Source organism: Sipha flava, unplaced genomic scaffold (assembly GCF_003268045.1).
Source record: "Sipha flava isolate LNK unplaced genomic scaffold, YSA_version1 64_pilon_pilon, whole genome shotgun sequence".
Lineage (NCBI taxonomy): Eukaryota > Metazoa > Arthropoda > Insecta > Hemiptera > Aphididae > Sipha > Sipha flava.
Genome location: NW_020273604.1, coordinates 1,057,017 through 1,129,105, shown reverse-complemented (window position 1 = coordinate 1,129,105; position 72,089 = coordinate 1,057,017). Strand labels below are relative to the sequence as shown.

At 35.9% G+C, this 72,089-nt stretch overlaps 2 protein-coding genes across 2 annotated transcripts; both read right to left on the bottom strand.

Annotated features, from left to right (window-relative positions):
* Nucleotides 1–43,514: 43,514 nt before the first annotated feature.
* LOC112691571 lies at nt 43,515–49,487 on the bottom strand. Its single transcript, XM_025565866.1, has 2 exons — nt 49,287–49,487; nt 43,515–44,625 (listed from the first exon to the last, which is right to left on the bottom strand). Exons 1-2 carry the CDS (start codon nt 49,350–49,352, stop codon nt 43,672–43,674), a joined length of 1,020 nt encoding a protein of 339 aa, XP_025421651.1. The 5' UTR covers nt 49,353–49,487; the 3' UTR covers nt 43,515–43,671.
* Nucleotides 49,488–51,118: 1,631 nt separating this feature from the next.
* Nucleotides 51,119–68,078, bottom strand: LOC112691550 (glycine-rich protein DOT1-like). The gene is made up of 2 exons (XM_025565835.1): nt 67,714–68,078; nt 51,119–53,290 (listed from the first exon to the last, which is right to left on the bottom strand). Exons 1-2 carry the CDS (start codon nt 67,738–67,740, stop codon nt 52,532–52,534), a joined length of 786 nt encoding a protein of 261 aa, XP_025421620.1. The 5' UTR covers nt 67,741–68,078; the 3' UTR covers nt 51,119–52,531.
* Nucleotides 68,079–72,089: the final 4,011 nt, after the last annotated feature.

Sequence of the window (72,089 nt, the reverse complement as noted above, 5' to 3'; positions counted from 1 at the left end):
AAATAACGTCATAAGTCCGATGCACTGCAATTTATTAAATATCATAAGCCTACACATGCGCACACGTAATGCGTTTCATACCCAGTTAAAATGTCGTTAAAAGATCAAAGACTGTAATAATTTCTTTATCATTTTCATTATCTACAGTTTCCGGAAGCCATTTCACTTGTATTCAGTGTTGTTGGCAATAGATAACACAAATTCTTATTCGAAACGTATTTTGTTCCATTTAAATGATAAAAATTATTCACGCGTAAATATTGATAATATCATGTGTTGTTTTCAATGCAGTAAAAAGATTTTTTTATTTTTTTATTCTAGATTAATAAAATACTCATGAATGGTATGGATAAACTGAACATTTGAGTAATACTTCCTGCAAAGGCTTCCTATAAAGTTAAAAGAAGAAAAATAGTTATTGTTCTCGTTTGTTGCAAGTATGCAATTCTTATTAATAATATGGTTCTAATTCAAACAAGTGATTTTGAATTATATGTTTACACATTCTTTGAGGGGTAACGCTATGTTAGGGATAAGTACAGAGTAAGAATAATTTTATTTTAATGAATATTTTTACCCAGCCTTGCTGTTTAATATTGGTGAAATTCTAAATCAAATAACGGTTTCTTCTGATTAATATCTGATAAATGACAATAATTATTTACCGTTAGACTAAGAGTCGTGGACTTTCGTGTATTTATGAAAAAAATGTTATTCCGTTATTCGTTCGATTGAATAGGATATAATGATATCTCAGTCCAAGTGAAGTTGAGTCCTATTCTTAGTCGTACAAATAATATTATACTCTCTCGTACTACCACAATTGATGAGTATTTAATTCTTTTTTTTATTAAATAATTTATCATAAAATTAACTTATAGTATAATGGTTTTATGTTACGAAAACAATATTTCGATTAAATTAACTGAAATTCATTTTAACTGAACGTTTCCTGTTCATATAATTTTTAACATTAGATTTTCGATTTATCTGTTGGATTTTAAACTTTAAGATTAATTGTTATTTATGATTATTATGTTATTGAGTTGCATTTTAATTTAAGCGCATAATTTAAATACACAAGTGTCAAGATAGTACCAGAGAATAATGTTCCTTATAGAATGAAATACGATGTATTAGTTTATGAATAACAAATTAAATCAAACGTAATACCATTAATGCTGATTAATTATAGTAGCCCAATCATTTTCTTGCGCGTTCAATTTCAAGAACATTTAAAATACGAATTTAAATTAAAGGGATTATATACGCATTAAATAAGCTAACTTCCAAAGAACAAAACGGTTTTTTCCTCGTGATTTTTTACTTTTATTTCAAATGGAAAAATTATGTTACCAAATTAAAACTTATTATTTTTAATCGTTTGTAATAATCCAATGATAATAATAATAATGTAATAATTAGTGACGAAACTTTAAAAAAAAAGTTAAAAGTAGAATAACATTTATTTTATGCTTAGTTTTCATTTGCTATAATACGATATATTTTATAAAATATAGTATAAAATGAACTCCTAAATTAATTTTGTATTTTACATGTAAGAATACAGTAGTTTGAATAACATCATATTATGTAATAGATAAAAAAGGGTATTTATGCAAAACCTAAAAATGCATTTAATCGTCTTTAATTATTATGATTAACGATTAAATAAAATAATTGTTATCCAGAATTATTTTAGGTCGATGAACAGCACATATACCTACATCAAATAACATAACAGAAAATTATATTTACATTTTTTTTATTTAGAATTATTTTAGATTTGGTGAAAATCGTTAATGTTATTTAGTTGTAAAGTTAAACACTATACTTTCTCGAGAAGCAGTATATACCGTATTACGGATAAGGCTCGTAGACGTTATATGAATATACATTTGATTTTCGTAAGAAATAAAAATCCGGTTTAAGTACTTCGATATTTAAATCGGATTACCGAGTTCTGAAATCTACTTCGAAATAACTTTTTGTATAATATGCGATGATATATCATATACAAACTATAATTTTACATGATTTTCCTTTCAGATTATTTCCTATCTACAGAAAAATGTTTTTTGAAATTTAAGGTGGAAAAAGATTAAATAACTATTATTGCGTTGTTGCGTGAATACAGTGATGATTTTATGTGAGGGCAATTAGATACGACTAACGATGAAATCGCTTCGGTTATATTTCTCGAACCAACAAACGCATTATTTATAAGTATTTTATAGTACGAAAACGTAATGCTCGTTCGTCGGCCGACAGAATTGGTAAAATCATCTTTCGATTCGAATGTTTGGCGTTCGACGAAAACATTTTCGATTTTCTGCGGTCAAAACACGATATGATTGATGCGCACTAACGGAAACGTGCCGAAGCCAAATAAAACGTATACGTTCGTAACGGTAGTTATTTATTCGAATGTTTTTATCGCGGCAAAGGTTACCCTGTATGCTAAACAATACGATTACTTTACAATAACATAATATCATTACATTGTTCTAGTCGTCAGGGAAACGCGGTTTTACCCTAACCTTGAGGAACTGCAACATTTTTCGTCCCGTTCTTCTTATATATTATATTTACTTCTTTCTAATGATGTTTCGACAACAGGGACGTAAGTCCTTTTGTTTTTGATGTATCGTATGACAGAGATTGTACGTTAGGTTGAACTCGTGTTGAAACGGTTGTATTGTAATTCGTGTCTAGGAGCAGTTGGTCAGGTGACGGTTTCTTTCGGGTCTCTGTTCCAATCCGGAAAGCGAAACGGCTAGTGACTGGTTTCAAATTGGTTTGGACAGCGGTCCGATTTGCTCGGCTACGACACTATCCGTCACATTAGTATCGGTTAGGAAACGATCTGAAATGACGATCACGTCAGAATCTTGAAAACGACGGAGAACATGCATCGATCAGATCGAATGAGGATGGTGATGTTGTAAATTAAGGTCGATAAATCGATTAAATACATCAGTGGTTTCCAAACTTTTTTTGGGTCACGCATCCTCAAAATAAAAAAAAAAATAAAATAAAATGAATCATGCCTCTTCACAAAACGTTTTTTATTATTTAAATATAGCAGATCATTATCGACCTTTAAAATAAATAAATGGTGGTACAATGTAAAACATAAATATTAACCTTCCAACTCCCGAGGGAGACGCGCTTTACAGTTTGGGAACAGCTGAAATATATCATAATTTCTTTCGAGTAGAGAACCTAATAGTGCACATTATACGTGTAAAGTGAGCGTTTGAGATTATGATAACCACTGATAAACTTGATTTGTCACTCGATTTCATGTTTTTTTTTTTATACCCATTTATTTAAAAGCGAATATTCTCGTGGAACACTTTCTCACCGATCGCGGTACATATCCGTGATGTACGCGACTTGTTTGAAAACATCACACCCACACCGATAAGCACTACCACCCAGGCCCAACGAGAGGGGGAGAACAGTTGGGGCTGTAGCCCAGGGGCCTGACCAAGTTTACTACGTCTCGGTCATTGTGTCGAGCTATTTATGGATCACTAACATGAATTATGATAACCTACTCAAATAATTATGGCATATGCTGTTTGACTAGTCTACAATAAAATGAAAACTACAATATTAATCTAAAACGAAGACAAACAACATTCTCAAGAAGGACCCATAGGCTATAAATAATTATTTTCATTTAGCCTGTGGAATAACCATTACTGCGATTATCGGTGTAGACATTTTACAAGAAGACATTGGATGTCGGTGGCAAGTTTAACACTTCGAGTGAGAAGGGCCTGGATTAATTCGTCCCTAGGGCCCTTGATTTTTCTCTACGTCCCTTCCGCCACCTTGCCAATCTGTCGGACGTAAACTGCGGACTGAACAATACGCGTACGTATACCCGATGTCACCTTTTACAAGGTGCGAGCGGTGAGGGGAAGACACCGTAACAGCAGTGGGGCGAGCAGTGCGATCTGTACGCCCTACGGGGTCGGTGAGGAGGGAGGGAATAAAGTTAATTTGCATGAAATTTGAATTTTCATTCGCCGCTCTATCAATTCGAGGGATATTTTTTTTATTTTCGGTTTTTTTCCTTTTTTATCATTTTTTTCGCCACATTTCCCTTCCCGGTAATCGAGAACTATTCGCCTCCTCGCACCGCTTCCCGCTCCTGCGATCGTCGCATCATCGCACGACCGTGTCCGAAATGTCGAAAATACCGCTGCCGGCACCGTGGCCGATCGGCAAAGCGGTTCCCATTAAACGCGCATCCGTCCGTTCGCGGATATAATATAATAATACGGCGGGGGCGCATGGACGCAGCGGCGGCGACGACGACAACGACGACGGTAAAAGGAATTTATATCGACGAACATATTTTTATTTGGCGAGCCATATTACTTTTTTTTTTTTTTTTCTGTCCCCGATCTATTTTTTTTTTTTATTTTTATTTTATCACGCCATTGGGAAATGACAATACGTTCGATTTTTGGTGATTATCTCACCGCGCATTCCTCTTCGCGCCACTGACGTACAATAATTTACGTACAAACATAAAATATTGATATCCCCGACATTGCTTTTTTATGTCCGTTCGGGAACGAGCGTGTACGTATACATATAATATTGTACGGATAGTATTTTTTTTTTTTTTTTGTTATTCATTTTTTTCCGTCATTGTACGCGTCAATAAAACGAAATCGTCCGCGGGTGAACCATTGTCCACCGTAGCGTTTCCGGAACACTACATAGTTGCGTAGATGCACACGTATGACACGTGAACAGGCGCCGGGAGGGGGATGCAAGTGGTGCACACAAGACTTGTATCCCCTTGGCTTTTCGAAAAAAAAAAAAAAAAAGAATAACATTTAAAAATGCAGATCAGATTCTACTATTATAATTAACGGATTTTTCTGGAAACCTTTTGGTGCAGTTCAAAAGAAAAAAAAAATACTACCACGTATTAAACAATCTGAGCGTTATTTAGAAATCAGCGTATACACTATGCTCGATGCACCGCCCGACGAAATCCCTGGCGGCGCCTATGGACACGCGTCAGATGGTCTTCAAACAGATTTTTTTCGGCGACAAGCCCCGTGGCAGCCTTCGGTAGTCGTACAAGTATCGTCACACGTGTCATTATGTGTCTTACCAGTCGATATAAGTTACACCCACGCTGAGAACACACTCATGACACGAAAAAAAAAAATATATATATATCTATCTACGACCGATAGTGGACTAGGGATCATATCGAGTCGCGTACGAATCGATGCTGGACAAATTAACAACGATGTTAATTCGGTTTTCGATTACCTGTACGTGATATTATCATAATTCCGTTTATTTATTCGTTTACTCAATTGACTCTCCGCAGTGCACTCATCCCATTGCACACCAACGAGTTGATGACTGTTACGTGAGTGGTAACGATTATTTATATGCATTTTAATTCAACACCCATTTGGAAATGGTTCGGTATTAGTCAAAATAAAACATTAATCCAATCCATCACAGTGTTTTATGTTCAATCTGCAGTAGATTATTGATAACCTCGATCGTTTTAAAACCTCCATAATTCAAACTAAACGCTTGTCCTCCCCAACCTTCTCCCTCAAAAAATACCTATAGAACTCGAATAAAACCCATATATTTCGGTTCTCTCTATAAATCGAAAATAATTAAGTGTGGAACAGCGGTAAACACTTTACAGTACAAATATTTTTGGGTTGAAAACTTTATAATTCGAATATTAACATAAAATAAGCTGAAATAAACTTAATTAGAAGTTCAATTCAACTTACGTACTCGGTAAGAAAATAATAAATGTGTAATTTCAGCATTGAAAAATAACGAAAACGATGGTAAATTATCGTTCGTCTTATCTTATCGTAGTTTTCTGTTCTTAAATTAATTTAAAATTTCCCAAATTGATGTAATCAACTCTAGTCGTATAATTTATGCTTCATAAGCAAAAAAATATGGTATTCAAATAAAACGTAGCTGGTTAGTTGGATAATGAGTCCCGTAAAGTATTAGTGTTTATCGCTATCCGGTAAAAAAAAAATATATATATCGTCCCTGTTGAAGCAGGTGAAAGAAAACATTTTTCATCTATGTTTCTATGTATCATTTTTAATTATACACCTAAATATTATATAAATAATGAATATGTACCTAGTGTATCTATTTTTAAAAATAAAGTGAATTAATTTATTTATTTTTTTCCATTTGATAGTTTGAGTTCAAATAATTCAGATAAATCAATAACCTTTTTAAGTAAAATCTTAATTTTGGTCCCTTAAATTTCGAATCATCAAAATTCTATTTCATAATTTTAGTAATTGATATTTTAATACCGATTAAAACCGATTCCGAAAATATTGTTTGCTATAATATCGATAGTGAAATGGCAGATATGTACGTTTTTCATAAAAAAAACTAAAGCCTTATTTTACTTCAGTTTTCAATTTTATTGTATTGTTTCTGTCATTTTTATCGGCTTGGTTGATCTTGTTCGTTTTACCTCGGAATCGCTTGATTATTGATCGGTATCCTTTATATAAAATGATGATTCTGTTTATCGAGTACCTATAAACGGATCAGCACTACTCAAATGTACACGATGTACACATTTAATAGTTAGATACATCAAAGTAGTAATCGATCATACGGATTAGGTTTGAAATAAAGCCTTTTATTCGATATTACCATAATTCGATTACGAAAATATAAAGGATTATATATATATATATATAAAAACAGTTCTAAATTCAAGCCAGAGCATTAGCGAATTAATGAGTTAAAAGTTAAGTTAATTTAACTTATTAACTTATTTTATTACCGATAAATTCAATTAACTTAACTCATTCACTCACAGATCAACTTGAAATGAACGTATTATTTTTTCATCTATCCTAATCAAGTTGATTTTGATTTTCAAGAGCAGAAAAATATTTTTGTAAAATACTACTTTCGACAACAAGTTCATGGAATTCAGAAAAATACAAACATTTAAAGCTCGACGAATTATCATATGGAGACCATAGTATTTACCGCGGTTGTTGGGTACAAATGTCGAATGAGGAGCGCAGCGTTTCGGTTCGTCCGACAACTGGATCGAACGCTTGGGTAGGGGCTGAGGGGGGTGGGGGGGTCGTTATCGGTGCTGTTGATGATCGCAAGCCCGTAGTCTGAGACCGGTCTGTCTGCGTTTTCGTCATTACCGTCGTGCAATTTCGTTCCTTTTTTTTACGTAGCCGTCAAGGCGAAAATGTCAAATCTGCCGTTGCGCGTACCTGTGCGTCGCCACTGACAATCGTGGACGTCTCGTACACTGCACGCCATCCCGTCGTTAGTTTTTCGTTACATATATTTCGCCGTACTTACGCGTATTTTCGCGTCACGCGGTTTTCGCGCCGCCGTCTTATCCGCTTCGCTCTCGCCATCCAGTGACGTCCGTAAAAATCTTTTACGCGTCGCGACCGTAAAGTTCTCTCCGTTTCGTTCGTCGCCGTCGTCCTGCGGTCGTTCGTTTGTTCGCCGACGTTTTTGTCGACCTCCGTCACCTGAACGGTCGGGAATTCCCGTAGTTCCAGTATACGTCGTCGCCAGGTGCCGAGTCGACGGCGTGCCGAACTTCGTTCGCTTGTGCGCAAGCGGCGCCATCCGCGCGCACTTGAACCGTCCGTCGCGACAGGTCGGCGACCCGAAGTCGATTTCCATCGGTATCAGGTCGTACGTCAGTTATCGATTTGGTTGGTTACTGGTTATTATTAATATTATTACGGGCGACCGCGTGCGGTCGACCCGTCTCACTAACCTTAGTCGTAAGACAATCTCATGCAGAAGCTACCAATATATATATGTGTATTGTTACACTTGTTGGTCTAGTCGGTTACCTAACCTTCGTCCACCCCGTATCCAAATCAAATCAACACAGTCCACTCCAGCGGCGTGCCGAATACAGGTCTAAATGAAGCCCAGGCATCAAGTTAACAAAGGGGCGGGTGGTTGTTGGATGGTAATTTGTAAATCACATAGATATCGTATATATATTTAGGTGTAGAGAAATATTGATATACGAATTCTGAATGAGATGAATTTAAGTATGGGTGGATGGGTGGTAATCTAGACTTTGTAATTGGTATCAAAACATTTTTTATCTCGGCACGCCACTGGTCCACTCGCCCAAACCACGAATTAACCACCTTTACGGTCGGCTTCTATGTCGGGCGCCGTCCGTGCGCGCACGTATTACCCCACTCGATCGTCGGTTCCGGTGTACAACTGTCAACCGTCGTACAACGGTATTAACTATTGATAGGGGTCCCGCCGGTCTCGGGAATAATACCCAACCGTCTTAAAACTATTGAGTAAAAATAGGCATGCCACCCATGAATTAGAATTTATATCGTTTATATCAGCGGTTAACGTAAATATATATATATATATATATATATTTTAATGTACTTAACTTATTAATTGAAGTTAACAATATTTTTTAACTTGATTTTTAACTTAATCGAACATAAATTCAATTAACTTAACTGAGTTAAAAAATATCGTTCACGACCCAGCCTTGTCAAAATCTAATGGATTTCTGTTTTACTGAATATTATACAATGTAGTCATTACGGTACCAAGTGCTAGTCATTATGTATATATTTTTCTATTTTTATTGAATTTTCGTCCGACAGATGATATTTACCAGTTATCAAACCATAAAACTCGCATTGATTATTCGTATGAAATAAAACGTTTTCGAACATTAACGTTCCATTAAATTTAATACACGTTCTCTTCCAGTATTATACGTACCACGGAAGCAACAATGAAGTGCATTGATCCGATTATAATAAAATTAAGAACGCATTGTTGTTCTTATCCGGACTGGTATCCGGCACAAACAAGACGTTATAACTTTTGTCTAATCAACGATGAACAACATCGCAGTATGTTTCCTTCTGGTCGGTTAACGTAGACGGATTCGGCATGGAATTTGATCGCTTATCTAGATTACTTTCCAAGTTTACGGAGCATGAAAATAAAAAGGGCATCTATAACCCTGCAATTAAATGCGTGCAATATTATGGGAGCGTATCAGCTGCACCGAACAATATACCCATAATAATAATAACAAGCAGCGCCAGACTTATGGCGGTCAAGCGGTTTCCGGGGGGCCGTTCGCAGTCGAAAACTAAATAGTTCGGACCCCGGATGAAACAATAACGTTTCGTAAAAATCGGTGAAATGGTTCGAAAACGTATTCGCGTTCGTTCGACGGTGTCCGGATAGACGTACGTTGCTCGAGGAAAACGTCATACGAACAATCGCGTGAACTCGTACGTTCCGATGGTGCACACGGTCCCTCGGACGAACGAAGAACGGACCCGGCCGGAAGTCGGCAGTTTTCGTCCGTTGATGCGATGCTTAAGGGCACAAGGGATACTGCGGGATGTTGTGCGAACGCGAGCGGGCGAAGTCGTCGCGCGCAGAGCACCAAGAAGAAATCCGCCCCCGCACGGTCCGAGCCGGAGTGAAACGAAAAGAAAAATTACAAGTGACGCAGGGGGTGACACGGACCCGTAACAACGTTTCCGTCTGGGTCGAGCTTATTCAATTACGAACTTTGAACGAAAATAATATACCGCGCGTAATAAATCAAAGATTTTCAAAATTTGTAATTAAATCGCTCGGAGAAGCATCACGTAGCGTGCGTCTCGCAACCCCCCTCCCGACGTAAAGTCTGTTATTGGGAGTTGGTTATTTGGTGTGTCCGCGTCGTTTTTAAGACGTACCGTATTTGAAACGATCGTGTCGCACGTACACGACACTTCGGAGCCGACACGTACCCGGTTGATTTGACAGCACAGGTCACACCTGATCGCTGCACCTGTGTGTGTGTGCCCGTACCGGCTTTGTGTCGTTCTACACCGCAGTCGGTACTATTTATTGCGGTGTATTTTTTTAATATTCCCTTTCGAAATCGCGTATATCTCAACGGACCATTGAGTCCACGAACCATGATCGTGTCGTCATGATTTTTCAGAGGATTTTGGGTTCATTTTTTGCCGCTGAACAGGGCGCGAAAACGAAATGAAACGTAACCAAATCTACCGAGTCGCACCAACTAGGTTTTAGTGGTCATGACATAGGCGGATATTTGGTCACATTCATGGGGGGGGGAGGGGTCTTAACGTTTTTGTCTTATCCATTAGCGTAGACAGACATTTTTAGACGTTTCAACCACACTAACTAGTGGATACTCCTTTCATTATTCTAGTTGAGGCACGAAATATGTACAGGTAACAGGAACATAAAAATATAAAATATTGTACAGCTACCCTTTTTTTTTTTTTATTTTTATTTTAATTGTATAAATCTATTCCTTTATTTCCTTTATTACATACAAAGTATGATTTTACCCAATAACGGTATATTCCAGACCAGTCTCGCATACCATCAAAATAAAATAAAAATTATAAATATAAAATATTAAAATATACAATTTATTTTACGTCCGGTGTGGTAACATACATGGAATTATATACAATATATTTACATGGATGTTCAGGATTTGTATCACAAATATATTTTATGTTTACGAGAACAACTTAATTATAATAATGTTTTTATCGTTTTATAACACAGATTTAATATTCCAACATTTGTAAATTACGTATGAAGCTATCTTCGATGGAATAAAGGATTTTTCCCTTGATGTAAGTTTTGCAAACTTTTCAACAATATTAAAACTTACGCTCATTAATACAAATATACGTTCTGAGTAGGTACGGCGTTTATAACATTGTCATGACGAATGATATTTGTTTACCGTACTGTCCTAATTCAGCGGAATTCGATTTATTTTTAGAAAATTATAAAATTGATTATAAATCGCTAATCACATAACTTGTACATATTCGTTATATATTTGGGTAATATTGTAATAATAGTCATTATAATTCACGAATAATATTCGCCACAATATAAAATCAAGTCTATGGTCTATGGTGGTTATGGTACTTATTACCTATACAGAACCATAATAATTCATACATATTCAATAAAATATATTAATATTTATTAATAGTATTCTATCCTTCGGCAATATTTATACATTATTGTAGGCGTGTAACACATTATTTACATAGTTTCATATTTAATATTATATAACAAACAACTTGATGGGTATGTACTCTTTTTCAGTTCAGAAAGAAAATTAATACTTGTCTAAAATAAAATATCGATTTTTATTTACTATCATTAATTTTTATAGTTACCCTAAGTTTATAATATTTCGGATGCACTAAGGCACTTCCTCCAACACTTACCGCTTTGGAATGGCTATGTCGAAATGTGGACCGTGGAAATTTCGATTTCCTAATTTAATATATGAAATGCGTCAAAAAAAAAAAAAAAAAAAAAAGAGCACATATCTTCTTCAATGAATCAATTATATCTTAAAATGTTAAAATGTTATATATTAGATTATCACGTTTTTATTCCTTCCGCACCTGGGATCGATTCGTTTTATATTTACTGGCGGTCGTGGCGAACGGTTATTGCTTTGTTGCAATTTAATAATTGTCTTCGAATACATTTCGGCCAAACTCACCATTATTTCCCAGCGGTTATTGCGATATAAACGAATTTTGTCGAAATCCACTGTTGAACGTACACCGCGTTCCGACATACCCGTATTTCGTGTCCGACCATATATTGTTTCAAATGAAATGTATTACTTTCCGGTCCGTTAGCTTATCAAACAACACACTTTCGGTAACAACGTTTGCACCAGAGCGTAATTTTACGAATTGCATTCGTATAAAACGTTCGCTAAATTAATTGCATACTATTGTTGATTTGCTGAAGGGCGTGTTGCGTAATATAATTTCGTGAATTTTAGCCTACTCGAGAGTTACGATAATAAGCTCGTTTGATATGGTCGCGTCCGAACGTAAAGACGCGTATACGAACTTCATTGAACCGGGGCACTCGGGGGTCCTTTAGTATTTTTCATACAAGTATCATCCAGTGACTTCGTTTCGGAAAAAAGCGTGCGCGTGTTTGTGTTATAAGAGCCGCGAGCCGCACGCAGTCACTGTTCTTTAGCCATTTTATATCAACGATAAGGGTGAAAGTGTGACTGCGTCTTATTATAAAGGCTCTCCGATATCCGGAAAAGTCACGTCCCGGCCAGGGACGCGTTTTCGTTTTATTTCAATAATGGTTCTCGCGCCGTCATCGCTGGCGGAACGGAACCGTCCGGACGGTTTGAAATTGATTGCATTCATTCATGTCAATTATCGGTATCCACTAGAGGTCTTGTTACGCGTGTCACGTGAAATACGTGTTCGTCCAAAATATACAACCGTTTTTATTGCGATAAAATTAGTAGTGTTGTGCATAAGTTCTTAAAATATTATTTGAACAAATTTAAGACAAGGTAATTTAAAATTTATAAAGCTAAACGAAAACATTTAATTTTTAAAATAACGTAAATACGAAACAGTTTATGTAAATCACGGGACAAAAATGTAATTTTTAAACTTGTGTCGGTACACCGGGACACTTCATTAGAATGCGGGACACTACAGTAAAATATATCCGTACTCCCTAAGCGTTATCCAATATTGTGCGTGTGCCGAGACGAATGTGACCGTTTAAAATCGGTGTAAATCTTCGCGGTACTCTCTCCGTTCTCGTGTTCTCGGCTCGGGTCTTATCGGCCAGTGGTATTATTTTAATCGAAACAACCATTTCGAGCGCGATAATAATGGCGTACGCCCGCGCAGCCGGAATGTTAACGATAACCGTGCGCGTTTGATTTTCGACCAAAATATATAACTCGAATGGTGGTTAAGCGTATCAGTGATGAAGTATAATTTCTGAACGCCAATCGATGTGGGGATTTCAATCTTGTACACTTAATATAATGGGTAAGGATAATGGTATTGAAACAGTATTGTATACGTGTGTGTGCGCGTCCGTGTGTTTGTACGAAAGCCTGAAAAATCGGTAGTGATCAATTCGATCGGAAAGAGCGAAATAATTGAAAAATGTTGATCAAGAGTATATAGCACATATATGGTGTGTATACGTATATTATATAATATATTATTTCGGTCGCGGGCGTGTGTGTACGCGAGCGCGGTCGTTCGTTCAGATGGAAACGCCAGATCCAAGAAAACGAATTAATTCGAACAATCAGATTATAATTAACTTTTAAAATAACGTAAGCCGTATACACATATGATAAGTAACGAACTGAACTAAACATTTCAATTAAACTTCAATCCAGTTGTTATTACATTTGTATTTGTTATAATAATACAACACAATATTACAACGCAGATCGGAACGTTTCAACCGCATTCAGTAGTCGTTTTGTTCAGCTTTGATTATACAGGTGTATGAGCCGGTTGGAGGAAATCAAACCCTATTAAATTCGAACTCAAGTAACTATCACGGTACAACACATTAAACGTAGAATATTTTTGAACGGACCGATTACTCATCCATAGCATGTATGGATATACGTGTATACTTGTTTAGTACTCGAGTAAAAGTATTTGAATAAATATATATGTATTCAAATACGTATTTTAAATATTTTTCCAGGGTATTTGTATCTAAAATCAAAAAACTATTTTCAATTAGAAACCTGTATCATTTTAATGGACGATTGGGAATTTTTCGCAACAATTCGCTGTTATACCTAAACATATTTAAAACTAGTGGGACTAAACCTAACTAGGCAATGGACTTGTGTGGTTATTTAATTTATTGCTATTTTTTTATTATTCGTTATTTTTAGCTGTGTTTCAGACGGTCTCGATTTTCGAAAGCCAATCGATTGAAAGCTCTAAATGGTTTATATTTAAGAAGATTTAACACAACTCTATGGTTGAATACCGTATACCCGATGCAAAAAAAATTAAAAAAAAAATAAATAAAATAGTTAATCCCTTTTTATAGGGAATTATTCAAAATGTTCAGATAGTTAAAGCATTTTTCAATGTCTTATTTGTTATTGAATTTCCAAATGTTATCAAAACGCACTAAGAAAAGCATTTAGCATAAATGTCTACTTTATATTAACGTATAATTTTGTAATATAATATTTCGTATCATACCGTAGTTAACAAACTGTTTCATGGCGATAGAAAATTAATGAAATTGGGCGAGGAAAACATTTTTGTAAGTCAATTAATTTACAGTCGAATTGATGTATGTAGTTCAAATAAACTGAAGAGGGAGAAAAATTTCGAGCTGTCGAAATGTTAAGTAAGATAAATTAATATTGAAACAAACGAATCATTTTATATTTAACCATTGCTTATAACATCATCGTTGTTTATTTACATCAGATTGATTTATTTGTACAATAAATTAAATTACTAACAGCGTAGCGAATGATCGAGGTCATGAGAAAATCTAAATAAACACTAATATGTATGATACAATATAATAATTAGTATACAACGGATATTTAAAACAAAGAGTAGTAGAGACCGAGTCAAACTTTAATGTATTAGTTATTTAAGATAATATACATTTGTAGGTCCCTAATATTTGACTTAACAGTGTTTGAGTTATCGTGTGACTTGACTGCACACATAGCACTTATCAAAGTGAAATATATACGTAGAAAAAAAAAAAAATTATTCTAAGCCAACACCAATAATGTCAAAGACGTGTTCACCGATCAAAGAGACTATTTCCGTTGGTTTCCGTTGGGCCGTGTACGGTGTTTTTACCGCGTACGACGCGATATCGGTTCGAACGAAAGAAATCGACGGTAATACAATGTTATTATAGAAAAACTAATTTTTCATAAAAATTACTTTTTAAGACAATAACCACACGAGTTTTATACACGCCCATGACTTAATCGTAGACTTACTGCGTACATTTTTTGTCTTATTCCTCCTCCCGTGTTTCGTGACGCTGCTACGGAGTGGATAACCATTTCTGTTCTATGTGAAATTACCGTCGGGAATAGCGGTTATGATCACCGTTTTCGAAAACAATAATCCGCTTACTGTCCGCGAACGCCGGCAAACGTATTTCTCGTGCTCGACACAACGGTCCTTGAAACCGCTTAAGCCGTGTTCTCACCAAAAGAAACTGTCTACGGCAATACAATAGCAATGCGACTGTAATTTCAGTTGAGTTACCCTTATGTTCTCATAAAAAAAAAAAAAAAAAAAAACTGAAAATAAACTTAATTTACCTTTAACTTATACCTATCAATTGCATATTAATTATTGTTTTAATTTTATTTATTAAAGTATAATATAATGTATTTAATAGTATAAGTATGTCGAATACATCGAATACTCGTATGTAATAGATAAATTAGCTATTATTTCGTAATAAAAAGGACATCATTAACTTATTAGAATTATTTGTTTTAATTGTAATTGCATTCCACTTTCTTTTATATCTTGTCGGGTATAATTATATGATTTTATTTCATAAAAACATATATAATTTTCTATAAGTTGTATAAAAGTCGCATTTTTTTTTTTTTTTTTTTTTGTTCGTTTGCCATTTTAAATAAATAATTAAAAAATATAATATTACATCTTATTAAAATAAACTACGACGCAATAACCACGGGCAACTGGTGGAAAGAGACCGACACGTCGAGTTGCTTTACAGTCGCGTCGCTGTCGGTGAAAACATGTCGATTTAACAATACACGTCGCGTCGCATCGAAGTCGCGTTACCATCGACGGAGTTGCTTTTGGTGAGAACACGGCCTTACCGTTTTACGTCGTGCACGTGACAGTACGGGAAAACACGTACACCGCAGCGCGGGCGATTTTTTCTATAGATCCGCGAAAACGAAACGATCGGACATGGGTTTTTATTATTATTATTATTATTATTCGTCTCGATGTTAACGCGTTTCCCGGACAAGAACCGCGTCGGCTCCCGGCCAATATTGGCGGTGACGAAACGCGGTTTCGCTGTTCGTCAAACGTGAAGATATTTATCGTCCGATCGCAAACAATACATCGAACCCGCCCCGCGCGCACTCGCCGGTAACGGGACGCGGTCGCGACGGCTGGGGAGGGGAGGGCTGTTGCGGTGCGCGTTCGCGTTATGGAATTTCGCGCGATCCGAGTCCACCGCGTTATAATACCGTAAAGGCAACGCGATATAATGACGTCGAAATTCCAGCCGAATTTCCGCGGCACCCGGCTCATTCTTTCACGCGCAATAATTATACGTCCGACGAGACTGTAACGCGTTGAAATAAATAATTGTTGTTTCGCGTCCAATACGACGGCGCCGCCAGCTCATATCATCCACTCAACGTTTTACGATTAGTACATCGCGATGGAACAATAAAACAACGCTGCGATCGTTCCGCGCGAGTAGCACGACTAGCCGCCGTTGCGTGCGCGAGGATAAAAGAGGTTTGACAAAAAAAAAAAAAAAAAACGCACAGGATCCTCTACGACTTGCGAGGTTGGTAAGGGTTATTGAATCGTATTTATTTTTGAAACCGCGGACGAATATACGAATGTACGACTGTTAACAAACGGAACTTCGAAAACGAGTACGTACGGAGTATCGGACGACGTTTATGGAATTAACATTAAAAAAACAATAATAATAACGTTTTTTTTTTTTTTTTTTTTTTCTTTATCACGGTATTATCGGTTGAACCCGATTTTAGGGCAATATACCATCACGGTTCGTCCCGGAGCGGATTGTTCGGAACACAAGAAACGACTGACTGGTTCACACTTGGATAGTGTAGTGCTGTCCAAGCCGTGTTCGGCCGGTAGCATGCAGCCGATACATCGAATCTATGGTTATTTTTGGGTGCGATTGACTCTCGTAAAATCCTAAACTCGTAATCGAGACATTAAAATTGAGAAAATGAGCAAACCGTTCGGGCGCGTACGCGTATATATGTACACGACAATTTGCCGTCAGATCGATCTCTATTCTAATGTCTGAATTGAGCCCCCCCTCCCTCCGTTAACTTAATTGTAATTGACTGGTAGAAAAACGTAAAATTTTTTTGAGATAATATCATTAGGATTTCAAATTCAACGCAAGTTTAATGAAATAAAATAAAATAGTTAAAACACTCTATTGCTTTAAAGTGCTATGGCATTACTATTAATATTAAACTCCATATTTGGAATTCTGTTTGACAACATGAAATAATTGAAATTTTTAACGGTGAGCTATGCATATTTTTGTTTTTTTGGTTCCAGGGTTGGTCTTAGATACGTGCGCGCATCGATTTGGTCAAATCTGCTATTCTCGAGTATATACTTACACAGTATGAATATGGTTTTATCTAATCCGCCGTATTCACGATCGTGTATGCGGCCGATTAGATAAAAGTTAAAAACGACAGCGCACGAATGACCCGATGCGTACTTCACGAGTCGAAAACGTCATAAAAAATATCGAAAACGGTCAGCAAATGTACCCGTGAACGCTGCGAGCACAGTCTCCTAACGGCTAGGGTCAGGAGGCGAGGGATATTGACCGTGCTTAACCGAAATGTTTCATTGTTCATATTATATTCCCAAAAGTTTCAATCGTAATTATTTCGATTAAATATATCATGCGTGCGCACACTGGCGGGCGAAAAGTTTCAACTTCGGAATGACAAATATCGCTCCGGGCTCCGCAGTCGAATAATAATAATAATGATAATAATAAAAATGATAATCCGACCGAACGCGTTACCCGATTTTTATTACGCATCGTAGCCGCGCGCGTTTACGCCGTAAGCTTGCGGCTCCGAACGAACGTTCGAATAGAGATAATAACATAAATGTATTGTTGTTGCGGATCGATGTGCGCGTTTGGTCTCGAAACGCGCGAGACATTTAACGAGTGCACTCGCGGAATATTTCAGCGAAAACCGATAAAATTTCATTGCCTCCGCAGCGCTGCACGCGCGAATCGCGTTGTCGGTGCACGTTTTCCGGTGAGAAGTATCGGAATTCCGCTTAAAACATTCGGGCCGTAACCTGACCGATTATGTAAAAAACTCGCGTACATTTCTAAGTATCGCAATCGGTCTTATACGGTCACGGCGAACCAGCGCGAACGTATCTCGCATTTATTTCGTTCGCCGACATATCTGTCATCGTTACGACCCGGCCCTGTACCCTTCGTGGCCAAGTGTTCCGTACAATACGTACAGGTACATAACGCTTGTCTCGTACAAACGATCCAAACTGTGAGCACCGAACTGTTACAAAATTAATGTTTATCGAACGTTTAACTTACTCAATTTGTTCGTTTCCTTATCAGTCCATACATTTGCCGTCACATCTTTATGAAAATATGCGCAGACGAGCAGCTGCATTTTTTCTCAACGTTTCGGTGTCGCGAACTCCGCTATGGGTAAAAATAATGGTTAAATCTGTTCGTTGCCTAGTTTGTCGTACACAATAAATGTCAACCAAACTGTCGATATTACCAAACATAAATATTTTATCGCTCGTGAGACGGACAGATGTCCCAACTTCACGCTCGTTACACAAAGAAAACATATCTGTACCGTAGTGTACGGTTTATATATATTTTTTTTTCTGTTAACTATCGAAAAAATATTTAAATTAAATGTTGTTCGTTAACTGGTTTCCGATCGACCGGACTCCCAGGTGGAGAAATCATATGTTTTCACAACGGTATTAACTTTGTTCATTTTTTATTTTAATCAAATATGTTGTACGCCCATCCACGGCACTGCAACGAAACGTATCGAAAATCAGATCGCACCGATGCATCATTTTCCACGAGTTATTGGTTTAAAACCGGCGTTGTTGGGTTTTAGATAGATCGGCGGACATTTTTTTCATTCCTCAGCGTCCATCAACACGACCGTCGTACGCGTTGGCTCCGCGAACATAGAAAAAAAAAAAAAAAAAGGTTTAAGAAATCCTAGCGGCCAAGAGCACATCATCGCAGGAGGTGTTCGGCGGGAGCTTTCATTACCCGCGTTTTCCTCTCGCGAGACAGCTACGGTGCAGATACATCATCGCTTACCGTCCGAGGAAATGTAAACCGTCTTTTTATTTTCTTCCGTGTTCCCGTGTTTTCGACGCCGTGACGAGCGCGGGAGTGCCGGCGCGCCGGGTACGCAATCTCGATGCGCCCGCGTGCACAAGTCTCCCGGCACGTATCCGCGACAACGCGCGGGCGTAAACATTATTATTAAAAAAAAAAAAAAAACACACGTCATCGGTGGCGGGTGATGATCGACGAGCCGGCGTACGACGACGGGTCCCACGACCGAGATGTTTTCGATAAAAAACGAACGTTGGCTCCGACGTTGACGCGCAAACGTTGTTTGAACACTGGAACCGATGTTCGACTCACGTTGGGTCCAGTGCCCTGTCGGACGCATACTCTTCCCTCCGGTGCGTATCTTTGTGTGGACTTGTACGCAATCGAAAACTTGATTCGAATCGAAAAATTATTAGAACAAGAAAGTGGAACGAGAAATACGTCTACACCGTCGCAGCTGTTGCCATAGTAGTTTTACTATCTTGTAGATGTCGCGAAACGCGTTTCTCTGTAAGGATGGATGCTATTAGACGCGAAATCGTACCGTATACATAGAGGTGTCTGATCGAAATCGGCATTTTTCGAGTCCCTATTACTTGTGTGCGTTTGAGTTATACGGTTCGTCGATATCAATTACAAAATACTAAAAACAAATAAAACTTCAAAATATCCAAGACCGAACACAGGACCACACATGTCACGTTGCGACCTGCTTCCAACGTCGGAAACTCCTTTGACGCGGGTCGAAAACACCCACGGCAATCGTTGCAACGCCAACGTCAGACACAAACGTTTGTCACACGACGAAAAAACGAAATCGTGATGATCATCATTTCGCGGGCACCTCTCCCCGTTTGCTGTAAAAATATCGGATCGTCCGCGCGTCGGTCTGTACCGGTCGACGAACGTTTTCGCGCACCTCGAGCAGACACAATGTTAATCGACTTATCATCCGTGCATGAGCGATTTCGAAAACATCGTTTTTCCCTGAGCCGTGTTCCCTTGTCGGATGAAAATCGGATGCGAACAGCTCTGTTCCTATCATAAAATCACACTTCTCCACTGTAAGTGATGACTACGACAAACACAAGCCGACGATCCGAACTCGGTCGTATTAAAAAACGACGCATCGGTTTAGGTTTTTTTTTTTTTTTCCCGAGACGCGGAATCGCACCGTTTCTATTATGCCGGTGCACGCGAAAAGTTTGAATTTCACCGCACGTTGTACGACGATAGCATCAAACGCCGCAGCGAAACGTCACAGTGCATTACAATACGTCTATACGGGGGAAACGCGGGACGGAAAAAAAATGAAAATAGATTTCGGGTGGTATCCCGCTTAACCATCCTGCAGTCTCGTCCACGCACTCGCGCAGGCACACCGATCCCGAAGAGACCGTATGAATAAAAAACGTTCTCTCCCTCTCTCGCACGATACCTTTCCGTTACCATAGTATCATCGCCACAACCACTACACCGCTACCGACCCTTAATGCATATTACACGAGCGTACCCGTGTACCTACCTAGGCGATTTTGATAAACCCGTGTGTATTTTTCACCTTGCGTGCATAATGATATTACATAATACATCGAATTGACAGGTGGATAGTGAGACGCTCGCGAAACATATCAGTGTGTACTGCGTGATATTTATTTATTTAGGTTATATTTATAACGTACAGGGTGATCCTTTTTTTCAGCTTTCTCTTCTATCGCGGTGGTCTTGGTTGGTTTAGTATATTTTTTCCAGCAATTAAAATATATTATACCCCTATGCCGCACGTTGCCAAGAAAACAGTTGTAAGTTGTAAATTGAATGCGTTTCACTTCATCATAATCGTCGGTAAGTTTAAATTTGAAATCGTTAAGGTTTTTATTTCATTTCAAACAGTGGCGCACACAGGGAAGGTCAAGGGTGTCGACTGACACCCCTCAAAGAATTGGTGGATGGCTGTGTGAACCTGTATGAATATTTGTTTAATTTAATACTAAGCAATTTTTCAGCTATCCAAATGAATATACTGATTATGTTTACCCTAGAACTAAAGCGTCACATGAAAATAAGTAGTAGGGCTCAATCCCAAAAATTATGCTATACAAACTTATAAATTAATATCTAGAAAATTTAAAAATAATTAATATTAGGTTTATTTAAAAAAAATTTTTTTTAGTATCTTTGTTAGTAAGAAAAAACCAGAAAATTACTTAAAAATAAGAGTTATACTATGCCTAAACCCAGATTTTACTGGTGGGAATGGGTGGGTACCCCGAAATATATATTTTCGACACTTTTGTCAAAAATCTTCTGTGCGTCACTGATTTCAAACGGCAACGTAGGATTTTGATTTATTTTCCTGTAGCGGAATATCCCTCCGAAAATATCGATACATACAGATTTCGATCGCAATGCTTCCCATGGATCACCTTGAGGATAATAATCTTAACACTCCCAAGTTTTAGACAGAATGTGCATCTATGTAGAATGGAGCAGGGGTGCTCATCGTGAGCACTCATGATCAAATAATCGTAGGAAAACTCTTCATCGTGACAAGAATAAATAATAATAATTAATTAAATATCAAAGATCTTAAGTTGTAAGAGAAAAAAGGTCGACTATTTGACGTAAGAAAAATCACCCTGTATAAAATAAACGCGTTTTTTGCTGACATATGATTCGGCAATCCCGTTCACTCGGGTTACGTATAAATATATATATTTTCCATCAGCTCACCCAACTCGTACATACACTTTTTTCCATGTCTCCCCGAGGAACACCATGATTTATGATAAAATATGTATCTATTATTTCGTTGTAAAAAAAAAAAAAAAAATACTCATCATGTTTTAAGACAATATTTAACTTACAAGATTTTTGCGCCGTTGGGTGTCAAGTACGAATCTATATGCATATATTATCAGAAACAAGTACATATTATGTATGTGTATCAACTGGTATGCGATTTTTGTCAGTAAGAAAATTTATCGAACACAAAATCTTACACCAAATGGTTTGCTTAATTTATTTGTGTAATACTGTATGTGTTTAGCGAAACGAAAACGTAATATTCGCTTATATACATACACGGATACGAACACGAATGCGATTAGTGCATTTACCACCCAAGTACAATTTCGTCGACAAATATAACTTTATTCGTAATGTAGTGCCAAACGAAATATGTCGACGATCGCTTGAGAGTTTTTTCGCTCCCGATATTATATTTCTTGTTTTTATTTTTCGTATCTTATCATCACCATTGAATTGAAATCGTTTTAATACAATTGGATATTTTGAAAAATATTACAAACCATTTATTTCACAGGTAAATTGTTTTACGATTTTTATCAGCTGGACATTAAATATATGTCCGGCTGATTTTAATATACTTTATTAACTCTTAAGATTTTCTGAACCTTAAATCTCAGTTATTGTTTTATTTTGTTTCACCCACTTATGCAATAACAAAATTTGATTACACTACGCAATTACCTATGTAAAACAAAAAAAAAAATAAAAATAAAATAACTCATCGGATTATTGCAGTGAAAAATTATAAATTATATAAGTTTCATTATTTTAGATCGATCCAGGACACCACAATTATTTTTAAACAATCCGATACGCTCAGTTATAAAGTATTAGAATATCGTTCAAGTTTAATGAGGTTTGTATTGATGCGTTGTTGAAACTATATGTACTTCTCATAAATATTAATTCCAACACAATTTTGATTTTTTTTCCGTGAAAAATAAAAATAATTTATTTTTCATTTGAGTTCATTTTTCAGCTGCTATATTTTATTATATGTATAAAAAAAAAAAAAATTAATAAAAATGGAGTACGATTTCGTCCGAGGGAGAAAAAAAAATCATCGCCAAAAATAGTGATTTCAATATTGTTCGATTGCACTACATAACACACTGGTTGGTTCGCGAGAAACACCATGTACTTTTCTCTTTACCTGAGCATGTCTTATTGTTTGTCAATATGCATAACCATGTTCAGCGATGTCTGTCATCGGTGCTCCGATAGTCGGTGCACCCGCGATCGTAACGATTACCTTATCATTATTATTACTTTATTATTAAAACTATTGTTGCATAAATATTGTTGAGTTCCGTTACAAAACATTACACCGCGCCCCAAAAATCCGAAACAGAACGCACAGAGACGGTGTTGAACCATCTGCGACGGTCGACTAATAAAATAGTCGCAGTCTCTTTCGTCCGTCTTGGCAGTAGTAAAGCCTTCCTGGGTTGATTTGCTCGTTAATTTGTACACCAGGTTAAGTGTTTCGATCGACCACCGCGTCGTCGGCGGTCTAGCCGGTCCTTCACATCCGTCTGCGGATCTCAGCGGATCACGTTACCACCACCACCAGCTCATGTCAACGTATCACCTTTTACCGCAGTAAAATTAATCGCGATCCTGCATACATCCATCTGTTTTTGTTTTCTAATCGTTTGACGAACAATTATCATATCGGATTCAAGACGACAAATTATTACCATTAGACCGTTGGGAATTCAAACGCGGTTGTTTCTCCTCTACCGTTTGGTGATGGGGGAATGGTTTTGATGAACAAATGTCAATATAATTAACACAATTTTCCACGTGGACGCGCACGATTACGAAACGTTAAAGTCGCGACAGGAGCGACATTCCAGTTTTTTCTTTGGGTGTGTTTTTCCACCGCTAAGCCGATTGTTAATAAATCTTGTATTTGTACTTAAGAATTATCAAGCCTTTCCGATGTCTATTTTGCACCGCACAGAAAAAAAAAAAAAATGATATCTCCATCGAGGAAAGAACCATTTGCCGTTAAGCAGTAATATTCATTATTTCATTCGAGATGAATAAAAATCGCGTATGAAAATGGTAATATTGTTTCAGATATCGACTGTTTAAAGCCGAACGCCAAGGCCAATCAATTATCCATAGACGCCTAGGCTAATTTCGGATAATTATTTGTCAGGACGTACTGGCGAACACCTTGTCCTTCCTCTCCCGAATGGCGCGCCTGATTCGCGTGACCGAATCGATACGTGTTTACAACCGAAAAATATCATTCCAGTAATAGTGCTTACGGCAAGACGGGGTGGTTCCGAGAAACAGTTAACGGTTTTTCCGTAAACGATCCGACGCTGTTTTTCGAACCAACAATCGTATTGTTACGAAATTCGTATTAACATCGTCGCGTCGAACCGTGTATTCGTCCGAGAACCCAAAGGAAAAGAGTTACATAATGAAGGCGGAACGTTCCCATGGAGTTTATGGTGAACCATAAACCGAATAAAAACGTCGTACGATCGTACCGAAACGAACATGTAAATAAACGGAGCTCGTCGGAAAATTACGGACGTGAACGTGGAGAATTTCAGGACGAAAGTCGTGTTTATGAGTTGTCCGGTACTAAACACCGAGTACACAATGATTGATATGTGTAGAGGAAATAACGACGACGCCGTACAGCCGGCAGAATATCGGGTCGAGAGGTTGTAAACAAAGATGTCCGCGATGAGCTGCTATGACCGGAAACCGTTCCTTAAAGGATTTTCACCGGACTACAAAATTTTTTTTTTTTTTTTAATAGTCGATGTGTGACGGTAGTATTCCGTAATTATTAAAAATGAATCTTAACGCCGGTGAAAAATTAAACGTCGATAATACGACGGTATATTTTTTATAATATACAAATCTCTCTGTCGTACGTTAAGTAATTACTTTTTTTTTTCGCAAAATTAAAATACCTTTTTGGCGATTAATTGCCTTTCGCGGCCAGCATTTCGAGAAACCCTATCGTCTGGGCGACATCGATGTCGCCCTGACCGGAAGCGTGAAAAATACACGACCGGAAACGGGACGGAGAAGAGGAAAGAACACGTTAATCCGTTCCGATGACGTCGTTTGTTTGCGTGTACGACGACCTGCGCGGAATTGATCGTTTGCCGTCGTCGTTCGACCCGAAACTTTTCGGCGCGCGGGCAAGACGGGACCAGGGGTGCAACTAGAGCCCAAATATTGGGGGTGCTGAAATCGCTGAAAACAAAATTAAATGATTTTAATTAAAAGACATCATTCTTTTTTAATGGAGTATGAACTTTAAGGAGATCACCCTATCACATTAAATAATGTGGTTCATCTACTATATCAACGGTATTTAGAAATATAAACTGATCCTGACTAAGCGTACAATCGAAAAAAGGAAGACTTATTTGGTTTGTACAGTAAGCCATTCAGTTATTACAACAGTTGTCCCGTCTCATCGTAATCGCAGATGAAAATATCTCCGCCAACACGTACGCAATCTAAGCTCCTGCGGCATCGCTAATGAATATATTGATTAAATACAAATATAACGATCAGGTATCAGGTGCAGTTATCTACGATGAACGTCAAAACTATCCTTACGCAACGTATAATCTCCCGTTAAAATCGAACGATTCGACGGATTCTGTCTTAGGCTGATAGTAACTTATCTTTCCACCACATATTAGTTGAATTTTACTTTCCCTTTCGTTCAGCTATTCGTAAATCATCTGGCGCTGTCAACAGTTACTACTTTTATAATAATGCGGATAATTGGAATCGTGTTCAAATGTCGTGATCACGTTATTTTCATCACATCGATTCCGGTACGGCATATTTGACTTGACTCAATTATGTAATAAAGCTTAAAAAAAACTTAAAACAAAAAACTTAAGTACAACAGCGTTCGGTTGACGGAAAACCTTATAGTGGTTATATATTTATATTCATAATCTAATTGTGTATTATTATGTTACGATTAATTCCAAAAAACACTGAAACACTGAAAAACACATCTTTTTTAAATCTTATCCATAGTTTTACACTTCTGTGCAATGATCATTTCAATAATGAAGCTACTGAATAATCGAAAATACGTTATTGATTTCGTATCTTCTTGGCAGTTTATTTTTATACATATATATGTATAATAAATAATATATAAGTTTAAGATTAATCTTTGCATTTTTATCGATTTGTACACTTTAAATTATTAATTTGGAAATAATCATTGAATTTAAATATTAGTTTAAAGTTAATTTGAAGTGAATTCGAATTCAATACAAAATTTACTATTAAGTTCATTAAAAAAAAAAATAAATAGATAAATAAATAAATATATAAATAAATAAATGTTTATATTTTTTTAACAAATATATTAGTAGAGCATTTTTTTTTTAATAATTTATTCTAAATTAATATAAATATATATTAATCAAACTCTAAGACTTCAAAAAAATGTCATCTTAAACATTATAATACATCGTCCACTCAAAATTAAAAAATAAAATCCGTAATATAACAATTTTGAATACTAACCGCTTAGAATTCGATATGTTATTTTCGTGAATATTTTTTTTTAAAAAAATGTCTATCTAAAAAATCTTATACGAAGCCAGCAGTTAAATTATTTTCATAAGCATTTAAGGATTATATTGTGATCAGTGGATAACTGAACAAAAACTTTTCTGGTTATCCCTTATTTCTCCACTTCGCTAGTCCATAAACTTAAAAACTTATATAAAATGATTATTGATTCGATATCCGATTCACTTAGCTTATAAATATCTTACAACATTTTTATTTTATTTTTGGCTCCCTCCGAGTTATTATTAAGCCCTTTTTCTACTTACACAGAGTCCATCCATATCGATTCTACTCTATTCAGTGTTCTTCTCATCGATTCAGATATTATACACACATTTCGTTATTCCCATAATATCTTTTATTTTTCTGTAGATATTTTCTCAAAAACAATGTCTAGCCGGTCAGCCCTTATCGTCGAATTTTGTCAGTTTTCATTTCCTGACTGTAAATAGGTAGTAAATCAATCTTTTATCTTCAGTACGTACAATTATTGATTTTTCGGACCGCTGGGTTCATCAAAAATATTTTCATTTTTATTTTTTTCAGTCTATCTCTAATGAGGCCGTTCTTCATAAGCTTTTACTATATTATTAGTTTGAAAGTAACCCAGATAATATCTGTCGACTGTTAACAAAAATATTATTGTTACGCTTTCATCGTGTTGTGGGGGACGCATAATCTTTATACAACTCACTGTGCAATACAAGTAAAAAGACAATGATAGCAGTGTCCAGCAAGATTCGAGTTCCGTAGTTGTCTGAAGTAGCAGCGCAATGTTACATTAAAGCGCCCCGAGGCAAAATATTTTTATTTTTTTTCGTCCCTGTGTAGAAATTATACGTTCCATTACTATAACGGCATCACGAAATCTCTATTCAAACAGGCTATTATTACTATTAATAATAGTACTACCAGTGGTGTACTTACATGTTTGCTGCTTGTAGGCCTGTGGAAAATTGTCGATCTTAACAAATAAAATATTCCCTAATCTTATATCGTAAGTTTTGCCAATCGGCCGGTATTTCACATATTTAAACTTAAAAAGCCGGTTGCCGGTATTGACCAATAAAAAGCCGGAATTCTCAAAGTAATATTCAATGTAATATTTCCAAATATAATATAGTTATCACATGTTGCCGTCAATAAATCGTATATCTTAATGACTTCAGACGTCTATCGTCCACTTTGACGTTTTTTATGAGTAGTACGATTAGTATGTACTATGTTCCTACTATGCTGTACTCGTGTGTGAGTATGTGATAGACGATTCATAATATAGTATAACTGAGTTCAGTTTCGTTATTCTGGATATTCTGGAATATTTTATAGTGATTATCATATGTGATTAATCGTTATGCACTGAAAATGACCCTTTTTTTTTTATACACTTCAGCCGGTATTTTCCAAATTATTTAATAAGTATCTTGTTGGCTATTGGGGTAAGCTATTGCCCACTATTTATATAGTGTACATAACATATTTTACAATGCCAGCAAACTTAATAACCATTATCGTTAATAAAAGTATAACTGTACAACGTATAATCTTCAAAAATTTGTCGCTCCTTGAAATTTGCCGCTGTAAGGGCGTGCCCATAGTGCCAGCGTATAAATAAGTCACCGAACACCACTCAACTTAATTATCGTCTAATTAAATGTTCAAATAACATTTGCGCTCCGAGACATCTGCTTCCGTTGCCTCTGTGATAGTTACGCCGTTGGTCTCCAGACAAATAACATTGCACGCGATATACTTGTCCCCGGATAATGGACAAAAGTCGAGAGGATTTCGTGCGAAATCCCAGACAATTACGTGTATTAATAATAACAGTCGTAGCGCACGAGGATAATATTTTTTATAATACATCGCGCGGAACAGATACCAGTGAAATAGTACCACTGTGGCGTGCGCCTTACGACGCGTGTCAATAATAACAATAACAATTTGACGGTTTGTCGTAAACAGCTTTTAGTAACCGATATTGCCTGAGGCACGGGTACGCACAGGACATTTTGAGTTATTCGGTACCTAGTTGAAACGAAATAGTTCGAAAACCGTTATAAAAAATGCACGAAAAACGCGGTCCGATTCGATGCGGTTGAATGTGATTTTTGGAACAATTTATTTTATATTATTTTTTTTACGTTCACAGCTTTTCTACAGAAACTCAGACCAGATGTTACGGTGACGATTGACTAACTGACGGTCACCACAATGTGTGCAATCGTCCCGTTGCGATAACTTTTTGATTTTAATCAGAGCTCGGAAACTATTGATTTTTCAATGATGTTTGTATTTTTTTTCCTCGAAATCACATTTACGACCAGATATAACCTACGAAAACTTTCTAAGCCCTGCGTATAAATATATGTATAACAAATGCCTTTTTTTTTCTTAATGTTTAACATTTTTTTCCTCAACTAATCTATTATTTTGTGATTTTTAAATCAAATAATTACCATTTTTTTTTTCGTTTTAATTTTACCTGTTCAAAATTATAGTATCAGTTTTTATTTCAGGTATTCAAGTGCACCAAAAAATATTATTCACACTTAACGCACGAAATAATATATTATAATATATTATTGTATATTAGTGATGCCCAACCTTTTTCCTTTGGCGGGTCACTTTGGTAAATAATTATTTTCAAGTGGGCCACAAAGTATAAAAGTACAAAAATAATCTTATATATTGGACTTGTTTTCTTATTTTTTATTTTCTATTGAAAAGATTTTGAATTAAGGTACACATCGTAGGTACACATTAGTTTGATTAGTACGTTATTTTACGTACACGGGTTGTATTGATATTTAATTAAATGTTTCCGTATGAAAATGTCAGACAGAAAAAAACGCAAATATAATGATGATTGCCGAATTTTTAATGAAAAATGGTCTATAAATTACTTTTTCATTGAAATTAATGAAAAAGCCGTTTGTCTTGTGTGTCGTGAAACGGTTTCAGATTTTAGAGAATTTAATATCAAACGACATTATGAATCAAAACATCATGATAAATTTGCTCATTTAAAAGGTAAGCAATTATTTTTTAATAACACTTTTTTGATTTTAGAAAATTCGTAACGGGCCACATTTGGCCCGCGGGCCGCGGGTTGGGCACCACTATTGTATACAATTTACAATTTGGATCAGCTGAGTGGTAAGTGGAAAACGTATACAGACAATACTTATTGTTAACTACGAATTCGAAATTAGAAATTTTTATTAATCGTCATTATCAAAGAAATTATTACAATATTAAAATAAGGTTTCATATATTATTTACAATGTTGTCAGCTTATCGGTACTAGGTATTTGAAAGAATTCTCCCGATGAACATAATAATCAAATAAGACCTTAACCTGTCAAGTCACGATTTCTTTAACTTTGTATGTAAATGATGGTGAATATTTAATTGGAAACCAGTTACTTAAAAAATATAATTATAATCTAAGCTAAACATTTATTTATTTACTAACGAAATATTGTCATTTACCAGATTTTAATTTCCATTATTTTATTATTAAATATATGTTAACAATGTTAATATACCAGATAAATAATTATAATTCATGAGTCAATCGTTTTTCTAACACACAGTGGAAAGAGCTGATTCCAGGTCTATTGTTTATCATATACATATATAATTCTGAATAATTGTTTTAAAATTTTTCATTATTTTGATATTTGTTTAATATGAATAAAAACAACTAATTATAATGATAATTTAAAAACTGATTAAAAATAAAAGTAGGTCGATAAGAAAAATAAATAAAAAAGTGGTCATTAAATAATATTTAAAATTATATTTTTTGTTGGAATATATATTTTATTTAAATACTCTTATAAATAATCTAATGCATAGTTTTATTTTATTTTTTTTTTTTAAACAAAGCATTAAAACGTGACGCTAAAAAAATGTCATCCATTAATACAATGAATGTTCTATAGTTGTTTTTCGTTCGCCCGTACGTAATATACGTTAATTAATTGATTTCGGAAGTAAATCGCGGAAATAATTTCGGAAAATGGTTCATAACCTCAACCATAAGTAATCGATTGGAGAAAAATATTGATTATTTTGTTTCGTATTATTTGGTGGCGAAAACAACACTTTTATTTAACTATTACAGAGATTATTAATTTAATTAAATTTTTTAAACGAAATATTGTGTTGACCATCGACCATTGACTTAAATACCTCATATAACTTATTGATTGATTGTATTTTTCGTGTATGTATTTATATATATATATAAATTAATTTAACAAAAGTTATAACGAAACATCCGTATACAAGGAATTCGTATTAAGAGTTGAATAAACTATCAATCCGTTATCCAAGTTTGCGATCAAAGTTTTCAAAGTTTTTCGATTACCGTACGAAAATTATAAATATTCTAGTAATTATACTTTTGGCCCAGTCGCATAAATGGTGCTGGTCACCGTAATGTGAGTAGGAAAAAAAATAATATTGTTTCTCCTTGCGGCTGTTTTTGTTGGAAAATTAAAAATTTGAACAATTCTATTTCGAGAAAAAGCTTTTGTGTCTATTCCATGATGATTATTATTATAATGTACATTGTCCATGGATATGAAATTTATACGTTGATCCCGCAAGTCCAAATGTAATATTTTATCACATTATTACAATTGATAGTTTACGTGCAGTGTGCACGAATCACTTAATATCACTTTTTATTTATACCCACACGTAAGCGATTGATTTGTATGGTTAAATTTTTATGGAGTAACGAAAAGGCACACGTGTAAATCGGACAAATTTTCCCTAGAATATTTAATATAATTTAACTATATTTACAAAGTTATAAACACTAAAGTGAATTTGCGTCTATCTATAAAATAATGCAGTTTGAAAATATTTATCAAATTTATTTAAATTTAGGTGTATTTAGATGTGATAGGGTTGTGTCCGTTTAACCCTTTTATGTGTAAAAAACGTAACACGATTGCCCCAGATTATCTTACTACCCATAAAAAAACAAAAAAAAAAAAAAAAAAATGGAAAAAAATAGAATAATTTTGCGCCTCATGAAATAGAGGTGATTACTTTGTAACAGTGTTTTCCAATAGATTATTTAAACACATAAATACATGGTAAACATTTATTATGAATTGTATTAATACAGTTATTTTCCCAATATATATAAAATAAAATGTATATAAAATGCCTGAGACCGATATTCTATAAACATATAATAACTGGGCTATTGGTATATACTATATAAGTACTCAAGTAATCGACATAATATCTGCAAACATCAGTGGTCGAATTATGCATTTGAGTCAGTTACACTTTACAGTAAGTTGTTGTGACGCATACTGATGTTTGTGTAAAAATATTAATTTAATGTCTACTACGAATCGAAAAGTGCGCCATCGTGTATTGGAAAATGGTTCTATGAACTCCAAAAAAGTTTGAAACTGAAAAATGTGAGCCATGTATTTTATTAGTTGATGGTCGTAAATATGGGAAATATGAAGTGCTTTAAAACTTTGGCGGTGTTCGATAGCGGTGCACTAACAAAAATTGTCAATCAAATATATATATATACATACATATATGTGTGAGTGTGTGTGTGTGTTAAAAATAACGAAAAGAAAGTTATTTGCTAAATGAACATAATCGTATTGTGATTTCGGAAACTATTATAAGTAGATAAATAGCAATTTTTCGGATCAAAAGAAAATGTTAAAACAACTAATTCACAAGAACGAATAAAACACAGTTCGACAAAATAACTTTGTGCAACTGAAAATTATTTACATTTCCATTCCGTCGATAGATTGTGAAATAAAAGTATGTACTACTTCGGCGAAAAAAAATTGCAACATATTCCAAAACCTTTAAGAGAACAAGAATTAAAAAAAACATTGTAACTCCCACGATGTCCTCAAAACTAATTTAGTGGAACATTTTTCGCACGTGGAAGAAATTGCGGACGTAGTTGTGTTCGATATCGTAGCATAACTGTGATCGTTTGTCCGGAAACGCGTAAACAATTGGAACGTCCGTGACCGGTCGATCCACGTGCATTGGTCGGCAAACGTTCAGAAACGAAACGATATTTCACTATGGAAAACGTTCGGGTTATTCGACGGTTGTCGGTGAAATCTTAGACCGGACGGAGACCCGAAACGAAACGCGATCCTGTAAGCAAACGGCACGTGTGCGCACGGACGGCAACGAAGTGGTGCGCGCAAAAGAGATTTTCAGTTTTTCGACGAAATCCCCGCGGGGGTAAGGACGACGATGGGGCACGCGGATCTTTCGGACGGCTTCCGCGCGGGTCACACCGGGAGAGGAACAAGCGGTCGACGTGAGCGGGGAAAAAATATAAAAAATATAAAAAAAAAAAAACGATAATAATATAATTCCTCTATGATTGAAAAACGTCGGCAAAACGTTCTCGCGCGATCCCCAGCAGAGTTGAAAAGTTTCCGGTCCTGATATCTGTTATCCCGGCCGCCGCGGCCTTTCTCCCCGGGTCCGTGTGTCGGACGCGTTTTAGATTTATGTTTTTCGTCCCCTACGCTAACCGTCGTTGCGCCGGCGGACGAGCGGAGCACGACATAATATTAATAATATTATCTTCTGTCCACCCGTCCGCCATCCGGTGCCAGTGGTGTGAGGAAGGGGAGAGGGAATCGACAAGGAATATAAAAGTCGTGCGTTGAAATTGGAAAAAAAAAAAAAAAAACTATACAGGAAACGTCCGAGAAAGACGGCGACAGAAATGCATTTCGCGAATTTCCCATCTCTGACTCTCCTCAGCTGTACCCCCCACGATTGTACTACGACAAAATGCAAAGGTATGCCCGTGCACCTCATCCACAAACCGGTTCACGTGTTAAATCCTTGTTTTCGAAATCGGCTCGCAAACGCCGAGTTCGATATATTCGTTTAAAAAATAAAAAAAATAAAGCGAATACCGCTATATTTGCAAACCGTCAAAAATATTAAATATTATTGTTGTTCATTACCGATCGTTGAATATTGTGTTACGATCGTACTTCAAAATATACTACTCGAAAAATCGGTGATTTACTTAATGACATTGTATGTTATTAAATTGTGCGCATTAAATATCGCAAAACAAAAATGTTTGTATTTTTAATTGGGTACAACTTTTGAATTTTGACAGTGTGCTGTTATAAATAATTGTTTTCAGGTGAACTCGAAAAGCGTTCAACAGGGAAAAGTGGAAAAGCTTGCTTGTGGCAGCTCAGGTCTTTCAAGGACTGTTAAGTTGAAGAAGAAGAAGAAGAAGAAGAAGAAACTCGAAAAGAATGCGGTAATTAAATACAAATGTAATTCATATTTATTTTTTTATGTTATCCCACTGGAAAGAGCAGAAGTTATAAAAATATATGCAACGGTGTATGGAATATTTCAACGGATACTTACAGAAAATTATAAGTAATTACTAATTAATAAATTGAAAATTTCGAACGTTCGGAAACGAGTTTCATGATGAAAATATGAAAGACTATTCTACATTTTTTGGTACCATTTTATTGGTGGTTGCATTATTATTTTATAAAGTAGAAAGTGTCGCAATTATGGGACATTATCATTTATTGTTGAATTAAAAAGTATAAAATGATAATTCTAAAACCTTCTTCTTAGTTTGCTTACTAAGTTTTGTTTGATTATTTTAAAAGTGCTCCCTTTTCTAATATGTAATACAAGTAGATCAAATAATTTTGTGTTTTTTTATTTCACAGTCTTTTTATATTTGAGCCAGCTATTTGCAAACGACACATGAATAATGTGAGTCATAATATTCTTAGGGTCCAATTTTTATTTTTTATAACAGTCCTATACATTTTCGAAGGAAAATTTAGCTTATTGACATCTCTCATATTTTGATATAAGGTTACTTCAAAATCATCAAGTATCGTATGAATACATGATTTAACATGTCTATAAATATTTTTATACATTTTGCGTTCCATTTGTTTTCCTATAAACCTTGTGCTTACAAAAACCATTGGTCACTATAGAAAACCGAGAAAACCGAAAATAAAACCCCTAGTAGAAGTTTGAACATTTGGAAATACAAATATATGACCGACAAAAATTGTAAAATTATTTTAAATGTTCCCGAGAATTAACATGAATACAATCAATATGATGTTTATGGAAAAAAAAAAAAAGAAATCCCACGTAAATTAATTTTATTACATACGATAAACCGTTGGGTGTTATGAAACTTCCAACCGGAATTATTTTAACCTAATTATAATTAATCTAACCGTGATTTCCGCGGACCACACTTGTGCTTAAACGGACAATTTAAAAATTGTGTATTTACTTTTATTATCATTCGTTTTTTTGACAAAACGTATGTCCAGTATAAATATAAGTAACGGAATTTTACTCGTTCGATGTGAATATTTCAGTCTTAATTTATGTACTATCAAGCTGGCGAGGATTCGGTGGTGGCGGTAAAGACGCCTCCCCCCCCATCCGTTGATCGTACCAAAATGTGTTATCTATTTAATTTATTTAAATTTAATATTTTGTGTTATTCTATGTAAGTGTATCGTTATATAATACAGTCAAAAATCTTCGTATTTCAATTTTATAACATAAATTTATTAATTGTGGATAACCAGTGGCGTAATTTTGGGGGGCAAGGGGGGAAAGTGCCCCCTCTTACCATTTTTTGAGAGATAAAGGTATAATTTTGCCCCCCCCCCCCCAGATAATCCAACAGTACAAATAGCACCTTTTATTAATGAACTCTTATGGATATTATTTAACAATATTGGTACCTATTACATGCTACCTACAATTTATGTTTATCTAAACCATAAAATGAGTCAAAAGACTTATGTAAAATCAAACAATAAGGTATAGTGTATAAAATACATACAACAAAAATATGTTTTAACTGGTGAGGGGGAAGGGTGTCAGGGTTTTGGTAATAATAAATATATTATATTGCCTCCCCCCTAGGTTTTTTCTCAGTTACGCCACTGTTGATAACAAAAATGATTATTTTGACCGACTAAGTGACGACGGCCGTCGACTTCCAGCCACCGTCGCTACGGACATAGGGTTTTGCCATAACAATATCTAAAAATATCTCCCATATTCGACCGTCTGAAATGTATCTATATTTATTGGTTATTCGTTCATTGTTACCTGCATAGTCTAACATTGACTGTCGACCGTGGAGTATAGAAATTTTCGTCGACTGTTCGAAATTCGACAACCGTCGGTTCACACGTATTATGTATACCTATAACTTACGTAATTTACCATTTTTTAATGCACATTGCCGTGATATAAATTTTTGTACATATTTTCTATAAGAAAAGGGTAATTTTAAAAATTGTAAATATTTCAATAAAGACATTCAATGCAGTTTATGAAAAAAAGGTATTCGTTATAATCAATAAGGAAGTATTGCATTAAGTACTATCGCATGCATATATATATATATGTCATATCGCATTTACCAGAAGATAACCAAATAGTAATTATGTTTACATATTTATAATCTGCCCTTTTCGTTTATGTATGCTGGTTAGCTATTTAAATGTTTTCTATCTAATGTCGATGGAATATTTCACATCATATTTTTGGTATTACCTTCAATGTTCAAGATTATCGTTTCTGTATGGATTATATTCGATCGTACATCTTACGCATACAACTCGCTGTTAAATGACATTTGTCTGTACTGTTTTATTAAAAACGTTGTTGGTTTTAGTGTTCAAAGTGAACGTTTCAATAAAACGGAAAATCATTATTCGACTGAACCTGGAAAAATCAGTCAAATACGGCGTTTTTCACACAACGCGAATCCTACAGCAACAATACACTATAATATCGAGTATCAATGTATTAGAAAAGGCTAATAATATGTATCAAGTACTCGGGTAATAAGATTTTATTATTTTAAAGTTGCTGCATATAGCCAGTTAAGAAATTCATTACAATATGTAAATATAATTTATCTTCATCATATATTCGTATTTTATAAAATACAAAAGAACCTTTCTCCGGTTTAGAAAATATCAATTTAAATAATTATCATAATATTACTCTAATGCGTCCAGCTCAAACGGAAATAAGTCTGATTACAAATCGACAACACAATGTTGTTTATTATTTTAAATAAAATAGTTATTTGAGATAAATTATCTATATAGTTTTGAATAAGGTCATTTTTTTTTTTTTATTGTAAGTGAAATGAGAAATACAAAATACTCGATGATATCGTATGTACGTTTTAAATTTTAAATAGACATATTCTATAGACGAAAAAAAGGTATAATATATAATTTTTTTTATAGAGAACATAATTTTAAACCATATTCAATTTTATAATTATGTACCTTTGTTTTTTATTTAATAGATGACTGAGTGATATCTGTTTACCCAATGCTTACACCAGGAAAATAATGATATACCAAATATTATGGATAATAATAAAGAAAGAAGTACAGTCGTAAAGCGTCAATCTCTGGCTGGAACGTTCCATAATTAACTACGTATAAACTAGGACTATAATGATTAAAGTAATGATTAGAACTAATAAAGGTAGTATAACATAATTTATCATTATTTCCAAACTGAACATTTCACTTTATTTTAAGTATAAATCATATATTTTATATTTTTGTTCCTAAAATTATACATAAAAATATTTCAACTTAATAACAAATTATGTATTTGTAAGTATTTATTTTATTTTAATATAATTTTAATATAATTTTAATATAATTTTAAAAATATTTTATTTTTATGATCCCTTTTAAAGATAATACTAAATTATTTTGTGCAGTGGCATCGGATTGATATGCGGTTTTCGGGGAGAGATAAGGAATGCCTAAATACACATTTTTCGATAGTTTTCAAATTTTTAACTTTTTTGTTGTGCGCATGGGCAACACAACTTGAATTTTTTTAAATAGCAATACTTAATAACAAATTTGGATAGACTGATATTTTGTAAATAATGTTTGAATCGAAACTTTAACTAGTTGTAATTTAGTCAATTTCGGTTTTAGAGACATGGTATGAAGGACTAAATTGACTTAAAAATATCGGTCTATTCAAATATGTTGATAAAAGTAAGTGTTGCTTATTAAAAAAATTCAAGTAGTGTTGAGCATGGGCACAATAAAAATAGTTAAAAATTTGAAAATATCGAAAAATGTGTATTTAAGCATTCTCTATCTCCTCCCGAAAACCGCATATTAATCCGATGCCACTGGACAGAATAATTTAGTGCTCCCTTTAAAGGCGACCACAGTGTACAAATTAAAATAATTATAACTGGACTTGTTCTACATTTTGATCCAGGGCACTCATCTGTGGGTGAATTAAACCGGCCAAAAAACCACTTGAATTCAGGGTGGCTCATCAACAACTACCGACATGAAATAGAGCCACAGGTGTCCATCAGTGGCTTTGTATTCTACATGCCGAAATAAAAATTTAATCGTACATTAAGTGAAGTCTCGCAGGACGCGTTCACATCTGGAGTTCAGACACATCTGAAGACATTGCCTGAACCGGAGCTCTATTCTTCCGGTATTACGGCTGATTAGTATTATAATGACATTATTTTTTGTAGATTCTGCTTTTATTCTCGTACAATGTTATGTTTTTAGTTTTACATTTTCTGGTGTTCATAATATTTTAAATGTTATTTTTGGTGTAACTGTGAAATTTCACTTCTTTTTTTCTTTTTATGTTTATACATTGTGAAAAATGCAAATAATTTATTTTTAAAGATGATAATCAGAGATAAGATGGAAAATATTTGTATCTCGAAAAATATTCGTTCAAAAACAAACAATTTTGTATATTGGCCATCGTACTGCAAAAACATATTTCATATCAAACAACATATATAGCTTAAATTTTAAACGAAACGGTGCTAAACGCTACCACAAGATAAATAAAATGACAGATTCCAATGATACGTATTGCATGATGTTGCTTCAAATAGTGAATAAGTAAGTGTACCTTTAAGATATGTGTTATTTTTATAATTTTTAAAATTACTTGAATTTTAGAAATAATTCGTTAGAGGAATATGTAAAATATAACATTTAAAAAACTCACTAAAAAATTAAAATATCGGAAAAAACCGACCAACAAAACACAGATAATGTTCTTCCCTTAAAGTTTGATTATAGATCAGTTTGCTCTAATATTAAAGCTAACTTCACTACATTTGAATCACTGAACGCAAATTTGCTGTGTTGTACGCATGTCAGACGGAGACAACACATGTGGGTGTGACGTCCTCTTCTAAGAATAAGAAAAGTAGAGCACCGAAATCGAGGTGCAGAAAGAATGAAAATTACTGTAAAAGAAGTAATTGAAAAACGTTTAAAATAGTTATGTAAAATAATTATATTTATTTACATTGTTTTGTTATGAAGTTCATCGAGCTTTTAAGGGTTTACCTTTGATATTAAGATAAAATTAGTTATTCTAAATAAATATTTATATATTAAGAATTACCTATATCTCATTATTACCCTTCAGAGCGTATCGTGTTAAATCATCAATTGTCTATGATGTGAAAATTTGTTGTATTCGTGTAAAAAAAATAAAACCGAAAAACGATAAAAATCATTGAGCCGGTTGGATCCCTCGTGCTGCTGGTGTTTATTCATTTATTCTGCCCGCTACCAACTCTACGTTGTACGGCTAAAGGCCGTGCACATTTTTATATATTCAATCGTACTTTAATAGTATTATTTCACCATAGCCATACCATAATATTATGTGTTTTGATAATATTTTGTAACGCTCAAAAATGTATTAATAGTTGACCGGAATGCAAATATAAAGACAACTTATCAGAGAGATGGATGGTAAGAAGTTTTGACGGCAGAGCTGTTTCTGACTGGACCGTTGAGCTGATGATGAAAAAAAATATTATGTGCTCGTTACTTATATTAGGTTTTTCTATGACTTCGAACCGAAAACGTATGAAAACGAAAGTGTACGTTGAATACATAATTATAACAGTAGAGTGTAATACATGCCACGGTATCCGTGTCGGATTACGTTTAATGTTGTTCGATTGAATATCACTACAGTTGACGTACGGTGAACACGTCTTTGTTCAACAGCTGAAAACAGAAGTGGCTACGAGCACATCCTTCAAGCGTGTTGAAAACGTATTTTTAATTTAAAATTTTAAATGTCACATTTTGTTTAGTTTTATTTTATTTGTTTTCAAAAAAAAAAAAACAACAACAATCCACCTTTAACCAATGATACTACTATACGGTATACCGTTTGAAATTGGTACATTTTCCTGACGACGAACAACGTTGGGTTCCCGAATACTGCGTGTCTGATATTGCGTTACGATTAGGTAGGTATATACTTTGGTAATATTGGAAATGCTTAAAATGTTTCTCAGGATTCGAAAAAAAAAAAAAAAACCGTAATGAGAAGGGATGTCACGATAATAAAGGAAGAAACAACGAGTGTTTGGCCAGATTTATTAACTGAAAATAACGAGCTGAAGTAATGGTAAACATAATAAAAAATAAAAACATGGGAGATGTATAAAAATAATAGTAATAATAATAACAATGGCGTACTGTGGATGTCAAACGTATAAATGCGCAGCGAAACGTAACTTTTTTTCCTACTGAAAAATTATGGAAATTATTAAAAAAGAACTTTTTCTGATCCACGGCGGGCGTTGTACGAACTCTTAGTAATATTGTACATACTTATTCTGCATATTTGACGTCTGCGCATCAGTCGATTAATTTTTTTTTCTTTTTAAGATATTTATCGTAAACGTAATTCTTACAAGAGTTTTTGTTGCTTAACGTTGACGAAAATTTACGTGTGCAAGTCCCGGGCCGTTTAGAATGTAAAATACATTTATGTCATCAAGTTCCGGTTTAATTCTTATGTTTATTTTTTCTCATCGAATGCAGTACATCGACTACAATACAAATATAACTCAACGCGTCTCGTACGCAATTTCGGACTACTTCATTTCATGCTGTTATGTAAATCAAAGAGTTTTTCTCGATTTTATTGATTTACACGCGCTCGCGTATCATACTTTTTCCAGAAAACTTTAATGTACTGTATTGCTATTAGGAAAAATAAAAACTACATATACTACTGTGTATAAATGTACTATGTTCAGTGTTTATTCTACTAATAACAGCATTGTGGTCGTATCGTAGATTTCGGTTCATTAGTACAAACCGCGACGGACAGTTTAGTAAATTATTTAATTGTTTTAATTAAAATAAATCCACTTGACTGCCATACGAACTTTTATGGACATTCGTTTACGCGCGCTTTGCTGAATTCCTGTATTCGATTTCGAAAATCATACGCTTCAATTTTACAGTTATAATAATAATTATTATTATTATATTAATAATAATTACAATAATAGTATTATAGCATTACGCTCCTGGACTTTCTGTACTTGAACGAGTACGATGAAAGTATTAATTATTGTTATAGTGAATTTTCCCGAACCATACGCGGAATAACGAAAATGTAATCCAATTTGTTAGAAAAATGAAATTAAGTTAAAACTCTAAATACCTGACGCTAAAAGCAGAAAAAGTTAATTTTTTTTTTTTAATGCTTATAGTATTTACTATAATTATTCAAAACATTTTTAATCCCACCTAACCTTATTTTTCACCAGCACAGTTGTCCCGATAGGATTGAGTAAATTTAAATTAAAATATAAATTTAATGTTAAAACCTTATTTATTTAACCTGTATTTTGTCTAATTAGATATTAATAGTTTGTACCTAAAGGTGAAATAAAACTTATCTTTGTATAAGCCCATGGGAGCCACATACATTTATTAAGGAAGACTCAAGGCAAATGTTTATATTGTATATGGAACCACCATATATTTATTTTTAGATCGACAATAATTTGCTTGTATTTAAATCATTTAACTTTTAATAATATGACTTAGACTATGAAAAAACTTTTGGTGTCTCAGTGGTCATGGCGCCCAGTGCACACGCCTCTCTCATCCCCCACCCAAGGTACGGCCCATGTGTGAATACAACAATAAATGTTGAAAAATTAATTAATTTTTTCTTTTTTCATTACATGTGTAGGGGACTCAGATGTCCCGTCAACACTGTTGACTTAATTGGATTTATTATTGGTGTTATTTGAGAAGTTTAAGAGCTAGGACTCAAACATCCCGCTCGCCCTGTAAGGGTTAATCAATAAAGTCATTCGAAGAGTTAATTATTATTTTAGAATATTATCTTTTATCTAAATAACAATATAATACCACATCGTAAATGGATTCGTTTTACAGAAGGGTGAATAAATTATGTGACATTTTCACCGACATTTTCAATTATCTTTACTTTATTTTTTCGTTATCCGTAAGTAATTAATAGGTTCGCTCGACACATAATAGTAATCACGAAAAAAAATTGTTAAAGTTTAATACAAAAAAACATTGGTACTACTACACCATTACGTGTTCAACGATACTAAAAATATGTCTAGATAAATAGATATAATAATAATACGTCTAACGAATAAAAATGTTGTCACGTTTTAACTATTAATATTAGGTAAGAGTAATATTTTCATAAGTCTACCCAACCCAACGGAAATGTTATTTAACATTATAAAATATTGTTATTATTATTATTTTTATTATTGTCCTTCTCCGTAAATGTTTTAAATTTTAATAAAATCTTTGAAAACAGTATTAATACAATAATACGACTGTATTGTATCGCTGAACAATATGCGCTGCAGCGTGTATAACATAGTATCCGCTACTGCCGAGATTGGTATTAAAGCTTTTTGGATTGCCGAGGCTTTTGCGTTTTTCTATATTTTATTTGCGCCATTCGACACACGTGCGCGCTGTAGCAGCAACGCGTTAGAGAGACGATTCGAAAATGGCCACGCGACGAGAAACGCGGCAAAAAAAAAATTTGTTAAGTTGTTTGTTGACGTTTAATGTTGCCCGACACCGCGTTTTTGGTTTCGAATCGCGTGAACACAACAGTGCGTGTACACCACATTCGTATTAATCAGCTCGGTAGTATTCGGTTCTTCTCACCCGATAAACTGTCAGGTTTGTTTTCGTTTACTCAACCACGTAGTAATATGCAAAGTATATTCATTGGATTTGTTAGCCCAGATCACGTTTAGTTCTATGCGTCACACCGATTTTAAACTGTGGTATGGACCAGACGTGACCATTTTTTATTCAAACGGACTGTCAAAAAAAAAAAAAAAAATCGGATATTCAGGATCGGATCGTTAAAATGTTTAGTACAAACGGGAGTATGAATAAAAGTATCCGGATGCGGACCGGTATGGTCTAGATCAAACTGCGTAGAGCTCTCAGGTAAGAATCTCGTGTACTATCCGAGCTAATATAAATAAGAGAAAAAAACACGAATGTTTGGTCTGGACCATCAAATAAATGTGTACGTCGCTACAACCGGTAAGGATCCGTAGTTTATTCTGATCTTCTACATAACTGTACAACATGCGAAACTAATATTATTTTATTTTTTTTTTTTTTTTTACATTATTTCAGTTCGCTGCAAAAATGAAACTGTTCAAGTTCTACCACAGGGGATGTGATACGGTTTTCGAATACCACAATGTTTAAAAATATTGGTACACTTTTGTGTTTGCTGGTCAAATCAATCAACCAGGACTGGAAGGTTTGGACTTTTTCAAACTCATACTCGTCATTATCGAATAACCGTGATCACGAGTGCGTACAGAGACGAGACGTACACCAGGGGGTAGGTTTACACTCCCTCGTCGTTAAATGTCTTTCTCCTCCCAAAGATTTAGTATTTTATTTTTTTCGGATCTTGGATCTCAATCCTTGGTGAAAAGCCTAACAGAACTTAAACCCTGCATACACCACTGCGTGAATGTATAATAATACGTGGTATTTTATTTTTTCTCTGCCCGAACAACTCTCGTACAGTAAAATGTAATGTCTCGACGTGTTCTCACGTACCGCGCTACGGGAGCAAATAATGAACACGTGTTTGTGATGTACAGTAGAAAGTATGTATTTAGTGTATTTGTAGTCAACGCGGTATTCGTGACGGAACGCTAAATTGAATTTTCAACCGACGAGGTTGATAATCATGGTTGCGGTGATATGACGTGACGGCTTTCTGGTTAGTTTCTCAGTCTCGGAACTAATGGACGTTCGGAGTGTTGAAGTTATCCGCGTCATCCGTGTTCTCCTGTTGCTGTTGAAATTGTTCGCGGACGTCCTCGGCGTCTCGCACGGGGCTACGGTCGTCTTCGGTGGCTTCCTCGACCCTTTGGACGTCCTCGGCGTACTGCGTGGCTTTAGGTGCATCCTCGACGTCTCGCACGGGGCTGCGGTCGTCTTCGGTGGTTTTCACGACCCTTTGGACATCATCGGCGTACTGCGTGGCTTTAGGTGCATCATCGACGTCTCGCACGGGGCTGCGGTCGTCTTCGGTGGCTTCCTCGACCCTTTGGACGTCCTCGGTGTACTGCGTGGCTTTAGGTGCATCCACGACGTCTTGTGAGGTGCTACAAGCGTCCTCGGCGTCTTTCACGACCCTTTGAACGTCCTCGGTGTACTGAGCTTCGCTGGGGGCATCCTCGACGTATTTTACGGGGGCTACGGGGCTACGAGCGTACTCGGCGTCCTGCGTGGCTTTAAGGTCATTCTCGGCATCCTTCACAGGGTTACTGACGTTCTCGGCGTCCTGCACAGCGTTATGGATATCCCCGTTGTCTCGCATGATCCTACGGACGTTCTCGGCATAAAGAACGGTGCCAGGACCATCCTGAACGTCCTGCACGGTGCTACGGGTGTTCTCGATATCCTGCGCGGCGCTGCGTTCGTCCTCGTTGTCATGATTGATGCTCTGGCCGTTCACGTGTTCCTGCACACCATCCTCGTCCACGGTTTTCATCAAGTAGTCCGTCCGCGTCTGCACGGTTTCCGGCTCGAAGTCGTTCATCTTCAGTGGCTCGATTTCCGCCTGGGCCGCGAGCTTCTTCAAGTTCATGCCACCGCCACCGATCATGTGCGACACGAGACCCGGCGCGTTGTCCTTGACCGTTTTGTCCACGTATTCGTCTTCGTCCGTGTCGACGGAGTTTGGCATCGCCTGGAAAACCGTAAAAGTTCAACATAATGCATCGTCATATTTTTATAACCCGCGTCGATGTATTCTTTAGCTCGTCGCTTTACATCTTCGTAGTTAAGATACGTTTTACCTTGCGCGAACCGTGATCTATGATCGCGCAACGTTATCGCGCGACTACTGTTGCGATGTAAATTACGTATAGTTGGTTTTCCTCACGCGGTCGCGGTCGGCGATTTAAATTTGTTCACGTCGCGAAGGAAAAACGTAACTCAAGACTAAAATTTTTTTGTTTCCATTTCTCCTCCCAACACCCTAACCAACTGATGGGTTTCTACGTGTGTGTATATATATATATATTTTTCCCTCATTAAGGCAATGCGAAATTCGTTTAAATATTCCGGTCGCCTATTCGACGGGATTTCGAGTGACCGCCCTTCGCCTGGATACACGACTGACTGAGAAAACGTATTTCGTTCGGTCGCGCGCACGATCCGTTAACCGTCCGGTCTTAACCGAAAGTGGCGTCGTCGTGTTGTCCGTCCACCATCAAGTGTCACGCCGGAGTGGAATATAATAATGGTAATAACAATAGCAATAAAACACATGTCAGAGCGTTTATCTTTGTCGGACAAAAGGCGGCGACGAGATCTGCCCGACCATTGTTGTTGTTCGAAACGATTACCGTCGTCGCTAATATAATACTATCGTCACCGTCGTCGTTATTGTTGTTGTTGCTGCGAAAATTGCGTCCCGTCAGGTGTTGTTCATATCGCGTACACTCTTGACAGATCTTCGAAACGCTAAGACCCACGGGACCGGTGGATTAGTGTTAGAGGGCGATACCATCGGCTAATCCCTCCGGTGGGCCCAAAATTTTCAACAGCGCAGGACGCGCACCAGGTAACGGCGCGTCGGTTATGTTTTTCGGCCGTTGTCCGAGAATACGCGCGTTTATTTCTATTAATTGTGGTTCGACGAGCAGCGCGGACGAAGCCAACGAAACACGTTTTTGTTAGAAACCGTTGCGCACTAAAAACATATTCGATATTAACTCGAAAGAATGAAAATAAATATCGGGTAAAAGATGTTTCGGTGAAAAGGAAAAGTTTTGAAGGATTCCGCACGATTTTCTCAAAACTTTTGATTTGACCAGTTACATTTTTTTGAGCACGTGCGAATGTCCTATGATACATTTTATTATATTTTATACCGAATCCAAATTTTTTTTTTTGTTGGAAAAACGATCCGATCATAAAAAAATGCGTTTTCTGTTTGCTACTTATACATTGTTGTTCCGAAATAATTTGAAATCGACTCGAAATAGAACGTTTAGAGTTTTTCCACAAAACTGCGTTTGGATTTACGTATCGAAAATAACACGGAGATGAATATCAATTCGTACGGTTTATGAACAAACCTATACTTTTCGATTCAATTGTTTAACTTTTACACTCCGAATCCTTGTTGTTTTCCATTTTCGTATTATGTTGAGTTAAGCTGTTTTTAAACCACCCCTTGATATAAGTGAACAAAGTCGTTGAGATTTATTGATCGATGACTAATCAGCGGCATTTTAGATAATAAACGTTCGTAAATCCAAATGGTACTTTAAAAACAAAACTATTTTTTTTTTTTAATGGTATACCGATAGATTTTGCTTGTTAAACACTCGTCTGCATGTGTATGGAAAGCGTTGCATTTATATCAGATGCACGTTACTGTTTACTTTTCGAAGCAACGCAATCCTCGGGAATAAGTTATTTCCGAAACCGTTTAATATTGGATCCGTTTACTTATGGTGAAAAGAGAAAATAATTATTTTCAAGACCACAACTAAATAGGAAGTCGCGTTCATTACTTTTTAAACCGTGTAAAAGTAGGTACCTTGAACCACCTTCGGATCAATGATTAATAATTAAGTGTTTTACAGTGCTAACAGTTATTCGCTACACCAATAACCAGCATCGTACACTGATTAACGTTAACCCGGAAAAATATCACGTACATTTATTGGGTGGATCAACTTCACGAGTTCAAAAGTTGATTGAGGACATTCGAATGACTTATAAATTCTAAAAACAGACTTCCCAGTACTTTTAACGAAATCATTAGTTTCCGTTTGGTGCTGATTTCAAAGTTCTACGGATGGGCCACGTAAATTTGGTTAAATTTTTTGGTTTAACGATGAAAGTTTGAATTCGCAAATTCTAAACATTGACTTGCCAATACTTGCAAATAGCTGGCAAAATAATGACATTGATTTAAAAAAAAAAAACATACGTTCTTCGGTTGACCAACTTCACGAAAGTAAGGTAAAATATATTACAAACGTGTTATAATATGTAAATATAACGGAATAATTTAGATAAATTTCTAATGCCACACAGTATGTTGCAATGTTGTATTTGATAGCGTTGGGGTTTTCAGTTAGTTGTGGGATAAATACGGTTTTGCCGACGAAAACGCGTTTCTTTAGAAATTGTTCATTGCTCACAGTCTGGTCTCATTGAAAACGGATGGAATTTGCAATGTACGGACAAATGTTACAGGTAACCACGTTTTAGTTACCGATGTGTTTAAACATAATTTTACACCGATGACGGGAAACAATGAAAATCGTATGGCAAGACGGCGACGAAACGCGCGATTTTATTAATGTTGTTAGATCACTAACACTATTATTACTAATATTATTTGTGATCCAATAACCTCGCTTTCTTACGGTGTTATTATCTCTGTACAACAGTTGTTCGTACGGTTCAACGTGGACGATCATTATTGTTGACGGGACGCATGCAAGAAATGTGCAAGACACACGTGTCGACTAAGGCAGATCCACCCCGTTATGGCATTATGACAATGTACAGCAATAATAATTTTATCGCCGTCACGGCCGCGTCTCTAAACCGCTTTAAGATATGTCCCGTGCATTACGAGTGTGGCCATAAAAAAAAAAAAAAAAAAAAAATGACGCGAAATCAACGACAAATCCGTCGGATCGATTGGGAACGGAATACACGATATTGTAATGCGGTGTAACACGTTGCGTACGGGGGAAAATACTGAACGCGCTGGAGAATCATTCGCATTTCTGCTGAAAACAAATTTTAAGAGTTCACGGCGAGGGGAAAAAAAATCAAAATGAGAGAAAATAAAAAAGGTCCGATGTTCGTTTCCAGTGAAACCGTTGACTCTGTCCGGTGTCCGCGAGAAACGTTCAGTATAATTCCATGGTCGTTTTCCGGGTTCGGGTCGCTCGAAACGCGCCGCTCCTTATGTTTACCTACCTGTGGGCGCGCGCCTAACATACATATCGTAAACATGTATTAAATCGCTACCTGTTTGCCAATAGTCTGGCGCGCGTCCTGCCAAGGGATCGTACGACGCGTCCACACACAGTGTTCGAGACGACCGATGCGACGGAGCGTAGCAGTGGATTTCAAACACGCGAATCACATATTATTGCACTTATCAGTAGGAAACGGATTTGAATGAAAATTGCATTTTTTTCTGAATGTCCGAAAACATTGCTTTTCGAGCACAGAGTTCATTTCGTACATCGAGGAATTAAAAAATGTAACTTTTATTTTGCATTTTTTTGCATTTTTTGCGCATTTTTATGTTTTTAAGTCATTTTTATACGCGTATTTGTTGCTTGGAATTATAAAAGTTTCAAAAAAATATACCTCAAATGTAAACTGTTTAAAATTTTTCGTTTTGTCTCATAAGTTAGTTATTTTTACGAAGACTAACGGCTGATTGTATCTATCTGTACGTAATTCTCAAAATTTGAAAATCCACGTTCGTTATAGTGTAAAACGACCTTATTCATAATAAACTCGATAACGATATGCGACAACGGAAAATAACTAATACAAAACTAAATAATAATTAATATTACATTTTTAATAATTATGTGTTTTTTATAAGTTTTAATTTATAATAAAAATATCAATATATTAAACACACACAAGTCTGTTCTATAATTGTGTTTTTAAAAAAATTTTTAAATTTTTAGTGCATTTTTTTAAGGCATTAAGTAGTTTTTTTTTTTTAGAAAATTTTTTTTATTTTTTATGGCATTAATGTCCGTTCCCTACTTATAAGTGTACTTACTAGCACGTTTAAAAATACTGCGTGTTTTATGCGCACGCGTGTATTTGTGTGTGTTGAGTAGTTGCACTTAGCGCATGTTCAGATATTCTCTACGGTATACATATGGATGAAAATTAAACCGACTGTTCCGACTTGCACACAAACGAAAAGGTAATTTTTTACCTAATCAAAAACTGTCTATAACTGTTGTTGACATCACTTCGTTCAGCTTCAGCCGAGCTCGCGTATGATTTAACCGCACTATATAGGTGTGCGACGTAGGTACGATAAAAAAATATTCTGAACAAGAAAATTAAAATACGGTAATGTGGTACATGTTCAGTCGTGCTGACCAAGCGTTTACAACAATCATACGATATCATGAAAAACGTTTGGAATATTTAATGTTTCGTTTACGAAAACACACTATAAAACGAAAAACTGATAAGTGTTAAACATTATTAAAAGAATAGTATCCGCGAGACGTTCGTACATGACCATTCATGCGTCCATACGCATATTGTCCTCGGTTTTCTTTGTACGCAGTCTAACAATTTGGCTTTAAGAAAAACTTCGGATTGTCTTACTTGGGCGGCCACGAAGATCGTCAGTAGCAGTGCGAAGTTTCGGTTGAACATATTGAATTTTGCCATTATCGTTGCAGCGGTCTTATGATCGTCGCCAGATTCAAGTGAAAATCGGTTATTGGCCGGACAAATAAACCCGTCGAAAAGTTCGGAAAACACGAATAACAATACAATAGTTTACAAAACGTGTAGTGTGATGGAATAATCGTTGGCCACCGTATTTATACACGGACGCACGAAAAGGTGCAAATGTTTTTTGCGCTACAATTATTTAAATTATAAATTCATTTTTTTTTTTTTTTTTTTGTTTTACACAAAAGTTAAATATGTACCGCATCAGGTATAATATAATATATATATATATATTAATAATAATGAAAACATTTTACTAAAATTTTAATGCGTGGTTTCATTTTTCACATGTATATGTGAAAATAAAGCAACACGTCGTATTCTGTTTGAAAAACAAAAAAGGTATAATTGTATAATGCATGCGCATAAACACGCGCACACACACAAACAAATGCCAGCACCGGGAATGATCGATGCCCACGAAAGTAAAGATGGCCGTTCTTTTGTTAGTGCAATGCTATTATTATTTTCATTATTAAATGCGTTTAAAATCGTTTAAATTTCACCGGCAATGTCGTTAGTATTTTTAACGATTCATTTGTCACTATGGCCTTTGATATGCTCCCGATGAACACTAGACAGTGGCATCAGATACATTGCCGACGTGATAGAAAATATGTCAAGTATAATGATGTAGAGAGACCGTCATAATTATTTCGAATCTCAAGTTCGAGAAGTTGTTATGAATTCGATTGTTATTGAGTATAATTTTTCCATCAAGTAAATAGTTATTGGTTTTGAAGTTAAATCACATTTACACTCGTATATATTGGCTTGTGATAAATACAAATTATAGAAAAAGTTATAAAATAAATGAACTAGCTGTATTATGTTTCTTATAAAAACGCATTGTTGTGCGTATTATTACAATTGCTTGATTGGAAATTTATCTTCGTTTTACTTGTATTGTCTTCAGGAAAAGCCGGTTTAGTTGCGATTTGGTTAAGTGTTTTGGACGAGTCTAAACACTACGGAATTATATAAAAACCACCACGTCCCTGTAGTGCAGCAGAAATAAACATAACAGTATTGAATAATCTGATTTCAAAAACACAATTCAGAAAACAGTCATTTCTCATCTGTACAGCCGTTCTTCGGATGCATTATGCTGCATAATAAATGAATGCAATTTAATATAATATATTGTTATCTCGGTGATACAGCAGCGTTGCGCCGAGTTCTTGTTGGTGGCCGGATATCCGGATATATCTTATCTTAACCGTATCTCACGATCTATATCCTTATAGAAAAATATTATTGTTTGCATAGTCTCGATGTGCGCCCATATCCCTCGTGCTCTATTTCCACGCCCCACGTTCGTGGATCACAATACATCGATTACGTTTTTCTACAGTTGTTCCGATGGTCATTCTATAGACGGACATGGGAATTCATCACGGAGTGCCCTTACATAAAATTAACCGCCTGTAGTCCAAAAATCATATTATCCATCGTACGTTTCTCAGGTGCTTCTTTTCACGTGTAAGTTTTAAAAAAAAAATATATTAATCATTTAATTACAAGACTAACATTATTTTATTATTATATATTTAAGCTGATTTGTAAAAATGTGTGACAAGTTGTAACAATTATTAATGGTTAAATACCAAATATAAATTGAATTAATAAATATTGAACGGAATATTATTTATGATATTATATAAAAAGTACATATTAAATATTTTATAGCATGTATTACGCTGAAGTGCCGAACTCGTGTATAAAACGGAACAGAAATTACTACTCCGGACTATACGTTGATTTAGCACCGAGTACATGTATAGAACGTAAATAGGCTGCCCGGACGACTCATCGGATTCGCAGTACCAGCCGGTTCAAACCCGGTCACCGTTGGTTTCACATTTCGCACGGGACGACCGCTCCAAGGAAATAAACCGCCAACACCCCCGTTCAATTCACCTAATTTTTCGCCGAGTCTTTTAAGATTTACCGTTAAATCATTAATAGCCTATTGAGAATTTTGCGTTCTGATGCACTAAAAACGTACACCAAAAAAATTGAAACGCAACATAGTCAAACATTTTTTCTTTATTATCGTTTTTATCACAACACAAAAGTTTATTATTATTATTCTTAATGTCTACGGGTATATATATTATATAGTTGCGATTCGTATTGTTTCGTCTTACCTTGTATATTTATATAAAAATCCATAAACTAAATTAATATCGCCGCCGAACACGAGGAAAAATGGTGAATATAATATTGATGAGCGTTACCGTGATTATTCATAAAATACGAGTGAATCTACACCGTTCGGGTAAACGTCAAAGAAAAAGCATGATGTACATAATATTGTTACATTGTCGACAAGAAAACCGTGTGAACACACGCGAGGAACACGTATCCTCATTTTTTACTTACGATTTCAGTACAATAAGCATGAAATTAAAAAATTATAATAACTTTTATAAGAATCGATCGTTGTATTTTATTTTTTTTTAAATACTTAAAAACCTGATGCACGTATTATTATTTACACGCTAGTTATAATCGGTTCGATGGAAGGTTTGGTTTTTTTTTCAAATATCAATTGTTCGATCGTATAAAAAAAATAAATAATAAACATAAATATTACAAAATATTAAATGAACTCTCAGTTCATGAAAAAAAAAAAAACGAACTCGTCGTATTCAACGTTATACGAAAATAATTCTTAAGGGTTGTGAATTTGTGACAAAAGCATCGAGTTACTATTTAAGTTTATACAATTGTTTAAAAAAAAAAAAAAAAAATTAAAAAAATGTATACGGTTGATGCATAATTTTTTTTCAGAGATTTGATTTATCAGACGTTTCTACAGATTTAAACATTTTATTGATGTACGAGGAACGATAGATTGTCATGATAATTTCGGTAAAAAATACTTGTCGTCAAATATTTAATGTCAAATTTACATACGGGAACACATTACGCTTTACGAGGCATTATCATGTAAATGTTTTTTTAGTTATGGTGGAATATTTTTCGCGTGTTCGTTTTCGACAACGCATTGTTACAATAATTAGTTCGCATGGGCGAGGGCAGAGGGAGTGAGAGTTTGGAGAAAACCCTTTCGTCACGTGGGTGCGTGTTCGACAAGGGCCGTGCGGTCACTCGTGGCCGTTGTTGTTCTTGAACGCGAAGTCGTCGTAGTCGAACAGTGGGTTGAAGCCGCCGAACGAGCCCCAGCCACCACCGCCGAGACCTCCATTGCCAAACGTGCCCCAGCCGCCGCCACCCGTCACGAACGGGTTGACGGACGGTACGAACGAGGGGAACGGGTACGGGCCCGGCCTGTTCCACGGGCCGACGCCTCCACCGCCACCACCACCGCCGCCGCCGCCGCCGCCGCCGCCGACGCCGCCGCCGCCGAACGGGTATATTGCGCCGACGTTGGGATAGTAACCAGAGCCCACGCCACCGGTAGCGCCTAGACCCCAGCCGAGGCCGGGGTACGCGGCCGCGGCCGCGGCCATGAGTATCTGCTTGCGCCGGATCAGCCGGTCCAGCAGCGTGTCGATCAACGGCGAGTCCAGTCCGAAGCCCAGCCCGATGTTGAGACCAATCGTGTCTGACGTGTCCTGGTCGCTCGGCGGCTGCTGCCCGTTCCCGGCACTCGTCTGCCCGTAGCCCGTCTGTCCGTAGCCCGCCTGTCCGTAGCCCGCGCTCGCCTGCCCGAGGCCCGAGCCCGATTGCGCCGTGCCCGACACCGAGGCCGCCTTCCGCTGGTACGACGGGCCGAGCACTCGGGTGCGGCCGAGCGCGGCCAGTACCGGGTCGACGGGTCGCCGTTGAGTCGGGCTGACGACGGGGCTCGCGGCGTGCGCGAAGCATGCGCAGCACCACCACAGCAACCACCAGCAACACACCTGCGACAAAAATGCAAACGCGAGTGAGTTACAGCAGCGATCATAACTTATGATAATTGTAAATCCGCGTCGCGATGGGAGAACATTTTGTTTCATTTATCCGTTCATACGGATTTGCGCGGTGAGCGGGTAGTAGCGCTAAAATATTTCTCGATCGGATGACTAGTCGAATGCATGTTATTACTGGGACTGACGTGGATAAACGTTTTTGAGTTACGAACGAAACGAAAAAACAATGAAAAAAATGATAACTTAATAAGCGTCACATCAAATCGAGTCGAATTGAACGGATTAAAATATCTACGTCCGATGAACCTAACCGGACCACCGGCCTCAGGGTTCACTTTGATGACGATCCTCCACATAATCGTCGTAGCTCGGCAATCCAAAACTATATTGGTTAATATAGGAAAACCACGATGTTCTGGAATACAATAAAACAATTATCGCAATAATAGTTTTGCGAAATACCTACCGTTGACCTAGCGTGCAACCGATAAATATGCAACGAATCGGATGAAAGAGACATGCGAACGAAGAGGTCTTCCGCGGTGGTCGACCGCTGCAGGAAACATACTTAAATACGTTAAACGTTTCAAGTTTTATCTCAATGTCAGTTAAGGTTTGTGTACTTAGACGTGCAATTCGATCGGCGTATACGACAACACGTAACATGTCCGAAAAAGTCTCGTCGACGGGATGTGGTACGTAATGATAGTTTAAGCGTAAAAACACGTTTTACCTTTGTCATTCAGCGTAAATTTAAAGCCGAGGCTCTTTTTTATTTATTTATTTTTTCCCCCAAGAAAGGAAACATTATCTGTGAAGTCGAGTTTTTATTTTTCGCAAACAATAATCGATTAAAAGTTATTTACGTGTTAAAAAAAAAAAAAAAGCAAAAACAATAAAAAATAACAATGAAACCTCTATTTAGAATGTTTTTATCATCGTTGAATACAATAACCCTCCTCTCACCTATAACCGTTAAAAATTATTATTTTATTTATAGATTTTTTCGACTCGTTAAGTTAATATAGAGAAAAATGTATGATATACTTATATTTTATAGAATTTTTAGAGTTACAATTAATTGAACAGGAAAACAAGTAACTTTACTTAGTTAAAAATTAATTATTTATTTAATTTTATTTTTTTCTAAACAAAAATATATTTTATATTTTTTATCTTAAGATTTTAAAATTAATTTACTTATTCCTAACCGTGCATCGCGAACAACATTTTATTTAATTAGTCGAGTTAGAATTTACTTAAAAAAAAAAAAAAAGATGAGGTCGTCGAGTAATTAAACTATAATTGAGTTTTTTACACTCAGCTTTGATATTAGGTATATGGTAAAGCTAGTTTAAGTAAGATAGTTACGGTAACTTAAAGCTTAACCATTTGGTTTCTTTGTTGGACTCTTTTTATCGTTCGAGCATTATTTGTATTACGTTGCCGAGATTGTTTTGCTATTTTAAAAATAAACTTACCTAACCATCAGGTGCGAGTGTATTGAAAATTAAAGATGCTCACGGTCAACGGTATGGATAACGGTGACCATATTAATAAATTGCTTAGAACGTAACCTTTTTATCGGATCCGTTTATAATATTTGTACAATTATTATGTCGTCGTACAATTATACGTTTTATTCATACACGTTTATATATTTTATTTTATTTATTTATTATTTTTACTACTAATCGTATTGTTTTCGAAAAGAAATACGAACATATTTTTCTGTATTTTATATTCGATTTGGGGGCTGAGTGAATAGAATATTAACGCGTTGAACTAGTTAATCGGACATTAACTAAACGCGATAGAATAAGTACTGTACGTTTGTTACACCGTTGTCGCATAGAGTCGTTGATCGATAAAATGAAAACTATTCAAATTTTCCCAATCAATTACATTAAGCACCAGAGAAATTGGAAAAGTTGTGTAGGCGACACGAAGATGTATTTTAATATAGTTATCGGTACGTCAAATGAGATACGATACGGATACGACTTCGTTTAATGTACGGTTCGAATTGAAGTTTGCTCATGACCCGATTGAATTAACATAACTCGTCGTGCACGAGTATTGCTTGCTTGAACTGCATGTACGTGAAACGCAAAGGGAAAAAGACAGTATTATGACGATTCAAAGAAATGTATTGTAGTGCTTAATCATTTCAGAGATTCGAGACGACGAGTGTATCTTATATGCTTTTATTATACTTGCGTTCAAAATATACCGAAATATTCGACTCGAATATTCGTGTACAGCATTATTACGGATTTTTTATATAAAAAATTTTACATCCTGTACAACTTTTGGCTTTGTAACGGAATGATATGCATTATTATTATTATTATTACAACATTTTTTTGTTTTTATATCAGTATATTTCTACCTAGACGTTTAAAGATTATCGAAAAAACATTTTATTTTGAATAAATATTAAAAAAAAAATAAAAATATTAACATCGTAAGCATAGTTTTTTGAGTATTTCATTATTTCGAATAGATCGAAAACAGTTGAAATTTATTTTTTTCAGGAATTTTTTTCATCTGCAATGTGTGCAATACTTATTTTTCGATAAAAATATTGTTATCGAAATTGTCCCGGAAGAAATAAAAACGTGTCCTGTATTTAACCAAATTCAGTTCCCACGAGACACGGAAAAACGCTGAGTAATCAAATTTATATACCTAATGAAAGTCGTATCAAACATAATCGAATAAAATCAACTGTTGAGGAAATATTATTCTTCATTTTTTTTTTTTAAATAGCATAGACACTAACCTATATCGCCACAAGCTGTATTGATGAAACAATCGTTGCTTTTGCATATATTTTGTCCGAAATAAATCTAAATCAGTAACAAAAAGCGGTTGTTTGCTTATAAAGACAAACGCAATAATAGCATATGAAATATTTCCTGGGCGATTCTATTAAAGTGGCTTTTAACATGAAAAAACTAAAAAAAAAAAGAAAAAAAGCATCCATAAACATTAACGTAGACCAATTTATAACTATTAAGCCGATTATCTATGAACGTGTTGTTTGTTACGAACAAGTGCGATTGCAGGTGTGAGTAATAATATTCCTGAAAATTGCGTCCGATATAATACATTTGCTGTACACGGGTACAGTTATACGTGTATTATAAATGTTTATTCGAAAAAAATAAGAAAAAAGAAGCTAATTTGAAATGTGCTTGTGTTAATAATAGTGTTTTTGTGCTAGTTAAAAATATGACAAAAAAAAAAAAAATAAATAAATAAATAAAAATACAATTTAAAGAGCGGCGAAAAAGACTTTTTTGCGTTGGAAATTATTTTTTATATTTATATCACAGACTTCGTGTGTTTGTGAATAATTTCAACGAGTTCCATGATAAATTCAAAGAAAACAGAAGCTTTGTAAGCGGATAATATATCATACCGGTAATGTTCGCTAAGAATTATTATTGTTATAAGTGGTAATACTGTGAGTCGGCTCGAAATAAATTGTTCAAAAGAAAAAGATAAAATAAACGAAAAAAAGAGACGCCCATACATGCGCAGTAAGTCCGTAACCCGTTGTCGTCAAACCTTGATAATTCGTCGTGGTGCCTATCGTGTAATCATTGTAATATGACGAACGGTAACAGCACTCGAAATTATTTCGACGTAATTAATTTTAAATTTTTATTTGCTTTTTAATTAAACAACATTGTGGCATGTGTTGCGGTTGTTTTAATATCATAAAGGTGGTAATGCTGATTCCAGTTAAAAAAATAAATGAAAAAATAAAAACACGTGATTCCATCATACATTTCAAGTTGAAACGTTTTTAATGGTTTTTTTTTTCCGTTCAGCATAGGCATGTATGAAACATTTGCGAAGAAAAAAAAGAACAGAATATGTTAATAACATGAAAACGGCTGTATTACACGTTGTTAAGCTCTTACTAATACGATACGCAGGGTGTTCTACATTCCTTTACTCGCATACAATATTCGAGTCCTATAACAGGGCTAAAGGACGAAATTGCTTTTTTTAAAATCGAAAAATTTTGTTCAGGCGGTAACGATGTTGTGTTAAACACGAAGGCTTAAAATAATTTAAAATTAGTCAACAGCGAGAACGGTTGTCACAAACATTCTGTTCAAAAAATCCAAAATGCCGTTTATGTTTCTCGGGTGCATTTTTACAGAGCTCGCAGGTATCAAAAAACGCGTCTTCTACATGAATTGAATTTTTTTTTTTCTCATATTTTTATTTCAATGAACCATTAACGTTAGACGACGATGCGTATTAAATATGTTTATATATTAAGAAAAAAAAAAATCACGTAAATCATAATATTTGTCGAACGCTTTCAGACGGTTTTTTTTTTTTTTTTTTATTACGATTATACGCGTTTTACAAATCGTTCGCCGGGCTCCATACAATGGGCGCATGACAAATCGTGACCGATGAAGTGTGTAATCGTTTTTATAATAGTAATGTACAAGTCTACCTATTGTGATGCACACGAAAAAATAAAACACAAATAAATATTAATTTTAGAAAAAGTTGGTCATAAATCATGATTGCTAAATTATTCTATAAATCTCTACATATTTTATGGTCCCATGAAATAAAGTATGACAATTCGTTGTTGTTTTTTAAGTGATGTTAAGTAAAGACCGTTACATATCTTCGTAAATGTTTGGAAATATATTACTAAGAACCGAAACAAAAATGATTCTACATCAATTGAATAATCACTGAGTCTTATAAGCGATGATAACGTAAAATTTAATTTAATTTATATTAACGATACATTTGAAAATCTGGCTGATTCTATTACCAAGTTGGAATCATCAGAACTCAGTATTTATGAATCGACCCAAATTATACGAACAAAAGATTTGAGATTAAAATTGAATCAGAAGCATTTAATATGATTGGAAATAAACTTAAAAACAAATTAATGCCTGTACATGAGAAAAATTCTGTATTTCGAAAAACGTTAACAATCTAGAAAATATTTAAAGGCGATTATGTTTGAAGCGAGCGATTTGCTTATTTGCTTACAACTTAAGTGCTAAAAATGTGGGTGATTTTAAATTTACCTCAATCATTTCAACGGACGAGGATAGAAGGTTTTCTAAATATAACTATTTGCACTCGGATCATCATGGATAAAATTTCTTTGACAATATCAAATATGTTCTAATTGTGTAGTGCAATCATTTTTAGTAATTTTTTTATCTTTTTTAATTCAAATTTTATGAACTCAGCAAAATTCTAATATTTTTATTAATTTAAACGATAATTTTTAATGTTAAGATAATTTTTACGTCAAATCAACAATTTTCAATGTAGTTTCTTAGTTATTTTAATGTCACAAACTTCCGAAACACCAACAACCACGATTGTATACTACGAGGTGATTGAATATTATGTGGCTACGTGTGGTTTTGCTCGATTCAGTATTAAAACTGAACAGTTATACGATTACAAAGGGTCAAAGAAAAACTTTTACAAAAAAATGTTCTTAAATAATGTATGATAAAATGTTATCATGCCATCACAAAATGCGAAGAAAAAAAAAACACAGCACGGTGTGTTTACTGAAAATTTTCCAACAAAAATTAATATTACGCATAGTTCAAAATGATATTATGGCTTACATAAATAGCTAGTATATGTAGGATAAATTTTGTTAACTAACGAATAATCTGCAGTGTTCGAACTGCAATTATTTTGTATGATATCTGACGAGTGGTTAACATTTAACGTGCACATGGAAACAATTATAATCGTTCTGTGCATAACGAAAACAAACGATTGTAATTTATTCACCTTAGGCGTAGAGGGGGGTGGGTGTCAGACTGCGATGGTTCGAGGACGGAAATGAAACATGTGCTCCAACGCTGTGTGTTTAAAATTCGTCAGAAATGAAGGATAATGTGCTGGGGGAAAAAAAATAATTATGAATAATTAAATAATCAATGAAAAAATGTAATTTTCTCTTACATGCCGAACACATTTTACCGACCAGACATACAACATTTCGGGTGTAAATTATATCAGCGCATAAAATCAATAATGATATTATGGATACTATACAATTCGCAAATATTTATATCATCCCTGCAAAATATTTGCTGAGCGTGTACCAACGTACAATACATGTGACCTACTCATATAGGGTGTACGGTACAGCAATAAAATAAAAATTTTTTTCATTATTTTATACAGCCGCAATCGGTGAAAATTATTCTTGTGTAATATTATGTACACCTGATATTTCGAACAAATATCCTTTCCGTACGAGCAGCCTTCGAACACATAATGTTCATACATATGGCCCACAAGGACGCAATATAGGGGTTGAAAATAAACTCACATTTCAAACCAATACGATAATTACACGGTACCTATTTTAAATTTCATAATTTGTTAAATCCCAGGTTAGGGAACCTAATGAGTGTGTGCACATTTTTTTTTTTTTCGAAGTATGTCCTGGTCCGAATATTCTGCAAACATCTTATAAACTAAATATTTGTACAGAATTTGATATTTAAATTTAAATGGAAATTATAACAACGTGTCATCATTATTACCATTGCAATATCATTATTGTTAATTCCGCATATTTTTATTGTTTTTGAAAATGTTTCGTTACACGTTGTTTAATTTCTACTAGGACATTCAACAACAACTATTTGTACAGGACTATCATTATGTAAATGACATTTCAGTAATGAGATTGGGAACTGTGTGACATATTTGTGTGTATTATATCACTCATTATTACGGTGTCCAAATACTAAGGGTAACGTTAAAACTTTCTGGACACAAATCTTCAATATTTTACATTTTCTAAACAAAAATATTCCGTTTTACATTTAAGGATTATTTAAGATGAACATGAATCACCCTTAAAGAAATTATCTTCGAAATATAATTTAAATAAATATTAGACTTTCCCTTGGTATAAGGTCTTGTGCTTCTATATTTGAATATGGGGTAAACGAATAAAGCACTAGGGTGTTTTTAATTATTGTAGTTATTATACCAGATAAATTGTGTGGGTTCCTACATTGGTCGGAACTGTCATTCCCCTCAAGTCTATTCACATTGTTTCGTTTTTATTATACCATGTATTTCTATAGCGCATTGTGTGGTTGAAAATATTTCAACTGTTAATTACCAAATTTTACTGATTGTACAAAATACAAGATTGTAAATATCTTTTTAAAATAAACATCAACAAGAAAAAAATAAAAAAAAATAAATTACATTTCTTTAAACCATTTACATATCGAATACATGATATTCGTTTAGATCTACAGATAATTTTAAATATTAATCTTGTCTTAATCTGGGCGCACATTTCTAATCAATATACACCGTTGGTATGTTCGAAACGGACGTCTTAAAAACACCAGGAAGACATCGACGTTGTACTATAAAAAAAATCGATGATCTACCTCGTTTGTACGAACACGACGGGGGTAAAAACAATTCAACGTAAGACCGCACTCGTTCCGGAATCGATATTTGAGGGTGCCGGGAAATCGTTCGAATCATATCTATAAGTAAACCGCACGGTTTTTACGGACTATACAATACATTCTCCACAACACAGCGTTTCGATCATAATTTTTGCCACACACTGCGTTCCCCGTGGCGCGAAACCGTACGATAGTAACGACGAACATTCAGCGTGAGATAAATCAAACGCGAAACTTTTGGGCACAGCAACGCAACGACCGATATATATTCGTAATAACACACGGACGCAAAAATAATCAGTTATTATGTGGTAAAAATTAAATTCACAATCAATGTATGGTTGAATCGCTCGAAGTGATTCGTTTTGAACAATAAAAATTGAAACGAAACCCATAATTTATATAACGCATATCAAATATTTGTATGCGGATTAGTGACTGCCAAATTCGCCGCACTGTTTTACACAAACGGACTAGACCTGTAAGAATCGGTCCCGCACTAACCTGCCGAGTTAACAACGAACCCGGTCCAAATCGATTGATCCAAGCGTAAAATGTATTTTTCGTACCCCCTCGACGTTCAGGCGCTTAATTTGTCCGTACTAAAATGTCTCCGCGCTCGACTGTCGGTACTCCAGACAATAACACGTAAATGTTGCCGTACGGTATTGCCATAGGCGCAACTAGGTGGGTGCAAAGGGGTTTTCAGGACCCCTGAGTTCAAATTAAGCTCTCTTGTTTTTTTTTTTTTTTTTTTCAGATCAATATAATCTATAATAATATCGTTGAAATACCATTCAATTTTATTTTCAGCGATTTTAGCACCCCCAATATTTGGGTCCTAGTCGCGCCCTTGAGTATTGTATTATAGTAGCGGTTCTCTCTCTAGATGTGCGCCGCACGATCTTTGCGCGGCACCGAACCACCGACCGTCTTCTGGAGATCCGTTACGATGTTCGTCGGTTGAGTTCGAAAGCAATTGGTCGACAGATTTATCAAGGGCGCCACGAGATAAACTCGGTTCTGAAACGGCGCCACGAGTCGGAAAAGTTTGGGATACGCCTTATTACAGAATCAGCGGTGAACACAAGGGCTTATACGCGTACAAGTTGAATAGGCATATCATAATACATTTTATGTTACGTATTATTATTGTTGTTATAAATACGTATATCCAACGATTCATAAAATAAAAAAAAAAAAAAAAAACTTAAATTGACTTTGTGAAACCGAAACCGATAAAATTCACAAAATATGCTATCCAAATATTGACCGCATTCAGCGTTTTACTACAGCGGTAGTTATGTATTTTTCCGTATATTTCTCTCCTTCTCTATCTCCTTTCTCCGCTCTCACTCTCTCTCACTCTCTTTCTCTCTCTCTCTCTCTGCTCTGTTATCACTATCATCGTTGGAAAACGTTTGCAACGTGGTTCGCTTCGATCATCAGATAGCGTTAGCATTCGGATTCGAGATCGTTCGATAATATTTACCATAATATTTTATTAACAATACGTTTTTGTATATAATAAAACCATCCGGATAACGCACTCGTCGTGATCGAGTATCCGTGGATACGCTGCCACTTGAATATGCCCTTGGTACAACACAAATGAGATAAATGTTTCAACAACGATGCGATTGTCACGGAAAATAATCCATCGTTGTCGTGTGACTGTCGGTTTTCGGTTCACCACCCATGTCCGCGGACAGATATATACATGTGTTCCTCGCCACTACGCGATGTCCACGTGTACGCCGTCGAGTGGAGTTCGGGACACGACCGCGCCGGCCTCGACCCTTCGCGTCCGCAGACCGACGCCCTAAACGGTGTTCCACGTGTCCTTCGGGGGCCACAGTCCCTTCCGCTGGCCCTTCAAACCCGTAGCCGCAGACCTTTCGCACGCGAAAATCCAGTCGCATCGCCCCGGTCGAAGTCGTGTTCGCCACCCCTCACGACTCCGTGGTTTTACACCCGGAACGCGGGCCACCGCCGTACCCGTATTGCACCGTGTCGCGTTCGAGTAGCTTAACATTAGCAGCCGCCGGTCGAACTGCGCGCGAGCGGTAGTTTCAACGCAGGATTTATCGCGTCCTGTTATCGGGTCGATCGTCCGCAGGGACGGAAACGTAGAAATCCAACCGAGAAACTACCTACACGCATATCCATTCGTCCGTCGTGGTCGGGTACGAGAGCGTGCACGATATTATTACATATATTATTGCACGATATTAATGCGCGACGCGATAAAGCCAAGCGCGCGGGGGTCGCGCAAACGTCGAATTCGGAGCGTATATAAATTACACGCGGTTTTAAGTATTCGCCGCGGTGGCGCAGCAGTCGCCGCGATTCCGTTCCGACCCGTTTTTCCGTGTGTATGTTATAATAATTTATGTTCGAGATGAGTGCGATAACGCGCCGAGTGTGCGAGCGCGTTCGTCGGTGCACCGGGAGCGTCCGCGTACAGCACCTCGAGGCCGAGCAGGATTCTTTAGACGACCGGTACAGTGTCTTGCCGATAAATTCTTTTTTTTCCCTTCTGGTGCATATCAAATAAATAATATATCGATGCGAAGCCGTGTCGTATTATTGTGATTTATAGCCAGTACCACTGTTAAATCTTAAAATTTTTTTTTTTTGGTCGTCTTCTTCGTATAAAATACGTTTGCGATATTACTTTTATTCGACTCTCGACGCGGATCGAATATTTTCACCGGTTATCGGCGTAAACCGGTGCTTCGAAACATGTACGCAGAAGATGAGATATACGAAAAAGCGCGTTTGACTGCGATCACTATTTTTACCACGGCCAAATAGGAATATTTTTCGATGCACGTAATATGAATTATTAGACATATCTATGTGTGTGTGTGTGTGTTATAGTGTAGGGTAAAACAGCGGTAATATCAACTAGCGATTATTTAGATTATCTGATGGACTTTTTTCGCAGGGATTCCGTCTCACTCTCCAGAGAATTAACATTTTTTAACTCCCTCCCCAACGGTTATCACAGTTTCATATATAGCTCAAGTGTTATGTGATCTTCCTAGTCGATCTTGAAAACCAAGTGTTATGTCGGCATATATTATTTTGCAATTAATACAGTCATATCGAATGTTCTCGACAGTACAAGTACGTTTTCGGAAGCGTTGTCGGTATATTATTTTTTAAAAATGTATAATTCATTTACATTGTCAATACGAAAATTGAATACATTCCCCATTCGCATCCCTTATTTTCCAAATGAACGGATTCACGTTCGCATTATCATAAGTAATAAAATTAAAAATTGTATACATTTCAAATGGTTTTAAATACTCGAGTGTTCCGTGTGTATTCAAAGCGTTGCATTGAACTGTTATGAATTGCACTCACGTTGTATGCAAACAAACGCATTCGTTTTCAACGAGAAAAGGCAGTAATATAATGCAATCGGTGAATGCGTATTTCCTGTAACACTGTGGTTTTCGCGTATCACCATAATAATGCACGTACAATGTACTAATATTAATAGAAAAGAGCATCGAAACAAATGACTGAACTTACAACTTCGATGCGCTATGTTAATGTACTTTGTTTCATTGCAATGTACTCAATACGCACATTCAGTGTGTGCTCAGGGTTTTTTTTTTTTTTTTTACGCTCATACAAATTTTACAACTGTCCGTTCCAAAGCGCGTTGTAGGTTTTTTATTTTTCATTTCCATTTATATATCGATGTTTTCATGACACCACCGGCTATTTAGGTTCGTGCGTTGTTAACATTGTATGCCCCAATCGACCGAAATGATTCGAGGTCATTCGATGTTTCCCGATGACACGCATTGATGACGACGATGACTGTCGATGTCGGTGTTGCATAAAAATAAAACTCTGAGTAGGCGAACAAAACACCTAATAAAAGGTTACAACTGCGATTCGGAAACGTTTTTCTATGCAAAATCTGAATCGCAATGTTTTGTACGTTATAGTACTACTGCCAACCACTGTCCATCACGGGATCACCCACGTGCAGCATCATATCTACTAGGCAAATCCACTGGTCTGCACGTGAACCCATGTGAACGAATATCACGTTCCACGGGGATAGTGTTAGCCCGTCGGTTCGAGTCGGACAAACGTTTCGAATTCTACGATTCCACCGGAAGACGGTAATCCGTTTGCCGTACACGAGTCACGGCAGAGCGGATAAGGAGGCAGCAACCCGTTCGAACCCGGGGGGTCGTCGACGGTTTCGCTTTCCGTAGAATCGGAGATCGCCCGACACTGTTTCTCGCTCGACACGTGAATATCACAACAAATCGACAAAACGGTTCGATTCGAAAAGACATCGGATTAAGCAACGATACCGTGCACGACACGTATTCCGGATACCGGCTTAACTCATTCGGAATCAGCTATTGTTAATGTATTATTCTTAACGAAATAATATACTTTTTTTTTTCTTTTTTTTTTTTATCACGTAATCGTAATCAATTTTTTTGGCTAAAATAAAACAAAAAAACAAACAACGGCGATCGATAAAAGTCACGGTAAGCGCTGGTGGATAGATCGGGGTCGGTAGGACATCGAGATCGAGATCTGGTGCCGAGGGCTCGTATCCGGTGAAGACGACGTTGTACGTAGTTATTGTTCACGTGACACGTGTTCGCCCGCTGATGTGAGCGTCACGGAAAGGGCGGGAGGAGGTGCCGTGTGGACGATCCTGCGCTATCGCTCACCGGTGACAGCACTCGTTTGTCTTCGGAAGCGTTTCGTCGCCGTGCGTGTTTCGCCAAGACCGCGAGTGGGGGGTGATGAGGGTGGCTGTGAAAACGCACCAGTCCAAAAGCTCTCGGCGACGGCCAGAGACATTTGTCACGGCCCCGTCGCGGTGTACGTTACGGGACTACACTGCGCAGTCAACCGAACTGGCAAACCGTTGTCGCGACGCACCTGCACGGCGGATTAATAACGACACCGAAACGGTGCGAGTTTCCGTTCGAGTCGCGGTACCGGCGACCGTCGTTTGGTCGCGCGCGACAAATCGAACCCGACACGTCGGGTCCACGTTTCGCGTAGGTTTTCGGTCGGCCCGTCCGCACTCGACGACGGACCCAGAAGCGCACCCCCGACGTGGCTTTGGCCGTGACGGGGCAACTGTCGGTTTCCCCGTGGTTTTCCTTACTCCCCGTTACGTAAAGATAATGTTGTGCCTCCGTTCCCCCTACTAGCAATCGGTTAGATTTCCCTAGGCTTTTATTCATTTCAAATTTTTGGAACATGAAATCTCACCTTTCATTCTCCTATGGTAATTTATTTTGTACGTTCTGTCGAATAACTATAAATAATTAAACAACCGTGTGCTAATTTTACGGCAACGGTTCATCGAAAGGGGTGGATTTTTTTTTTTTTTTTAATTCCGCAGGGTTGCAAAATACTCAGCCCGACCGGGAAACTTGGCCATTACGGATAGGTTACGTGGACAAGCGGTTCACATGCACGGTATACGCACGACGCGTGTTACGTATCATTGAAAAAGTTACAGCTCAGAACGCGTCGAGCAAAATATGTCATAATTTATTTTTGCGTGCATAGACATCCCATTGGTGACCGCTGGCATCAAACATAAATATAAACACGTATTTTTAAGTTCGTTCATTGTTTCTTTTTTTTTTTTATTGGATAATAACTAATATCGTAATAATATGGATGCATATCGTACCCCTATCACGTGTACCTATTAATTTTTTCATTAAAATATAAATCGTGTACTATAAAAAAATATATAAATAACTATTATTAATATTGCATTAGGTAAATGGAAAAATTAAGTTTATCCGTGCAGTTACGTAGGTAAAATATTGAAACGTCCCAAGGCGGAAGTGACAACAGTTTGGCTTTAATCATTGGCACCGTTCCACTTGCGGAAAAATAAAATAATGCGCGAGTACGGCGTTTTTGCGTAGATTTCGTCGGTTACGAACCACATAACAACGTTTTTACTCGTAGGCGTAGCTAAGGTAACTTGGAGGATCGTTGAGCTGACACCGATGGCTTGTGTTCACGTCAAACAATGTATGACGTGTGTTTGCTTTTATTTAAAACTGAAAATCAATTTCCCGGGAAAACGTCAAATAATTTACGTGTTTCATTTTCAGAAGTACCGTTTTCATTTGTTTCACGGGCGAACATTATTTAATATGATATGTTTTATTTTACAAAAGTATTAAGAACATATTACTACAGGAATCGGTTGGACGAAATAAAAATGTAAACGTATGATTTATTGAATATTCTGTTAGGAATTCCGTTGCTCCGGTCCCAAAAATAATATAATTACGGACCCATAGTTGTTACCCTCCACCCGTACTCGTGTTTTTGATTGTAATTATAATAATAATAAAAATTACCATAACTTCTAGATCGGGTAGAATGATATTGTTTTATTGGTCGTTTAAACTTGAAAACAATGTACCATCGATCTCGAAAAAATGATTCTGCGTTTTAGAAGTCCGGCGGATCAGTTTATATTATTTAAAGTGGTCGACATGGTACGTATTATGAGTACAAAACGATCTTTTGAGTGTTGCTGTAAATATTTTTGTCCTCATTTTTTCACAGTTTTCAAGAACACTGTAGGATTATTTGTCATACCACCCACTCAGCGTGTCAACTAAACAACTTTTCCTATCAGAAACCTTAAACGTTTATGATGGTCGGAGCGATTCTTCTGGTAAAAATAATGCACACGAGTACGAAAAAAAAAATTAGTGCGCGATAAAATAGTTATCGGTGAAAGTTCGAATGTCAAAGTATTTTACTGTTTCTTCTCTTTTATCAAAAAAATCGCGCGCAGAAAAAAAAAAAAAAAATTAAATTTCAACACACATTCATCGCGGCAAAACCAACCTTGCAACAGTGACAATGGATAACGACAACAGTTGGTGATCGACTTACCCGTACGGCGGACGGAGAACGAATCATTTTCTCGCAAAGTTTACCGCTGCAGCGTAAAACCGGTACCGTTGCGCGACAACTACACCATCAAAACACCGTGTAACAGCAGCGGACGACTATAATAACGCACGTGCACCGGTGTACGTCGGAGACGTATCCGCGCGGTGTATTTAAATTTCGTACGGACGACGGGATTTTATACTGGCCCGTTGTATTGGGCGTACGCACCTAATCGCGTCCTTCACGTGTCGATTATTCACCGTGTCCTACGCGCGCACGTGGTGCGGCAAAAAAAAAAAAATATCTGGGTATTCGTTTGAAAGCGTTTTTCGTGTTTCTCTCGCGAGACGGGCCGAGGCGAGGGCGCGCGGGTTCAATGCGATCTACAGGAATAATGCGAACAGAAAAAGGACCGAGACAACTTTTTCTCGTAGTTTTTTTTTTCCCCCTCCACCGGTCCTCGGTTCGCCCCACGGAAACCGCTCGAAATTCGATTTGTTCCAGTCGCACAGGAGCTCCGCCGGGGCCGGGACAAAGGACCGCGCGGCCGGCAGGTATAAAAAGTGTAATGACTGTCCGAGACGGACGGACGGCGGACGGTGATCGAACGTGCGGAGCGGGAGAATTCGTAGATCGGTCGGCGTAGGAGAATAAAAAAAACCGACCGACCGAATTCGTATGTACGTACGTGCGAGCGTGCAGGAATTCGATTGGGTTTATGATGCCATAATCTAACGTCGACCGCGGGCAGGATGACGAGGTTTTTTTAGATTTCCGCGCTGGAGTGCGGCGAACACGAATCTCTCAAAGTCACCCGGTCAGTGACGTGTGGGAATGATAACAATTAACACCGGTGTATTATGCACGCGCTAGTAGCACATTCATTTTTATGCGGTACTTGGCGCTAGACGAAAGCTTTTAGCGATACGTTTAAAGATACGTCAGATATCGTAGGGTTAAAACATTTATATTTCTCTTCGTGTACGTTCCTACACACATTCGTGTGGAACGAACTTAGTTAACTTGTTTTCCTGTGCAACGTCCTTTTGAATCCTTTCTGTAACAATATTTCGGTCTGGAAACACGTTATGGATAAGACATGAAAATACTAGCCGTGATTCTTTATTCGTTTTATGGTTTTTTTCTATTTTTTTTTTTTTTTTTTTACGATTTTCACTGGTCGTAAGTGATAATAATAATATAGGCACATTTGGTGGTTAAAGATTTTGAACGGGTGAATTGATCGCAGCGCGCCTGTTCATCATACGATGTTAAGTGAATACACAGTAAAACTATACCGAATTTATCCGTACAGTATCTCATTTGATCGACAAGGATTTTATGTATCCCAGGCGTCCGGCATACTTTTGAGAAAGACGTTTGTTGTTTTCTTAAGAGTTTCTCGACAAACGAATAATTGGCCGAGGAAAATAGTAGCGTTAATGTGATTAATGAAAAACTGTAAAATATGTAACAAATATATTTTATTTTATTTTGTAAATTAACATTTTTAATTCAGATAAATTATTTTTATCCGTCGCAACAATAATGGATGGTTATGAAATAGTGTTCACTAGGTAATATTTATAGCTTAGCTCTTATTGCAGTTCCGTATTAATCTGTTCCACCTTCCAGACATTTATGGTTAAATTATGATAATTTAGAATTGAAAAATGACATATACATGCATTTGCATAGAATAGAGTAATACATCACGTGAAAATAATCTAGTTACAATTATTTGTTGAGGTGGTCAATAAAATGTAATCTTCTGTCAAATTTAACGGTTTCGCATAAAAACAAAATGACATGCATAAAATAATGCATGTACAGTGTACATGGTACACATTATTCCGACCTTTGGTCGAAGTCGATTATCGAACACGCAGCGGAAATTCTTACCGTCGTCAATTCAAGTACAAATACAGTCTGGTTAGACACTACTCGACCTACACATTGTATGAGTTATACAAGGTTTACCAATTATTATTTTCCGAGAAACCGAGAAATAAAACACTCGATTTATACGATGGTTTACTGGAAAATTTAATACTTTTCGCTGGAATTTACTAACGGATGTACAAAATTAGAGAACAGTTTAAGATGTAAAATAAAAATCGAAAATTATTTACTTAATATCACGATTTTTTTTCCTCTACGTTTTATTTTATTGAATTTCAATGAAACATGTAAATTTTAACATTTATTGTAAATATATTTTATTATTTCACATTTATAAGCTTAGTGTTACGTTGTGAAAAAAAAGTTAGTCCTTTGTTCTGGTCACACTTTGACCCATTCCCTATGTTCTGCACAATGTTATATAACACTATGCAGTTTATATTACTAAAAAAATATAAAAACATTTAATTAGGTAGTTTACTTTTCTATACCTAAAACAGGAACACGTAGAAATAATTTACAGTAAACTACATTCATTGTAATTTTCTAACGTCGTTACCGGTTTTCATAAAAAATATTTTAACCGAATACTTTTTTTTTACTATTTAAAAAAATAAATAATCATATTAAACAAATTAAATTCGACTTTGTCGCAGTAACGATGAAATAACAACAACAAAAGAATATGACTGTATTATTTCCATCATAATTTAGTCGTTACTGTAAATGATTCATCATTTTACTACACTGATATTCAATGTATATTTTTATTTAATCTTCTGCAAAACGTTTTCTTTCTTTTATTCTATTGAAACACATTTTTGTACAAAATAATTTAAATTAATAACATTTTATTTTTTTTCACATATATAACATAATTATACTCTATTATTAGACCCTAAAAAATAAAAAATAAATAAATAAAAAACCTTTATCATTAAAAATATATAGGCACGTAAATACTCTCATCTGCCTTGACGTTGAAATGGTTTTTTTTCTTTGTGAAAAAAAAAAATCGTTAAGCAAAAAAATTAAACATGTGACATTGATTTGATTAAAAGAAAAAATGACAAGTTTAACGTGAACGGATGACTGTTTGGCTGGGTCGGAGGACATTATCTCGAGAGAAGAGAGCCAGTCCGAGAGAGAGAGAGAGACAGATAGAGTGAAATAAAGAAAAAGAAAGAGTATATAGTACTCGTGCTATTAATCAATAGACACGTAGAACACGCGCGAGGACGACGATCGAAGAAGTGGCGGTAGTGGTAAACGACAGGATATAAAGTGGCACTAGACGGACGGGTAAGTGGCTATGTCGGTGGCAACAGTAACAGTAGTATCAACATCAGGACGAGTGGCAGGACGAGTTGCAGGACCAGGAGTAGCAGCAGCAGCAGCAGCAGCAGCAGCAGTAGCGTCAGGGGTAACCTGTAAAAATCGAAACAGTTTTGATAGACAATTTCTTTTAATCATTTATCTTCTTCAGGTGTGCGTGTACCTCTGGTGTTCACCGACAGCGTCTTGGCGTACTCACGCTCGCACGCACGCACGCGTTCGTTCTGCAGACAGATAGACGTAATTTAAATTGATTTCGCTCCATGTGCGCTCAGCACAGATACACAGTTTATCCGTCATCGGGAATACACACAAAAAAAAAAAAAAAAATACAAAATAAATAAATAAAAAAATAGATAAACGAAAGGAAAAAATAAAAATAAAAGGAGTATAAAATCTAAAATAACGTGTTATGTACTACGTGTGCGCTTGTGACGAATAAACATTGGCTTACACGTATTATTGTACACGTACCGAGCGCGAATGGAAGTGTTTACTATGGCCACTGTCCGAGAGAGTTATAACTTATAATAAGGGCCCGGATTTTAATGCAAAGTACATATTTTTTAGTTGATCATACACAATGTTTTTTTTAAGAACATAATTCGTTTCGTGTAACGAGGGTTTCAAAGCTACAAATTTATTTTGCATTTTTTTTTTTTTTTTTGCATATTTCGACTAGGAGCATTTTAAGTATTATTGGGTCTTTTGTTAATTTTCAATGCATATTTGTTGAATATACTAAACAAATTTAGCCGATTCAAAATAAAATCAAAAGATAAACTATTTTCTTGTTATTTAAGTAGGTTTTTCCATACACATTGTCAATCTTTATTTTTCGATTCAGTTTTTATCTTATCTTAATTTATTATTGACTGTGGAATGTCACCAGTACTCGGTCAAATAACAAATAATCAGTCAGTCCGTGTTACATCGCAGATCGTATTATATGTGTTTGTGATTTTAATGAATTAAATAGTGTATGAAATAATAGCCAAAATGAAAAAAAAATATTTAATTTTAAAGGTCATTTTAGGATATTTTTTAGAGCATATTTGTTTGGTTTTAAGTGCATTTAAATCCGGGTCCTACTTATAATATATATCGTATTTTCGTTTAAGGGCACGTGGGCTAGCTCC

Excerpts from the sequence above, each read along its gene's own strand:
- LOC112691571 (XM_025565866.1), bottom strand. The coding sequence starts at position 49,352 with ATGGCAAAATTCAATATGTTCAACCGAAACTTCGCACTGCTACTGACG. Across the intron at positions 44,626-49,286 it reads CGATCTTCGTGGCCGCCCAA|GCGATGCCAAACTCCGTCGA; the intron begins GTAAGACAATCC and ends ACGGTTTTCCAG.
- LOC112691550 (XM_025565835.1), bottom strand. The coding sequence starts at position 67,740 with ATGATTCGTTCTCCGTCCGCCGTACGG. Across the intron at positions 53,291-67,713 it reads GTTCTCCGTCCGCCGTACGG|GTGTGTTGCTGGTGGTTGCT; the intron begins GTAAGTCGATCA and ends TTTTTGTCGCAG.